At 46.3% G+C, this 66576-nt stretch overlaps 2 protein-coding genes across 3 annotated transcripts; one reads left to right on the top strand and one right to left on the bottom strand.

Annotated features, from left to right (window-relative positions):
* Nucleotides 1-625: 625 nt before the first annotated feature.
* LOC8026457 (ras guanyl-releasing protein 3) lies at nucleotides 626-49862 on the top strand. 2 transcript variants are annotated; one of them, XM_040499348.2, is made up of 15 exons: nucleotides 626-700; nucleotides 12605-12694; nucleotides 13901-14134; nucleotides 15297-15405; nucleotides 18605-18718; nucleotides 19918-20200; nucleotides 20777-20950; nucleotides 22846-23060; nucleotides 25508-25682; nucleotides 28453-28527; nucleotides 29283-29381; nucleotides 31006-31245; nucleotides 33901-33937; nucleotides 35752-35856; nucleotides 48015-48452. In XM_040499348.2, the coding sequence occupies exons 3-15, from the start codon at nucleotides 13954-13956 to the stop codon at nucleotides 48368-48370; spliced, it is 2163 nt and encodes a 720-aa protein (XP_040355282.1). In that variant the 5' UTR covers nucleotides 626-700; nucleotides 12605-12694; nucleotides 13901-13953; the 3' UTR covers nucleotides 48371-48452. The 2 variants fall into 2 exon arrangements, with proteins under 2 accessions (XP_040355282.1, XP_040061945.1); XM_040206011.3 differs by lacking the exon at nucleotides 626-700 and adding an exon at nucleotides 1334-1477 and having other exon boundaries at nucleotides 48015-49862.
* LOC120836194 lies at nucleotides 4227-6090 on the bottom strand. The gene is made up of 3 exons (XM_040206012.2): nucleotides 5800-6090; nucleotides 5502-5641; nucleotides 4227-5418 (listed from the first exon to the last, which is right to left on the bottom strand). Exons 1-3 carry the CDS (start codon nucleotides 6029-6031, stop codon nucleotides 4339-4341), a joined length of 1452 nt encoding a protein of 483 aa, XP_040061946.1. The 5' UTR covers nucleotides 6032-6090; the 3' UTR covers nucleotides 4227-4338.
* Nucleotides 49863-66576: the final 16714 nt, after the last annotated feature.

The following is a 66576-nucleotide window of genomic DNA, read 5'->3' on the forward strand; positions in this document are numbered from 1 at the left end:
AAGGAGAACTCTGCGTGCTTGCAAGCAGTTTTGTATATGATCGACGACAATGAAAGAGAGGAAAAACACGAGTCTCAAGGTTATTGTTTTGAGACTCCTGTTCTTCCTCTCCTTCATCGTCGTTTTTCTCCCTAGTCTCAGGGTTATAGTTCATCATGTTTGATCATCACCAGCTCGTTTGTGCCCTAACATACTGTTCACCTTTGTAATGTCGTTACTTATGCCACGCTTCTTCGTTGACGAGAACAAAACAGAAAGGGTCAATGAACACGTGGTCGTATCCCCACAGTGTCACCTAGGACTTCAACGGTTTCTCGGCTGGGTATCGCACATGGACAAATTTAGGCGCAAACAGAAGCGAGATGTAAGCTAAATCCGAGATTACCGAGTTAAATTGTCCCGTGCTGGTCCCCAATTACTCATCGTCTTCGCCGATGCAACAAGGAAAAGTGGAGCCTTCGCTCCACTTTTTATTGTTCTATCGGCTCCAAGGAAAAGGGAGGAAGAGGGACCTCAGTTCTCCCCTTTCCCGAAAAACCACACACGAACACACGAAGCAAACCTCCTTCCCGTGTGCGTTGCCATGGCAACCCTGGCCCTGTCACATCCTGGGCACCGATATCCTGGGATTTTGCGGGGACGCCATCGAAAAAAAAACGGGCTGGCTGTGTGGATCCCTGGTCTCCGACCATGTTCCCAGGTAAAGACGCTTCTTTGAGCTTGACAGCACGTTGCAATCGACTTGGGAGTGAATGCGCGTCCTCCGTGTGCCGACCAACGTTTCGATGCGGTAGTTTTCGTTGCTGCGAGAGTTTGCTAGAAAAACGCGAGCGTTTTAAACGAAACTCCGTCCTCTCGGAGAGTGTTTCGCGGGATATCAGGACAGCAGTAGCAGTGATCTCCGATTTGAGGTGCAATTCAGTGAGTCGGGAGGCTTGAGGACCTCAGATGTAGCTTTATTTTGGGCCGTAAATTAAATTTTCTTGGAAATATACGTTTCGGTCTGTTACGAAACACGCACGGCTGAGATTTCAACAAGGCGATGGAAATCCGTTCCACAGTTGTGAGCTGCTCAAGATTTGCAGTGTACTGTGTTTGGATTATTTATTCGGTGAAGTGTATTACTTAACGTGCACCTCGTGACACGCTTGCGCGGATAATCAATCTTTAATTTCCCCTGCTTTCCCCGCAACCGCCGCTTTGCATTGGGAACCACTTGGTCCGTAAACATTGCAACAAAACCAAAATGGCTGACCAAAGATTTGGGCAGATTCGCCGGTACGGTGGCTCCATCTACGGGCCGCGGGAGGAACCGTTTATTCGGGGCCGGTAAGAAAATCAACAAACACTGCCGTCGTTCACCCATTGGAGTCGTGCTCAGTCGCGTTGAACGTCGGCCTAGAGAAATTATTTTCTAGCGTTTCAATGACTCCGAGATTGGTGTACGGCGTCGCACACGTTTCAACACGAACCCGAGGTATGAAGAGAACAACTTTCATTCGAAAGTAGCCTACATCGCTCGGGCATTTGTGCCCTGACTGTTTTAAGGTAGGCGGCTGCCTATTGCATACAAACGTGGTGTTATCCCGGTTTGTTTTGTTTTCATTTTGAATGCGGGCAGGTCACCATATGCTTCGAGCAGTCATTCGTCCGGCGTTTCGAACGTTACACGCTGGAGAAAGCTGCACCAGGCGTATTGGGAGGTTTTCGTCTTTCGCGCAGAGTGTTACAACGTTACAATGGTTTAACTGTCTTCAGGGGATGGAAATAATAATGAGTGCGGCAACGTATGCTCCAAGAGTTGACATTTGCCGTTTTTCCGGTGTCTCAAAAAAGGTAGAATCGCATAATCTGGTTTGTTTCCTACAATGCGTTTTGTGCCGCTGTAACTTGTTCGCCGGCAAGGTCTTGCCAACAGCTGCACGATACAGCGCTACTGCGTCGGCCGCGCTCCGTTGTGCGAAGTGTTCTCGAGTCTGTGTCCTTTCGAAGTATTATTATTTTTTTATTTGTTGTTGGTGTTTGTAGTTTTTTCAAACGCGTCATTGTTAGATGTGACAGTTGTCTCAACATTCCAACTTGCAGTCTGTGTTCCCTATTGCGGTGTTTGTTTATTTTTTTCTTACGGGCGCGGTGATCGTGTTCGAAAGTTTACGCGTTGGATGTAATATGTGTTGTGAACAAGGAACAACACCTCGTTTCGACCTGTTTCTACCCCTAGCACAGGGAACATACACACCCTTAAAATAAATAAAAAAAATTATACATCAATTAAGCGCGTTAGTGATAATGTCGGCTGCAAGAAAGAATAAAACTTGAAGGACGTTTTCTCCGTTCTTTTTTTTTTTTTTTTGTAGTTGAATAAGGATTGTAGAGGCATTGTGGCATTATTGGGTATAAGATCAAAGCCTCCTCAAAGCATCTTTGGAGTTAATTTCCTCTGTAGACAACAAACATAAGCAATCTTCAGCTGACATAGCCAAACGTTTGCATCAACGTTCAGCTTGGGACTGGTATTTTCAACTTTCACGGCCGATAGAGGGCACACTAGTTCCTATCAAAATGGCTGTCGTCCGGATGATTGTCGTGGAACAGCAGTCCGGGGGTTGGGTCTACAACGTGGAATTAATGATTATTTTGTGAAATACGAGCTATATATATTTCCACATCAGGAACGTGTAAGTGATCACCTTCATTCTGAAGACAATCATCCAGGAACTAGGGAGTGCGATTCTCACACTGCGGCACCATCATCGATGAAAGTTGCGAATTCAATCACAGAAACATGGATTGAACGCAAGTGTGGGCCTAAAGCCACTAAACAAAGCCGCATTGTAGGTGCCTTAGAAAAGAAAAAGAAAATATGTTTGACCTAGATTTAGAAAAACGGCATTGTTCCCTGGCCCCGCTCCTCTCAGACGTCTCTGCGGACAGGTGCGCGAATGAAGCACACAAGGACAAACGATTAAGTGCGCACTACTCTCTCATAAGTCTGCTGCCCTGCAATCGGATAATGACATGTGCAAACATACCCAATAACACGTGCGCACATAAACACAACCAAGAGTCTAGTGAGGTTGGAGGCAACATTCTTGCAGACAAAACAAAAATCTGGGTGTTTCCTACTGAATACCAAAAACCGTCCATAAGATGCCTTGGCAAGATGTTCAAGCCATCTTGGAAGGATACCTTTGCAAGACGTTACGTCGCCCTAAACATCTTTTAGCCATCTGCAAGTTGTTACTTGTTATACAGTATGTATACTGGCACTTGCAACCCACTTTAGACAATCCGCAAAAATCGGTTTCTCGACGTACTGCACTGATGTTTAGTACAGAAGTGCAACTAGGTAACAAAAGTAAAAAAAAAAAAAAAAAAAGAAATCAGCAAATGAACTTGCTTTGTTTAAAAAAGAAAAACCTGTTTCGGGCAACCTACGGCAGCATTCGCAGACGATAAAACGACTGTGCTTGCCTAGTTGCGTCTGCCGCCGACAGATGTCTGAAGTTTCGGGGACGTGCCAGTGCAGAGCTTAGCAGACGATCTTCCAAAGCGTTCCCCTATGCCGAAGTGCGTCTCTCTAATGTACAATTTCTAAAATATAAATTATTCACTTAAAAAAAAAATATCGCTTAATAGGACAACAGCGATTTAAATCCCTTATGGCTCCCCATTTTTGGTGCGGAGATTGATCGAGGCACCAAATACTCTCGTGTGGGGTAATCGTACATGCTCCACCTGTGTAGCAGAGCATTGCGGGTGTATCTCAAAACGTCCCATTCGCATTTGAACCATGCGCATTTCGTCCCATTCTCATTTGGTCCTTCTCGTTTGAACCTTCTCATAAGATCCGAATCAGGTTTTTCTCAAATAGGCCCATTCTCATTTTGCCCGTTATCTGAAAACGTCCCATTCGCATTTGAACCTTGCGGATTTCGTCCTATTCTCACCTGGTCCGCCTCGTTTGAACCTTCTCATATGGTCCGAATCAGTATTTTCGCAACTGGGCCCCTTCTCTTTTTGCCCGCCATCTGAAAACGCACCATTCGCATTTGAACCTTACGTATTTAGTCCTATTCTCACTTCGTCCGCCTCGGTGGAATATTGTCATAAGATCCGAATCGGTTTTTCGCAACTGGGCCCATTCTCATATTGCCCGTGCGCGAACGGGCAATATGAAGCTTTGTCGAATTCATTTTTCTGCATTCGAAGAAAGGGATACCATCTTTTACGGACGAACAACTTGGTTTTATTTTTCACACATTTTCACATTCGTACAACGAGTCAACGGCAACATTTTCGCGCGTTTATTTTTCCGGCTAAAGCTCTGAACAATGCTTACAGCCCAGAAAAAGCTTGAGCCAAGTTTAGAAATTGAAAAAGCGAAATGGCGCCGCTGTTGAAACGGCCTTCAAGCTCCGCCAGTTTTCTGTCTTTATTGGCCCACTTGCGGCCTTGCGCACGTACGGCTCCCCCGTTTGCAACTTGAAGCAAGAGGACTCTTGTTTGGGCCTCGTCTCTCTTGATTAAATCAATGAACGCGAAGGGATTCGGGTGCGCTTTTCCTGACATGCCTTTGATTTTTCGATGCCATGCCTCCATGTGGTTGTTGGTTCTGGGTCCCCTGTTTCCATGGTGGTTCCACTGTTCGAGTTGGAAAATGCCACTTATCCACGTCGCGTCGAAGTAATCGAGTACAGCAGGTAGCTCCGGTATACCGAGCAATAGACCCTCCTGATGCAGAAACGCCCAGGCGCGAGGGATATCACAAGGCGGAACAAAGGAAAGTGCCACGAGCTTACGAATCAGAGCCCTTACTTGGTTATCACTGGAATATGCACTTTGGAGCCCAGCCCTCTGAACGGAAGCCCATACTCTTTGCGCAAAGTGAAAATGGCACCCGCGATGAGCAGCTTGAGGAAACACGTCGCGCAGACCACCAATAAGCGCCTGCTCAAAATCCGTCATGAAAATATCAGGGGTCGAGAATGAAATCCCAGCCGATATGAATGCAGCTTTGAGCCCTTGAAAAGCACGGACATAGGTTTGTCGTGACCGACCCGACAACAGGAAGTAAACCGCTGCGCTATGCACGCCGTCGGTTACAACATGCAGGGTTACAAGTTGGTCATAGATGTGCGGTACAACAAAAAACGTCCCATCCGCAAAAATAATTTTGGCTGACGACAGCCGCTGCATTCCATCTCGTGTAGCGAAGGCAAGTATGCAAGACGAGGGATCACTGCGGTCGTCGACGACCAGGAACGGCTCTGCGCTTTCTGTCTTTTTGTGGGCGTCGTTGAGTTGCAGAGTGGAGGCTGATGATGGAAGCGGTGGCTGCGCTGAACGCCTTTCCCGATACATCGTATCCTTGAGGGTGGCAAACGTGGGTACTTCTGCTGCGACTTCATCTGGCACCTAGAATAAATTTAGTGATTTGGTTCAGCTAACTTTGAATAATACTTCTTTATACGCGATAGATGTAATAATGTAAAACCTACTGCAGAACAAGTTCGGAGAAGTTCCTCTTGAAACAACCTTGGCACGGGCGTATTGGGGTTGGCTGCTGCTGCCTTTTTCAGTGCCACGCGCAGCTGGTCCTTCACAAGCGTCGCCTCGTCTGGTGCATGGTTATGATCGTCTATAAGTAAATAGGAACGTGAATGGTCAATGACACTTTAACTGCCTTTAGGCTTGTACTAAGTGGTGCTGATAAGAGTAAGTAAGGAACGAAAACAAATAGCGATTTCTATCATGCTGAAACAGACCGTCAAAGGCAAATCGAATATAGCAACTTACGTGATCTGCTTTTCACGTTGTCTTCTTCGGTCAATATCGAAGCCACACATCCTGATGAAGTGTAACGGCAACAACGCCACGCGATCGTTCCGTTTGCATTCTGTCGTCGTTTGTAATACTTGTAGCCTTCAAGGTGAAGACACAATTTCTTTTTTTGCGTTTCGCTTAGAACAAACTTGTCCATCTTCCCTGACTGACGTCTCGCTGTCGAGTGAAGCGACGATTCGATCATGGAATTCCGGGTGCAAGTTGACGGTTCAGCGTTTTATGACTCAGCTCCCACCACCCACGGCCCACCCCGGACAACAAAAGAACTGGATTCACAGTCCCCACTTTCTCTCGACCTATGTTGTTCTCCCATCCGGCGTTCCCCACTCCCCCCCCCCTCACACACACACACTTCTCACCCCCCAAAAATACAAACACTATAGATAACGTAATACGTTTGTACAATGTCGCCTGCTTCTCTTTCTCTAAACGAACACAAAGAAAAGAAAGAAAACAATGGACACTTTGCTTGGAAACTCTGTTTCCAAGCAAAGTGCGACCTCAAAGAAAGTGACATTTCGGACTGTGATCTGTCTGCGATAAGTAGTTGGTCTGTTGTTTAGTCAGGCAGTAGCTTATGTCCACGACCACGACCCACGGCTAAAATCATTGGCAGAGAGATTAAGCCAATAGCGTGGCACACACACAACAGGAAATATTAGTGAATTTATGAATATATATTACCCCAAAAAACAAAACAAATTTGGAGTAGAAAGAGTCAAATGTGCCGTGTCAAAGCAAGATATTTTTTTAGAATGGTTGTTTTGAAAGGGGCCCAGGGAGAAGGGCGAAAAGAGAACGGGCTCAAATGAGGGAGGTTGAAATACGAAGGACGAAATGGGAAAGGGCCAAATGCGACAGGTCAAAGCGAGAAGGTCTTTTTGAGAATGGTTGTTTTGAGAAGGGCCAAGTGAGAAGGGCGAAACGAGAACGGGCTCAAATGAGAGGGGTTGAAATACGAAGGACGAAACGGGAAAGGGCCAAATGCGACAGGTCAAAGCGAGAAGGTCCTTTTGAGAATGGTTGTTTTGAGAAGGGCCAAGTGAGAAGGGCGAAACGAGAACGGGCTCAAATGATAACCACCCGAGCATTGCAGTGGTGCTCCCAGGGTGGCCATGTTGGATTCAAGCTGCACTGTGGGAAGTGACCGTCGCTTCTGCAGGAGATCCGGAGGTGTGGATGGCATGGTTGTGGGGGAATGGGCAGATGCTTGGTGTTTTACAGTACCGTAATACCCCGAGAGAGAGCCCACCTAAAATCGAAAGCAAATCAGGTGAAAATAAAAGATAATCTAACTCTCGGTCTGCAAAAAAAAAAAAAAAAAGTTGAAAAAATTATGGTTTTTTGATTTTGTGACCTGCGAAACTTGTGATCACAGGGAGGGTCTGATGAACCAATGATGACTGTTCTTAGTCAGCAATGCTTGCTTATCTCCCGCCATGGCTAAGTAACACTATTTCTACCGAGGTCATTATTGGCCAAGGCCAGGCAATTCTTAGAAGTGGCCCATGTTTTGGAAGTTTTGAAAAATGGCAAATCAAGCTAAAGATAGGGGTGGGTTATCTTTCGGGGGTAGGGCTTGGGCTTACCCGGGATCTTGCATTGGTGTAGCTGCATGCTGTGCGCGTGCCATCGTCCCGGCCTTTAATTTAATTTATTTTCCTCTCGGCACGCCAAGGGCATTACAGAGAGGAGTGGATTTAATATACAACAACACGGTAGAAACAATAGAAATGCAAAAAACACAGAAACATTACAATGCATCATGTAAAAAATTAGTAATTGGAACTCTAGAATCATCAGTGTCAGTCAGTATTGCGACATTTTGTTGTGGGAAGGCGATTCCAATCTATGTAGGTTTTTTGCAAAAAAAAAAGAAGCATTGAAAGTGGACGTATTAGAGCGGGGGATTCTAACTTTTAGTTCGTGATCAATGTGTGATGATATGTAATATGGTTCGGAAAACAGGCGCAGAACAAAGTGTTTGGTTAGAATGATAAATCCTGTGGAACAAACTTGGACGAGATATTTTTCTACGAAGTAAGAGATTGAGCAATGGCAAGGATTCTTTCATGGTGGTGGCGCCAGTTGTGCGGTGATAGTTGCAAAAAATAGAACGAGCGGAGCGATTTTGAACAGATCGTATTGCAGCTGAGATGGTGATACTGGCGTCCCTGATAGACGTAGCATATTCAAGTTTGGTACGAACAAGAGTTTTATAAAGAAGTTTTAATGAAACGGTGGCAAAAGAAAAAGTTTGCTTGATGTAACCTAGTAGTTGATTCGCACCGTTAGTGACATAGTCGACATGAATATTCCAGGACAGATCATTAATTAAATGAACACCGAGATCACAGTAAGAAGGAGAAACTTTTTAAGAAAGTAAGAAGGACATGTAATTTTTTAATGGGAGAACCTCATAGATTTACATTTAGTGATTTTAAGTTCCATATGCCAGACATTGCACCAGTAAGTGGCATTATTACCAGACTGATGAGCAGAAAGTTCGAAGGTATTTTCAGGTTCCTGGTAACGTTAGCAATTCCTTCAGAGTCTATAAGAATGGTATACATTGGTAAAAATTCACAGGCTGGAACAACAGGAGAGCAATGGTCTCAAAAATAATTTGGCAAACACTTCATTAAACAAAAAAACATAGCTCACTAGCCACTTTCTCACCTTCATCGTCTGTAAGCATGATGCCAAAACTTGTATCGGGGTTAGTAGCTTTCCAAAATTTGCGCAGATCGTTTATTAGCATGGCTGGTGAAGTGATGTAAAAAGGTATTTTTCACCCACAATGTTTAAAGAAACGAGAACGATAGCTGTAGCATGGTTGTTTCAAGCCGCCGGGAGATGAAAATATGGTGCGAAAAGGCACGTGCGAGCCTATGAGGGTGCAACCTTTTCCTTAAACAGGTGCCAGTTTTGCTCTACTGAGCATTCCTGAACACAATGCAGATAACCATCTAGAAAAAGGCTTCAAAATGATGGGTTCAAAATCAGCCCTAGCATAATCAAAAATTTGTTTAATTTGCTTAGACCTAAGGCATGTAGGTATGTTTAATGAAAAATGCAGTAAAGGATGATCGCTGAGACCAGACATGTCTGAGAGAGATGGGCTCGGGGGATGTTGTTAATATAAGGTCCAACAAGGAAGCAGTTGATACAGCTATGTGCATTTGTTGTGGAACCATTTGTGAAAATTGAAATTGAGGCACAAATTTGCAAACTCGCTACATTCTGAAGACAAGGTACTAAGATTAGTGCCTCCATATGACCAAATCATGGAAGGATAATTAAAATCGCCCAGCAGTATTACTGGTTCGTTTGGCAACCGAACAACTACTGCTTTCATTGCGTCGTGAAGTTGCATAACAGAGGGCGATGACACACGCCTATGATATATTTTTGTTTTTTTAAGTTGAGACCAACCGACGTTAGTTCAAGCTTGGATACAATGTTAACGTGGAACAATGCAATATTTTCTGACACGGCGATCAACACTCCACCACCATTTCTTTCTTTCCTATTGTGACGAAATAAACGGAAATGTTTAGACAGTGTAAATATTCACTGTTACGTTCTCAGTGAGAACAACAATGTCAGCGTCACAAGGGTCAACAACTGAAGACAAATATTTCCCCTTATTCATGACGCTTCTAAAGTTAGCAAAAATAACAAATATTGTTTATACAAGTGTTAGCATTAGCGCTTCCACCCCACACAATACGTTATGACTAGGGTCCCGTGTTTTCGGAGTTTATTTTTCGTTAAATTCAGAGGGTGTTTATGGGAGTTTATTTTTGTTTGATATCCCAGTACTCCGAATTTTGAGGTTTATATTTCACAGTGTTTCCAATTAAAAATAAATAAATAAAAAAAGAGTTGGATGTGAACATATGCCAGATAAAAAAAATAAAACTCGCTTGTATCAATTTTTTCAGCTGGATTTGGCATTGGTGCCATGGCCATTAGCAATACTAATTTGTCCCATGACAAAAGTCGCACAGAAGTGTTGCTTCAATAAACGTCGATACCTTAAAACAATAAACTTGCGGAGGTAGTTGCTGGGAAGCTCATATTCATTCCATCCTATTCCATCAATCTATCCAAAACCACTCAAGGCAAAACCGCTTAAGGATGTAATAGAGAAGTTTCAACTGCCCCTTTTCCCATTATATCTTTATGGTTCATAACTTTCACTGCTACAAAAACATAACGTAACCTCTCCTTTCTGTAGCACAAACACCGTAAAATCCCGAGAGATGCTCCACCCCCAAAAGGTAGCCCACACCTATTTTTGGCTCGATTTGCTATTTTCTTTTAAACGCCGAAAGATAGCCCACTCCTAGTAATCATAGTGTTCAGATCAATGATGACCTTGGTGTAAATGCGTCTAGATAGTTATGGCGGGATATAAGCGAGCATTGCTGTCTGGGAAGTAGTCATCTTTGCTTCATTGCCCTTTGTCGCGATAAAGAGTTTTGACAGAGACACATGATCTAAAAGTAGCATTATTGCAATTTTTCTTGATTGCACACCGAAAGCTAGCCCACTTTTTATTTTCACCCAATTTTTTCTTGATTTTAGGTGGGCTATCTCTCGGGATTTTACGGTAGTATGGCCCAAACTGGACACCAAAACAGTGGCTTCTGTCGTGACCCAAATGTACACTGACCTGTTGTGCTGAATGAACCTTGACGAGATAAGCGGTACGACCCCTTTTGACAATGGTCCGAGGTTTGAAAGGTAATTATGGTGGCATTTTCCCAGTACCATTGGCCATGAGCTGATCAGATTGTGAAGTACCTTCTTTTTATGAATTCGGACTTCATCGGGTAAATCCGAATTGACCAAAATTTTACCGGCGGGTGTTTTTAGGAGTTTTTCGGACTTATCTGAAAACACTGAACCCTAGTTATGACAGAGCTGGAGTCCGATTGGAAATTCTTGCGTCACGCCCAGATGAGCCCTGATCCAGATGAAGAATTGAAGTGCGGTTGGAAGTTCCGGCATTATGATTAGATGAACTTCGATATGGCTCCAGGGTGTCTAATTCGTTTACAGAGTCTGTACTTGTCAAAGTTTGTTAAAGTGCAGCTTAAAACGCATGGATTTGCATTTTTCCATCGTTTCACTCTCAGTATACTGTCTGTAATGACTTTCAATCTGACCTTACTAATGTGACCTCTGGCATTCCGCAAAGCAGCGTCTAGGGTCATTGATTGTTTCTTATCTGCATTAACGACCTTCCAAATGCTTTGTTTTCAAATGAATGTTTGTTTGCGGATGACTGTGTCTTGTACAGAAGAATCAACACTCCAGATGACCGCATACCACTGCAGCATGTTCTTGATAGCATTAATAACTGGTGTGAAGAATGGCTAATGCTACTTGATAAATCCAAATGCCAGGTCATAAACTTCACTCGCAAACTATCTCTTTCGCAGTTCACATACACATTAGGCACTTCATCTCTTAGTGTGTGTCCATCCTACAAGTATCTTGGTGTCCATTTTACATCTAACCTTTCATGGGTCACCACGCCTTTTTCAATGTCATTAGATTTGGAAGACCGCATTGTGTGCGGTTGTACCAATCATTTCAAGCACCAGTATCGCTCGTAATTGCGACAGACCTAGTCACTCTCCGGTAGAGGTCATAATTGTATGACGAAATTGCGTATTTTCTGTACTGGAGCCCACTTGTCTGACATACTGTAGGACACCACTTTCTGATCAATGCGCTTTTTCCTTTCGCACAAAAATTGCGAGAGCTCAGAATATATATTATGCGATTCTTTGGGCGTCCGGGCGGAATTGGTGCGTGTGCATATCTTTTGAGAGGCTTCGCTCTATTAACAGATGTGGAAATTCCGATCAGCGAAGGCACACAATATCTTCAGAAGACTGTACGGCATGCAAGTTCATCCACTCTTTGTGCACCTCGTGTATCTGTTTATCCGCCCCACAGGATGCACACAAGATACATTTTGTTTTCATCGGATTTATCAGAGAGACAGATAAAATTGTTTTGTTTGAATCTGAACACTCAATATTACAGAAGTGCTATATGATGGCCGACACTACAACTTGAGTACGAGGTTAAAGGGTCAAGTTACTACCTTGTGTTTCTGATGTACAGCAAGGCATTAAAGGGGTACTCTGGCGATTTTTTCATGGTCGCTGATTTGCCTCAAAATTGGCTCAACATACCGATAGACATGGCTCTACGAGTTCCCCAACTATTGTGTGAAAAGAAAAGAAATTCGTGAAGTTAATGAATTTTCGAATTTCATTTTCATTGTGTTTCTCAGACCGGGAGCCCCTACTGGCAACATTGAAGTGTGACGACAGAAATGGTACAAAGTAGGCAGTAAGCCATGTTCCCAACTCATTACAAGACGTTTGGTGGTGGGAAAAGAATGTTTGGTAATTGATTCACTGAGAAGCACGCAACAAACACTCGACGTACTCTGTTTGAGACTACATGCACGACCTGAAAGTCTGTACCATGTGTGACGTCACACCACTGGAGAGCGCGCGAAAATTTGAATGCTGGTTTCGGTATCATCTTCATTTATGGTTTTCTCAATTGCTATTTTAAATTTCGAGAAAATAAATAGCATACCATGACTACTGAAGTCCAGGTAGTCAGAAAATGCAATATGTTTAGGTAGCTCGAAAAATGGCCGGAGTACCCCTTTAAACGGGACGCCTTTAAGTGTTTGGGCGTGCCTTTCTTCTTCCAACAGCCCGACGACAGCAGCTCGTAGCTGAGCCATCCAAGACTGCGACGCTCTCCTAAGCCAGCCTCACGTCGCGGCGGCATGACTCCATCACAGGTGACGGAAACTTTTGCCTTATTTGCCGGATGAAGGGGGGGGGGGGGGGGGGCGAAGAAGCAAGCAAATAGAGAATTGACAAAGACTTGATCATAAACATTTGGGACAGAAATCTGTCTGGTTGGGTGGAACTACAGTAATACAGTGATGTCTCGTTAATATGGACACCTCTGCTACTTCCCCCCAAAAATTGTCCATAATAAGGAGACAAAAGTGCGTGTATTTTCCCAGTTTGTCCTCGAAAATGGTGTCCCTATAGCGGGGTCTCCATATTAACGGGGTCTATATAAACTAGACATGACTGTAAAAAAGAAATACTCCAACCAGAGCCCTAAAGAAAGTGACCCAACATTTCGAAACCTGATTGGTTTTTTCTTGGGGGGTGACTGAATCGTACGGGACAGCAGCAGCTCTCATCTTCTTTGTCTGTAAAGAACAACCCTTTTCTACAGAACTGCCATTTTTCACAATTAACAAAGAACCGCCTCTGTAGGAATGGGTTATTCTTGGCAGACTAAAAAGGCGGAGAGCCTCTGCTTGCCTCCTCGTGCTGCTGCCCCATGTGACCTAGTTACCCCCAAAGAAGAAACCGAGCAGGTTTCAAAACGTTGGGTGACATTTATAGGGCTTTGGTTGGGGTATTTTCTTTTATTACTATGTAATCTTTTTTCGAAAGCACCGAAAGGAGGCGCTGTTACTTTTCATGTCCCCGCAAACTTCCGGTCAGATGAGAGGATACACAATCCCTGCCGTTGCACCACTTCCTGCAGCGTTCGGAAATTATTTTGATAGACCAGTTTTCCAGGTGGGTAGCTAAAGGACCGGTTAGCGAGAGGTCTGTTGGAGATGTTCTTTAATTCTCCCGTAAGACGACCGTTCCCCCCCTTACGTGTCGCATAGCACAGCATAAGGACCTAGCTAGATCCCCAACTTTGTGATTTCCGTAGAACTTCGTGATCCTAGGAATTGCGACTCTAACAGGCTCGGAAGGCCTGCCGAAATGGAGCGACTGGAAGTCTCTTGGGAGGCCTGGGTTGACCTGCGTTTGTTTACGTGAAAAGGGTCTACCCCACATCTACTGACTAACCGTTCCGACCGGAGCTCGACGTTCTGACGCCCCCCTCCCCCAGTTTCTACCCTCGTGGAAGTGAAGTAGCCCTTTATCGATTTGTTGCGGCAACCTCGCCCCCTTCTCCACCCCTTCAGCCGTGGCGGCGGTTCAGGGGGGACTCCTGACCGGCGGGGGGGTTGGTCGGCCGATGGGACCCCAGGAGCCCAGCGGGCGCACCCAGACCCCGATGGGCAGCTCCCCCAAGGCGAACCCCGGACCCACGCCCCAGCCCTGCCTGGTGATGGACACGGAGAACCCAGCGGTGCCGGGGTTCGCCGTGCGCTCCGCCACCTTCGACGCCGCCGTCGCCTTCCTCATTGACTGCTTCCGTGAGTCGCCGTCTGCTCCATCCGTGTAGCGCCATCTAGGCACGATGCCCGTTAAAGGGCAATGCCGGTTGAAAACGAAACCAAAATAAATGACTGGCGTTGCTTTAGTGGCACGAAATATGATAGAAGCCAAAATGTTACGTTGAAGGAAGGCTGCATAAGCCACTAAAAAGCGATTTTAAAGCTGCAACCAGCTGCTCATTAGTGGGCAGTAAGAGGCTTAGCTTTCAGTAGAGGAACGCCGGCGCAGCACCCTCGTGATATTGCGTCGCGATGGATCTGCGGTCGATCGGTCATTCCGTGTACTCCAGCACCACGGTGACGTTGCATCGCGGCCTTACGGCTGGCGATTGGTGTTGCCATCCCTCCAGCAGATAGTTTCGGTTATGCCGTAGGCGTCCAAAACCAAACTTCAAGCCATAATATTTATAAAAAAACTCACAATATTAAAAAAAAAAAAAAAGGATACCTCATAACTTATGGGCACTGCTTTGGCTGAGAACAGTTGTAATCCTAAATCAAAAAAAAAATATCGACCGGAGCTGTCCTTTGAGTGTTTTGTATCCCTCACGCATTGAAAGTGGCTGGAGCAGCAAAAAACTATGTCGTGAGACCGTCGCGTTGCGTCGTCAGGTGTCGCAATGCTGGCGGTCGGTCTCGGAAGTTCCAGCAAAAGGTGCAAACCAACGTGAGCATCGCCGTCATCGCGGCATCCCGACTCCCGGTTGCCGAAATTTTGACGGACCGTTGAGCGGAAGAGCGAACCGTGGCAGAACGGGAGTCCGCTGCGTCCACTGCCGCTGCCGTGACGTTACCGCATTCACAGCAGGCAAAAGCACGACGCTTCTATGACGTCGTCTGGCCAGAATCGAGGGACCACGTTTGAGGACTCGGTACGCGCACCGGTTGGTGACGTGTTCCAGGCGCCACAGCCGCCACGGCTTGGCGTTGGCAACCCAGTCGCAACGCAGGTGCAGGGTGCAACACGGTTGGCGTAAAGAACCGACAAGGCTAAATGAGAAAGAGCAGCTCTGCAGTGTCGCGTCTTGTGTTTTTGCGGCACCCAAGTTGGGTACAGACGAGATGGCACCGAGCCAAACGGCCTGTCGCCGGAGGTCGGACAAGGCCACCCTCATAGCGCGTGCCACCCCTGCTTGCGCAGTTCCCGTGGGAGGTTTGGAAGACGACGAGAACCGTTTCCCCTACATCTTCCTCCTGATGCACGAGTGGTTTGTCACCTCCGAGAAGCTGGCCCTCTGCCTGGTCGACAAGTATCCTTTTGGTGGTTTCCGGTTTGAAGCCTGGAGCTCCGTTTTGTCTTCTTGTCAGAAGGCAACGGTGGTTTGCGTTTTGCAGCTGGCAGCGGGTAACCAGGGTGTGACAAACGCACGAGGTAGCAAATACGTGTTTTCATGCCGTCTCGATTTCTCTGGCTAGAAAGGGAGAAAAATGGCACTGCTACATGCCTTATACTCAAGGACAACTTTCTTTTTTGAGTGCCTTCTCCCGTTTGGAGCGCCGATTAATGCTTTATTGACGAGATACTGTAAACGACTTATTTTTCGCGGACTCAAATTTTCGCGAATCGGGCCAAAGCTTAAAATTTGAAATTATTCGCGGGTTCTAATTTTTGCGCATCGACTGTAGCTTCCGTAGCGTTCACATATTCCCCGAATTGTTCACGAGACATATTTTTCACGAATTGTAGGCGATTCGCGAAATTCGCGAAAATTAAGTCCCTGCGAAAATTTAGTCGTTTACAGTATACAGAAATTGCTTGAAACACTTATTTTTTAAGATAATAATGTTTAACACGATCAAATAAAAAAGGACAGAGCTTAAATAAAAAATAAATCGCAAAATAAACAAACTTGCAAGTTTAGCTTAGTTGCCTGTGGGCAACACCAGGGAAAAGTCAGAAAGTGGCTCTCTTGCTTAACTTCAGTGGGTCACTATAAAATGTCAATAATATCTGTGCATACGATAGACTCAAGTAAAATGGTCTCCTATCGTAAGATATCAGTGGCAAGAGAAAAACACATCCACATTTCTCGCCGTTCCGCCAAACTTCTTTTTTTTTTTTTGTCAACCTTTTGCATATTTTTTTTCTAGATGGCAGTGAAGTTTTGATCTTCAAGACTGTTGCCTGACTACTAGATTAAAACAAACACAATAAAACCGAAACTATTAAACAAACATTATTATGGGGTTTGTTGCCTGTGGGCGGAATTCATCAACAAAGGGTTAAAGTTGTTCGCCATCCCCTCGTAGCCTTAGAAATGCCAAGAAAGAATATCCCCGAGCATGGTTCTCAGTGGACAGCCCGTATTATGGACCGGTTTCAGCGAAGTTATGGGAACTTAAGGTAAGCATAAGCCGCATACAAAGAAGAGGACATCTTTTCTTATATCCCTGGTAGCCACTAGAGTGTCCTCATAGGATGTAAACTAACTTTTAGCATCTTTCAAGTCTGCTTGTGGGACTATAACTTGGCTTTGCCTGGTTCTCAAAGGCCCACGACCAGTTCGCGGTTTCCGCATTTCCCTTGCTTCCCCCTCTCCCCCCTTCTACCCTGTCCACCGTTGAATGTTTTCTCCCCCCCATGATGAGGAGGATCTTCTGCCTTGCAGAATCTCGAGTCTGGTCGTCGGCATTTAAGCCCGTGTTTATGGGCTTTAAACTCTGCTTTGATGTTTTTCTCCGACGTTATGGATACGATGGGAACCGCAGCTTTCCCATTGTATGTGATAAAATTTGACTCGAGAATAAAGGGAAAGGGCAGTTCATTTTCTTCAATTCCAGACTCTGACTGGTGTCGGAGCCACTTAAACGGAAACAGGGAAGGCGAAATTCATAACACCCGTCCCCTGCTGCTCTGTGCCACTGCAGGCTCTAGTCCTGGGGAAGGTGTCCGCTAGTTCTTCCATTGTAGCACTCAAAAGTTCCCTGCGCTTATTACAGTTGCACAAAAGTCGGCATGTGTTCCCTGTGCCACAGGGCTTGGTACTCGGGCCTTTGTTGGTTCTCATCTATGTAGATGACATAGGCAATAATATTCGCCCATCCACATCCATTCGCCCATCTCTTTGTGGACGACTGCATTTGGTATTCTAATATAACCAACCAGAAGGATCAGGGAAACTTGAATTCGTCATTAAATACTTTATCACAATGGTGCCTAGAATGGGGAATGAATATGAATTACCAGAAATCAATAGCAATGATCATAACCCACAAAAACAAAGTTCCTGAATTTCTGTACGGGATTTGTTCCACCCCCCTAATAAAAACAGACCAAGTTAAATGCCCAGGAGTTAAGTAACACAGGACTTGTAAAATTCGATACACATGTTAATTATGTGTGTAATATTGCTCACCGAAAATTGGGCTTCCTGAGGAGACGGTTAAAAAATGCAACACTAGAAGGCACGATAGCCACCTGTAAGTCATTAATTCGGCCTACATTAGAATACGCGAGCGTTGTTTTGGTACCTTTCCCAATTATATCTATCGTACGATTTAGGTAAAATTCAAAACTGGGACTTGCGATTTATTTTTTCTAAATATAGGTGTGCAGAGAGTGTGTTCATTCATCAATCGAAATTGCAAAGTCTTGGAGTTGGACGGAATTTTGTGCGCTTAAAGTTCATACATTAACTTTATCATGGTCACCTTAAAATAAGCACCAATTATTATTTGAAAAAAAAAAAAAAAAAAAAAGCACACAGTCACTCAAATTAAACTAACCACACTACCGTAGTTCAGCAATAATGACACATTCATGTATTCATTCTTCGTTCATAGCATTGAAGATTGGAACTTATTGCCGGAGGAATCGATCACAACTTGTGAAACGCAGTAGTTCGTGGATAGCTTGATTAAAGGCCGACGACCAGACTGGAGATTCTGCAAGGCAGAAGATCTTCCTCACCGTGGGGGTGGAGGAAGCAGGCAACGGTGTACAGGGTAGAAGGGGGAGAGGAGGAATCGGGAGAGAAGTGTAAAGCGCGAACTGGTCGTCGGCCTTTAAGCACTTTCAGGAAATTTCATAATCCACACTGTCATTGATTTTACATATAGGATATCCTTAAAACCATTCACTTTTTTTTTACTGTATCAGCATTTGTTGAATGTAATCGGATGAAAGCATGTGTTCGTGTACACTACCCTCGTCGAATGAGACGAAACTGTGTCAATTTCTGTGTCATTGCTTGATTGAAATTTTATACAATGCCGTAATATCATACTATGTTCTCTCTTATGTACCTATGTATTGTGTCGAATGTAGTGTAACCTGCCAGGGCCTGAAAAAGCCTGCAGTGTGTCAAATAAATAAATAAATGTGGAGGCGGCATTATCCTTCTGGGAAAAGACGTGTACAGTCGAGGATGCACCGTTGCAGTTGTCATAAAGTTGTTTGTTGACTTTCTGGAACTGAGCTTTTTTTCCTTAGCTTCTGGTTCGACCCAGATTTGGGAGCGTCGGAACGCAGCGACGATGTCTCCTTCCCTGCGCCCACACGCTGCAACACGCATCCCATTGTCCAGTCTACAGGCACAAGGCACAGATCTGCCAAGTGTTCAGGTGAGCCTTGTTGGTAGTGTCCACTGCATTGCAATTACGCTGACTAAGATGGCCCACAAAATATAAAAACCAAACTTACATACATTTTTTTCAGCTCATGAAGTCATTTGTGAGGGTATATTGTAGTGCTAGCCTTAGGGAGGCTGGCCTTCCTATACTTCGTTTCCCCTTATGTTGTACCGCAGGGAAGGATGGAAGCGCAAGCTCATAGCATTGGCAGCTGCCCTTAATGCACGAGAGCTTGTGCCACCGAGATGTGCCCTAGAGCAAGGAGCTCGCCTTTGTAGCCTTTCCTGCAGTACAGCAGAAGGTGAAAATGGAATATAGGATATCAGTATATACGTGTGTTTAGCATGCTTGATTTTCCACAAGGTAGCCACACTTTGTGGCAAAGCCGGCAGAAGGGGGTAGATTTTCCCACAGAGTAGTCATGCCATGCGGCAGAGCCAGCAGAATGGGGCGAATTTCGCAACAGAGCATTCGTAGCGTGCGGCAAAGCCAGTAGGACGGGGCAGTTTTCCTCAAAGTAGCCATATCGTGTGGTGAAGCCTAAAGACACTGGATCTTAAGAAAGTAGTGCCAAGCTCCCTGTATGGTTGCCATTTTGTTTCATGGTATGAGGAGTTTTCTTGACCTCTCCATTCTCGGTGAGCCGATTGAAATTCTCGGCGACAGGTTGCTTTATGATGGCGTTTTTTTATATACCGAAACCTTGTCCACACACCGGCAAAACTAGTGCATGCCTTCGCACCGCTACCGCATGCGGCGCTGGTGCTTGGTGGCATTCTACTATATCAGTAAGGTTCTACTAAGAGTGGTGGTGTGCCACTCTTAGGAGAACCTCACTTTTACATTCTTGGCAGGAACGTCTTCCTGGGCGTTACGTCGTCAAAACACGGGTCCCATTAAACTCCCATAAGGCTGGTTCACAAATTAGCCTTTGAGCGCAGTTGACTGCGTCACAGCTGCTCGTGACCACCTACGACTAAAGGCAACCGTGGCGCCATCTATTGGGCAGCCCAGATACGCTCGAGTGTTTTTTTCCTGATGTATAAGGCTTAGATTTGACCTCGCAAGAATGCTGTGAAACCTTTAATTTAGTGATAGGCAAGTGTTCCAGTCGTATCTGCCCCTGACGTTGCTTCCAGCCAGGCACGACCTTGAACTAGGCCTGAAAGGGCACGAATGCACGTGCACAGGTATTGGGTCCAGAAGTTCCCGCTGCACTTCGAGGCGTCGGAGATGAAGCAGGTGCTGTGCCTGCTCCAAAACCGGCTGTGCGAGGAGGGCCACGACGCCCTCTCGGATTTGGTGGACCCGTCCCGGCTGCCCAACTTCAAGGACTGGACGCGCTGCGTGTCGGTGCGTCACCCGCTCACCAAACACACCCGCAAGGTGTCGCTGGTCTTTGACCACCTGGAGGCGAGGGAGCTGGCCGACCACCTCACCTACATCGAGCACAAAGTCATGAGGCGCATCACCGTGAGTGGACGTCCCCATCGCCCCCGTTTTACGACGATGGCCCGGGTAGCGCAGTTCTTTAGGGCGAAATTTGGTTTCTGTCCGGGAATTTCGGAAATTGAGAGGACCGAGGAAGCCTAAGTAGAGCCAAACTTGACCTTCTTTGGCCAGAGTCTGGGTATCTTGGCCTTAGTTTGCCAAACTAGTCCCAAGTTTAGGCTCACTGCTATTAGTTTGGCTTTAATCTGGCATCTTTTGGGCCTAAATTGCCAAACAAGTGCCAGATTTAGGCTTCATTTCTGGCTGTTGGTTTTCGTGTGGCAACTTTGGGCCTAAATTACCAAACAAGTGCCAGATTTAGGCCTCACTGCTGGTTCTTCGGTTTATACGTTACGTCTCTGGCTCAAGTCTGGCACTTTGGAAATTCTCTGGCGAACCAAGCTCCTAGAAACGCCGAAGAAAAATATTCTCGCACTAACAAGCTCCTTGGAGAGAAACCGTGTTCGACCCAACTGTAGCGGCAGCAAATAGTCAGAGTTTCGAGCGTTGTTTGTTGCCCCGGGCTCGTCAAAATTAAAACGACGGCGTGCATCGCAGTTCCTGGACTTCAAGCAGTATGCGGAGCAGGGCAACCTGGACAAGAACCCGCGGCTGGAGCGCTCCATCTCCCAGTTCAACGGACTTTCCCAGTGGACGCAGTGCATGGTGCTCTCGCGGTCGCTGCCGCAGCAGCGCGCCGAGATCGTCACCAAGTTCGTCGACGTCGCCAAGGTGACCGTGCGAGTGGCATTGCCTTGCCGATCTTGTGATCCTCGTACAAATACCCGACCTGGACTGACGTCTCGGCGGCGGCCATTGCGGTTTGTTTTGCTGCTGAATGGGTGCCTTCTAAAATGTAAATCTTGCACCGTCGAATTTTTTTTTTTTTTTTGTGAACGAGTGGGAATGGATTATTAGCATGACGGGATGACGTCACGTGCAACTCGTCGGCTCGCTCGATTTACCCACACCAGCCTGCACATTTGCGGAAAAGTGTAGCACGGTGCAGAGAAGTGCGGGGCAGCATACGTCTGGTTGCATTTTCAGACGGACTAATTCGTAAGCCGACGACGGTGGCGTGCAATGAGCGCAGCTGTGGCGGTAGATGGGACGAATCGAACGAACCTCGTGTATACGAAGGGTTCGGTAGCCGAGGATGCCAACACGCCACGGCGCTCTTGGTAGAGTGGTGAGCAGGAGATTGTGCTGCAGGCTTGACAGATCTTTCGCTGAAGTATTTGCTGAACACCGAACTGCCTGGAACGCGTCACTGACAGGTGCGTTTACCGCATTCTTTATTGTTGTCCCTCGGTTTATCCCCGATGCCATCGCAGAAGTATCGCGTTGTTTCCTGCGGCATGGCAGCATAAGTGGGTGCAGCAGACGCTCACTTTGCTGTAGGTTGCTATCGAGCCTGACAGTCCACGGAAGCCTTGGCAGCCGGAAGGTGGGACGCAGCGTCGACGGCGACACGTGCATTCACTCATCCTCTTGGCCGGAATTTCTGCGACTGACTACTAGGATCGTGACATCCAACAGCAAAATGGGCCGGCCTGCATTGACGTCATTTGTTGCCATTTTGGGACGTCCCCTTGGTGTGTGTCTAGTATAGGACACCAATCGCTCCTGTCGAAAGTGCGTTCCAGGCATTGTAATTCAGCTTGTACACTTTCCGGATTAATCATGGTCAGGTGACTGCGTTGAAACCGGCACAAGTAATGAGCTGTCTTTGAAGCCTTGCGAGGCAGTGTTTTGGGTGGTAGCCTCCCATCGTCGGTATATGTAGAATGTTTGCTGTCGGTGCCACTGTGTGTGGATAGGTGTCTGCGAAGAAATAGTTTGATGGCAGCGCTGAGGCCTTGGTTAGTCCTCACAATGATTTGTGTTTTATGCCATTCGGCTCGTTTGTGTTCGGGTGAGTGTAAGCCGCTGCGCCGACATACCCTGAAACTTGTCCTTGCTACGTCACGCTGTCAGCAAGGTACACAAAGTTTGACCTAGAGCCAACAAACATTCTCGGGGTTCTGTATTTAGTAGTGTCTCCTGGAACTGGAGAATCTGGCCATTCGAGCTTTCCTATTGGCTGGTGTCGGTCGTGTTGACTTGGAAGCTCTGAACAGGTGACGAGTCATGGTTGGGCGGCACGTGATCGGCCGGTGACGTGATTGGTCAGTAAACGATCGACTGGCAACTGATTGGTTGGTATGTGATCGGCTGGTAAGCGACCGGCCGGTAAGTGATCGGTCAGTACGTGATCGGCCCATTGGTTTTCTTCAGTGCTTCTTGCATCCCGTGAAAAGGCTTTACCAGCTCTGTCTCAATTCAGGGGATTGGTGGCCGAGTGTGTTAAGGCACCATAGATCGGAGCAGTGGCTAAATTTCTCGTTTACAGCAGGGCCATCAGTTACGCCCATTGGGGCTCTAACTTTCTGCTGTCTAAACAAACGCAAGACACAATCCCTGCCCCGATTCTGTTCCTCTGCCAGCTCTGTCCCAACTCCGTTGCACAGGGCCCGAGCGTGATACTGTGGCGCGGTTCTGAAAGGACGCTCGGGAGTTGAAGGTGCGCTAGGGACTGTTGCAGTGGCTCTGGGTGTGACCGTATTGTCTCATTGGCCCGCTCCCAGAACCTGCTGGAGCTCCAGAACTTCAGCTCCCTGATGGCGGTGGTTGGGGGCCTGAACCACAGTGCCCTCGCCAGGCTGTCCCAGACGACAGGCTGTCTGACAGGGGAAACTCGCCGCACCCTGGCCCAGTACGCCACCCTCCTCTCCTCGGCCGGCAACTTCAGCAACTACCGCAAGGCGCTGGCCGACGCCAGAGACTTCAGGATACCCATCCTGTGAGTACCTCTGACATGTGGGGCCGGGGAAGCGGAGCAAGGTTTCTGCAGGCCAGTCACAGAACATCCAAGCTTTTACTGAAATGCGTCATATATGCAGATCGCGAGTTTGTTTGCTTCTTGCACAGGGGTTGCGATGATGTCAGAATGCCGAGCTCTTATTGGCTGATTGAAAAAAATAGTCAGAAGGCCTCAAGGCATCTAGCATTGAGGTCTGCCCACTATCCTTTCAATCAAAGCCCATCGGAGCTCGACGTCGTTCTGATGTCGCCGCAACTCCAACACAAGAAGCAGACGACTTGCTTTCTACCATGAGGTGTGCAAATAGTATTTGAAACCTTGAATAATTTGCGAAGTGTTTGTTATTGGATTTGGTTCGCAGCACGTTTGTACTGTTAGAGGTATTCCAGTTTTTTGAGTATTTGAAAATTACGAATGATATCTTCAGTTTTCTTGAACTTCTTTTGCCGTGTTTCACTGCTTCGTATCTGTGTGCAAGGTGAAATAGTGATGTGTCGGGCGGTTCGGTTGGCTCCATGGTCTCGGACATTTTGCTCACTGTTGTAGATGTGCCTTCTTTGGTTATAATTATGCTTTCACCCCCAAGCCTATAAAGGACAGCACCAAAGAAAAAAAGAAAAGAAAAAGAAACCTCAGCTGTGAGAATGTGACGCTAGTGGCAGTGATAGGATGCAAACGTTTAAAAACATAACGTTACCTAAATAATAAAAATTTTTTTTTTTTTACTTTACGTTTAGTTAGATATTTGCCAAATTGAAAAATTGCATTCTGGATGCCTTTAGTGTTTATTTCAATGAAAAATCTTGTCTGCAAGAAAGACAACGTTCCTTTTTTTTTCTTTTTAACAAAATATTTTTTCACTGAAATCACCACCGACAATAATTTTTTGGCTTGATGACTATTAAAGGGACACTGACAGACCCCAAAATTTTTTATTATGGGTGTCAAAAGGCTACCGAATTAATATTTTGCCACAGCGTCGCATATATTTTTAATAAAGTAAAAAAATGCAACTGCTCGAAACTGAAACTGACCCTTGGAGGATATAGAAGACGAGAGAGCTGACAGAAGTCACGTGGCTGTGTAACTTTTTTTTTTCTTTAATCAACATATTTGCAGCTTTTTAGAATCCACGAAAAATGAGTGCCACATTTCTTAACTATTTTTAATATTATTCATGTGCCTTAGATGACTCACGACTTTGATTATATTTGGTGGTTGTGTCTAAGCCATAGAAAACTGCACGTGACCATGGAGAAGAGAGTAAGTGCAGCTCAAAGAGGCCAGTTCTCCATTGACGGTTTTGGAGTGGAAAGAAAATGAATTTTGAGCTGCGAATTGTTTTCTGGGTAGTTGGGCTCTCATATGTCATGTACAAATAAAAACCTTGGAGAGCATAAATACCCTGTCAGTGTCCCTTTAAATAAAGAAATATATGGGCTGATTCCAGAAGCAGTGCGGTACTGGGCTAACTCGTAAAGATGAAGCTAGTTTCAAGCATTAAACAGCATTCCAAAACTAAAATTAACATCTTGGGTTCAAATAGGACTTGTATCAAATATAAGCTGATAAGAAGGTTTTGGCTATTTCAAATAAATAAGGTATTAGTTTTTTTCTTGCCACATTAGGTATGTTCTGCTTTACCCGACTCATATTGTCAGGGTAATTTTTTCTTGATTTTGAAATTTCTTTCATGAAATAAAATCATTGCCTTTCAAAGGAACGCTTTCGAGAAACGATTTCAAGACGTGTGACTTTTTAAAGTACTCATGTTCAGTTATCAATCTATAAATATAATCATGAAGCAAACAACAGTATCGAGACGAACTAGCATTTAGGAGAGAAACAAAATCACACTTGGACGAAGGGAGTAGGTGAGTTTGTCACCCAAAATCTCAATGTTCGACACTCGAGACTACCCGTGTAATATATGTTGGATAAGGAGGCCATACATTTTTTTTTTCACATCGGACAGGAGAACGGTGCGATCAACAGAGCATGATGAAGTATAAAATAATAACTATAATGTTTCAGCTTCAACTCCAATGCAAGGTGTACCGTGTTTGCATCACAAGTTTTACTAACTAGCCGATTTCGGAATCCTATCTACCCCACTGTGCAGGCAGTTTTCCAAATCCACAGTTTGAGAGCTCGCGGCGAAATCTCGGGTTTGACCCTGCGGGCACACGCTAGTTCTAAAGTGCGCTTCGGAACAACTTGGGAGTGTCCTAAGCCATCGAGCGACGCTCCACGCACATTCTGGCTTTCGTCTGCGTCTCAGCGAAGCCCCAGGAGTGAACCGAAATCTCGTGTTAATGACTCTATAGTCATTGAAGGGATGAGAATGACTAAAAGGAGTTTGTCATCCTGGCTCGAGCGCCACAGCCGTCGGCGGTGGCTATAGCTGAGCGCACATTCGCGTGCAGGGGCGTGCATATGAAGGACCTGATCTGCGTGCACGTGGCATTCCCGGACGTGGTGGACGGCATGCTCAACCTCCGCAAGATGGCACAGCTCTCCCACATCTTCCACGAGCTCTGGGAGATGCAGCACACACCCGTGCCCCTCCACGTCAACCTCGACCTCATCAACACACTCAAGGTACGGCCGGGCGCGACGCAGCTTTGCGTTTCGATGGGGCCGGTTTGCAGGTTAGCGTTTGAGAGTGACTGCGTGCGTTGCGAACGCTCGTAACTGCCTACGAAATCTATTGGTTATCCCTGGAACTCTAATGCTCTGCATATAACTACGCTCTATTTCACTAGTTGGGCGGAGCGTTACCAAAAGCATAGGGGCGGGAGCTTAACCCGAGCAGTTAAGAAGGAGGGAAAGGAGGAAGTTTCCTCTTGTGAACCCCACGTCGTTTTGCTCTTCCTCGGAGATTAGCCTGTGACTTAAAATTCACACAAAAGAGGCTTGCCTCTCTCTCTCTCTCTCTTGGCCGTAGCTCCCACAGTACTGCACCCAACTAGTGCGATGGCGTTTAGACTGAAGGTTTTGCGGTATTTGTTAGGCCAAACTCACACACTACATTTGCGAAATGGTTGCTTGCAATGCTGTCGGAATTATTTCGAGCACACGACAAAAAAGTGATGCAGAAAAAAGTAGCAAAATATAGATGGGATCGGAAGTGTTCTAGGTCTTAATTGATGGATGGTGCCAGTGTGCCAGCGCGTTTTGTCATTGTAAGCGGCCGCAAGCGAAGCACTGAAATAAAAATGGAATCAATCGGCTTTAACATGGTAACGGCTCAGACAGAAAGGCTAAATCTAATCTCAAATCTAAGTATCGGGTTCGTAAAGTATGAAGTGAGTGCTTGCCTGCTCGCTTTCATTCTTGGCATCGTTTGTGAATTTTGAAAGGCAATTGTCACAGTAACATTTCATTTACCTCGTGAACTTTGATAGACCCATTATCAAATTACCCAAGCATCGAGGAGAACGCTGGAAACGCGATTCCACCTGCTGCGCTTACTGGCGTCTGCAGTGGAACCGTTCTAAAGAAGAAGCCTAAAAACAAATGGCATCTCGCATGCGCGTTTGTCGACGCCCTATTTTGGTCATTTGTTTCGGGTCTTTTCTATGGGGAAGGCAAGCACCTGCATTTCCAGCATTCTCCTTGATGCTCGGGTAATTTTGCGATAGGTCTTTTGTTGCACTTAACATTAATGTTTTTGTTTTGTTTTCATGTTTTCACATTTGACCAGCACATGTAAAGGCTCTTCCGTTCCCACTAAACTAACCTGTTATAGATTAGGTGGAGGAACCAGTGCCCATGTCAGGCACAGCTTTCACTAGTACAGAAACGTGCAGATGGAAAAGGCCGAAACTTGCCAAGTTAGTTTGCATATTCTGGGCAACTGTGGGCTTCCACTCAGGGTTGAGTTGCTACCTGGATGTATGAACATAACAGTGTTGTGTGTTTAGACAGCCGGAAGTTAGTCGACTTCGGTGGTCGTCTGGTGGACGTGCTAAGCCTACTAAGTGCGCACTTAGCATGTACTACGTGTACTACTGGATGGCACAACAGATCCACCTTGTGCGGAGCCATTTATAGCGAGAGAGTTTGGTGAATTTGCGGAGCTGTTGCTTGTTAGAGCTAGCCGACTTAACAATAACTAGGGCTCCGTGTTTTCGGATAAATCCGAAAAACTCCGAAAAACACCTGCCGGTAGAATTTTGGTCAATTCGGATTTATCCGATAGACTCCGAATATTTATGTGTCACAGCCACGCTCCCCCCCCCCCCCCCCCAAGTCAAAAATTTGTTTGTTTTTTTTACAGTTTTATTAGCACAGAAATAATGGCCCTGGGAGAATGCCACCATTATTATCTTTCAAATCTCGGACCGCTGTCAAAAGTGGTCTTGCCGCTTGTCTCTTCAAGGTTGATTCAGGGCAACAGGTCGTTCGTTGTACATTCGGGTCACGACAAAAGCCACTCTTTTGGTTTCCAGTTTGGGCCATGCGATTTGTGATTTAGAGAAAAAAGAGGGTATGTTTTAGTAACAGTGAAAGTTATGGACCATAGGGATTGTATAAAATTGGGAAGAGGGGCAGTTCAAACTCACTATTACCTCCTTAACCACTCCACCTCACGCGGCCTCAGGCTAGATTGATGAAATAGGATGGGATGACTACGAGCTTCTTAGCGACTATACCTCCGGGAGTTTATTGATTTTAAAGTATCGGAGTTTATCGAAGTGCCACTTGTGTGTGACTTTTGTCGTGGATAAACAGCGCTACGTCCGTGTGACTTCTTTGTCTGGTCCTCGTCTTTTCGCGCTGTTTTTAAATCCGATAGATAAATTAATATTGCCAATGGCAATGGCACCAACGCCAAATTCAACTGAAAATATTTCAATTGATACAAGCGCGTCTTTTTTTTTTATCTGGCGTACGTTTGCATTCGGTTATTCTTTATTTATTTATTTTTATAGAAAACACAGCGAAATTAAACTCCGAATTTCGGAGAATTGGGAATAAAAGAAATATAAACTCCGATAAACTCCGAATCTTCGGCAAAAAATGAAGTCCGAAAAACACCCTTCGAATTTGACGAAAAATAAACTCCGAAAACACGGAGCCCTAACAATAACTCAACGTGGTGTGTTTTCAAGGGACTGTAGTTGCTCGCTATTTTGTTAACAACACAAGATGGCGGAAGGAGCGCACCCCTTCCCGGTTGGCTGACTCTCAGCTGCGGTTGCTAGACCGTCGGCGTCTTCGGAATACCTCTGAACTCCCCCGGTATGAATGGTTCTGACCCGTGCCTGCTGAAACAACTTGGCAAGATACACGTGGCCAGAGTTGGCGGTTAGCGGACTTGGAAACCGAACCCTTCAAATTGAGCGTGTGGTCCATTTCGTTGCAGCTCTCTCTCGACACCCCCTACACCGAGGACGAAATCTTTGAGCTGTCCCTGATGCGAGAACCAAGGGCCCCAATGGTAGGTGTTGAGTTTTGGAGTTGCCTCTAGGAGATGGGCAGCTACCAGAATAGCAGAAAACCTGTGAATCCTAGACGTTGGGACGGGGCAGTGTTTGAATTGCATTCAGTTTTAACTCGCGTCTAATCAGTTAGTTGATGCGCACTCAACCTACAAGCCCCTTGATGTGGTGGAATTTCTCGAGGATTTTATTCAGGACAACGCTCTACAGTGGCATAACCGGGGGAGGGGGCTTATGGGGCTTCAGCTTTTTTTCCCGAAATCTAGCCTATCCTTTAATATAATCATGCAGTTGAACCCACACCCCCAATCATAAACATCCTATACTCCGCGACAACTTTTCTTGGCAATGCAGTGGAAGGTACAGGCCGGCGTTCCCTCTCCCATTTTGAGTGTGCGCAGGCTCTCCTCCTCTTCCCGGAAATGGGGAGAGGAGGAGAGCCTGCGCACACTCAAAATGGGAGAGGGAACGCCGGCCTGTACCTTCCACTGCATTGCCAAGAAAAGTTGTCGCAGAGTATAGACACCTCCCCCCCCCCCCCCATGGAAAAACACTCCTGTCTACGCTACTGGCACTTTTTACAGAGTGGTTGTTTCCTTGCTTTGTTCACGTCCCTGTCGGAACGTGCACAAAGCTGAATTGATATTTCTGCCACTAGATGGCACTGAATTTTAGAAAGTCTTTGAAACTTCCTTCTCTGCTTTATGTAAAAGTTTTGGCTGGGGTTTTTCTCCAACTGCTTTCTTGCCAGCAGGTGTCTCCATCCCGACCCCTGACCATGGAGTTTGCCTCCAAGGTGCCTGAAGGCACGGACTCCGCGTCAGTCGAAAAGCAGATCTGCAACATGGTGGAGGTAAGAGCATTCTGCACTCAAGTACCCGTGTTTCTGTCTAAGTCAGTTCCTTCTGTGGTTCTGCTACAGAGCTGCCATAGCGGAATCGCATTATCTTCTGCAGATACTTGATTGACGCTGTGCACGGTCAAAGCATGAAATTAGGATACTTTTGGTTTATTGCTTTTCTCTGGGGAGATGTACCAGAAAGTTCTGAAGAACAGCCGTGACGTCTCAGTTCAGCACTTGCCCCAGTTCAGCGCTTGCCCCGGAGAAGCAGATAATTCATGGAACTAACAGCGGGCAACATTTAGTGGCATGAATCCTCGCGTTGGGAGGGGGGGGGGGGGAGGGGAAGGGAAAGGGGAAGGGGAAGGAAAGAAAAGGGAAGGGAAAGGGAGGAGGAGGAGGAATGGAAGATAATTTAGATATAACCTAAGAAAACAATATTTTCAAAAGAACAAAGGATGTGCACAAAAAAAAAAAAAAGTCGCACGATCGCAGACATTGACGTTTCTGAGAAAACAAATAATGCTCCACTTCGGCGACGAGGATGGGATGAAGTGAGTGTTGCCAGCACGGAATGCGAGAGACGTCTAAAAATCAATTGTACAGTAGGTTCGCGAAAATTCAAACTCGGATGTTTCCTACCTCTGACTAATTCAAACAAATTCTGAAATTTTGGTTGTCCCGCTATGTTTTCTATGTATTCGTAAGCTGTTCGATTCGAAGGTCGTTTTCGTGCAGCTCACACTTTTTGTTCTTGAGGCCCCCGTTGAGTGCGCTTCTTTCCGAGCACCAATGCACTGCAGAGAGGCAGCACCCGCGGAGCTTGCTATTGAAGGTGTTGCTTCTCCGGAGTGCATCTGTGCTCGGTGAGAAGCGCACTCAACGGGGCTCAGGCAGGGCACTGTGAGCTATGAAAATGGGCACCATGCGGAAATTTCTGTAACAACTTGTGCGGACGCCGTGACATGGTGGCATGGCAGAGGTCCACGTCACACCGTCCGCACAAGTTACTATGAAAACTGCCGCGCGGTGCCCGTTTTCATCGCTCACTTGTCCCCTGCTTAATAGTTTACATTAGACAACTTCTTGGCCTGATGAACAAACTTAATTTTCTATTGAGTTGTCATGTGCTGTCTAAACAGTCCACGATAAACAACAGTTTTGAGGAATAAATGAACTTATGTCATACATTTTCTCAATGTTTCATATGTGGCATACCTGCTTATGATCAGCAGGCCTATGTAGAGGAAATCAGCAAATATCCACTTTGTATGTCTAGCCATTAATATGGAAAATCACAATTTTATCTCATAGCATACTTAGATGAATTTCCGGTAATTCAAGCTTTTGCTAGTCTGAAGAAAATTCGTGGCTTCCTGGAGTTTGAACTAACGATAGTCTACTGTACTCTTTGCTCTAGGCCAGATTGCACATGCGGCGCAGCGCAAAATCAACACTGAAAACAGCGCTAATGCGGTGCTAACTTGAACGTAACTTAGCTCCGGCGCAGAACTAGTAGCATATGAACTAATATTAGCCAAGAAGTCGGCAGTGCGTTGGCAAGTTTGGCACAATGTTTGGTCCCAACTAATGGTGCTATAATGTATGTGTGAACATGCCCTGTCTGTGCGTACAGGAGGTGTTCCACGAGTATGACACGGACCGGGACGGCCTGCTGAGCCTGGAGGATGTGGCGGAGGTGGTGGGGCGCTTCCCCACGCTGCGCGGGCTGGTTCCCGACGACTGCCAACGCAAACTGTTGGGGCGCCAGGACATGCAGCGCTTCCTCCTCCGCTCCAACTGGGCCATGTTTAGGCACGAGTTCAGCGAAACCACCTACTTCCGGCCCACCTTCTGTATTCACTGCACGGGACTGGTGCGTCTGCTCGGCGCGCTAGCCGCGCATTCCTGCTGACCGCGGCGTCTTTTTTTGGGGGGAAGACCCTGGTATTGTACACTTTTTAACGTGAAACAGCCTTTGGCTAGGTGTCCTGCATTTCATGAAGCCCAGACAAAAGCGAAGCCTGGATAAAAGCGTGGCTGCGAGGCTCGATGCCGGGTTGGTCGACGGGTGGGGGAGGGGGAGCGAGGTGCTCGGTGCCGATTGGCTAACTGGTGGTCATGGGACTAGGGGTGGAGTGTGGAGGAGAGGTAGGCAAGTTGGGAGAGGATGAAAGGTCATCAGGTTTATCATTTCAAGTGTACAGATGCCGTACGTTAAATCATGTGATGAGGAGCCCCGTGATTATAGGCAACTCTATGAAGAGGCTGGACGTGCTGCTAAACTATGTAAACGTTCATGATTTAGAATGTTTCGTGTATGCAACCCAATTGCCTAGCGATTTGCCACGCATTTCTTTCATTTCTTGTCCAATTTTTATTACATTGTCACATGTACCATAATTTGTTTTGTGCTAGGCACAAACCTAAGCTCGTTATTCTCCTATTTCTTATGTTTTCCATGAAAATCTCAACTTTATCCTATGCATTTCTGCCCAATGTTTCTACTGTGACCACCTCAAAAACTACAGCACTAAGTATGTCTGCATATTCTACAGACAGTAGAATGCATTGAAACAATTATAATTTTAGCTTCATTCTAGAAAAACGAAAAAGTTATTACAGGCTGAAATTATTTTTGCTGATGATTAGAAATACGTCATTAAAGTCTGCCAAATAAATAAAACTTTGTACAGTGAAGATTTTCGAAAAATATTAGTTTCGTTGCACTCTTTGATGTCTGCATGAAGTTGCCAACACTAAACAAAGTATTGAGATCAAAGTTCTAGATCCCAAAATATTGTGGGTCAAACTTTGCGTTGCGACGAAAAAAGGAATCCTGAGAAAACTGGATAGAAGCTTTTCTAAGGCTGCTTGTAAACAGCCCGTGTATGAAACCTTGAATCAATCCAACTATATGATTATGCACTTCCTGAGTGTAGTAATTAGGAAATACGTTGTAAGTGACATTTAGACCAGAAAACAAAATAGGAAAAATATATATATATATTTAATTATTGTTTTTTAAGACCAGGTTTAAGGGGGCACACCCCCTAGGGGGGTCAACTTTTGAACCCTTGTCTTAAAATTAATGAAATTTACAGGGTAGGCTGGTGGTCATGCTAGAGGGTGTATAACAAAATTTCAGGTCTCTCAGGTAGATGAGAAGGAAATTAGAGTAGCTTTTACCAGCAACACGCCTACATTGTTTAGTTAATCTATCGTCAGAAAACTATTGCGATATTAAAGATTTTTATTTGCTAGATATGTAGCAGAATGCCTAGAGGGTGCGGCTATGGGAAATGTTTTCTAAAAAGTAATCTATTTCTATAAATTTTCTCTTCTGCAAAATTGGTCAACTTTTTGGTCTTCTGTGCCTTCGACAAAATGTCAACATTTCTTACAAAAGACATCCGTAAAGTGACAAAAAAGTTCCATAGCCGCACTCCTTATTAAATTTCAGTCAGGAAAAGGGAAGAATGAGCTTTCCGTGTTTTGCCATTATCAAATGATAGATTGACTAAAATGGAATTTATACCAAAAAGTGGAACGGAGAAAAATGTGTTCAAAGTGCTCCAAACCCTACCTTTTCTATAGCTTTGGTGGACAGAAAATAATTTATAAAAAATTAACTATACAGTGAAAATTAATGAAACTTTTTTGGAATACTCTCTAGATGTTGGTGTATGTAAAGATGTCATTTTTCAAAATCAGCTTTTTTTGCAGAAATTTTTTTTTCTGGGCAGTGTCTCCCCTTAAGGCTGGTTCAGACACTCGAGTCCAATAGTGACCGAGTGTAGTTTTGTTATATTCTATTTACACGGGCATTGTTGACCGCAGTTAAGTGCCACCTCAGTCGCATTTGACTGCGGTTGAGGGTGATCGTGTAACAAGGGGATTAGTGTAGTTTTCCTAATTTATTTGCATTGGCTTATTTTTGGCATTTAATTGATTTATACTCGATTTCATCTGCTCCTGACAGTCCTTGCGTTATCATACAATGACTTGGGTGAAGGCACTGTTGTCGTCGTCATCCTAGGACTCTGGCTTTTGTGTCCTAGCCTCTGCAGGACAATGAAAACCTTCAAAAGATTCCAAAGGTTTGCGAAACCTTTGAGGCCCTTTTTGTGTGATTTGAAGATTCAGTGTAATCTCGGGGATTTGCCCAAATGTTTGAAGCATCTTCAGAAACTTGTTTCAAGTCATATTCACCCAGCGAAGTCATGACATCACGCACTGCAGTTTGAGAGCCTTCATCCTGACCTTTTTTCGACGGGAAGTTTTACCTTAAAATTACATCACGTAAAGCCGGTCTGTTCAGCTCATTTCATCCGGGCAGTGATTTTTAAGGCTGAGAAATGTTTTGTACATTAGGTAGAGGTTAGCCATTGATATTCAAAAAGCATTGGCTAGATGGTGCAGCCCAAGTATTTTGTATGCAATGTATGCAGTTAGGAAAGGTCTGTGGTGGTTACAAGTCTCCCTTGGCTCTTACAGGCTGCTTCTTTAAGTCTTTCTCTTTGTTTTTCAGCTCTGGGGACTCATTAAACAAGGCTTCAAGTGCAAAAGTGAGTGCTTGTAACACAGTTGGTGAATGTAATTAATAGGCTTACACTGGCGAGTCAAGAACAAGATGTGACAAGAGCACTGTCATAGATGAAGTGGTATTCTAAACATAATATCTCAACGTACGATGATTTAAGTGTTCTTAGGGGAATGACTCTCAAATGATCTCATAATTCTTTGGGCAGAGCAATGTCGATGCTCGAAGCCATATAAAGTATGGTCACTTTTAAGACTTCTTTGATCCATGGGGTGCTTATATGTGTCGGCAATGTTGGACATGCAGGGTCACATGCCAATGACCTTGGGACTGAAACAATATTGTGTTTCATGCAAAGTGTGACATTACTAGATCCCTTCAGTTTAGTTTCACTGTGTTGCCTTTGGGCTTATGTATCGGTGTTGCGTGTCTCGCAGTGTACGTCTGAAGTATCTAATGGGCCCTGGTGCCACACATTGTTAATCATTGTAGGAAACATCGAGCAGCCGTCGTGTAGGGAGCTGCTCTATTCGAAAATGACATGATAGTTTCTTGGATAAATCGATTTATAGACCGGCACGCTGTTTACAAACAAGCCCGCGTTTGCCCACACCAGGTGTGGGCACTGCGCGTGCGCGGAAACCGAATTCGCGTGAAGTGAAGCGTCTGCACATGCACAGTGCCGTTGACAGCGCTACTGCAGCTGCGTGACATCAGGGCCGCGTGTTGGTCTATACGCGGAACCCTCGGATCCGCCCCATCCGAAAAGGTTGCCGTGTTCATTGGGTTGGTGACGTCAGCTGCCCGAAGTGAGCTGTTCTTTTTGCACACACTCGCAGAGTTGGCTTTCTTGGCGTCTCGAGCTTCAGCTTCCCCGTTCACCTTCCGCGTTTCGAGCACGCGGTTTCGAGACGATTAAGTCTACGGCATTGCTCACTTTGTCGAAGTCTTCGACGAAGCGAGCTTTGATTTCTTTGAACGCAGCAGCGATGAAAGTCATTGTTATCTAGAATTGTTGAAAGTTGGTCATATTGGACCGCGACTTGCTGGTGACCAGCTCCGGCGGCGACAAGACAATCGCGGACAAACTTGCTGTAGTCTTTGTCGTTTGTGACGATGTCGCAGATATGTGCAGGGTGGAAGGTCAAAGGGCCAGGAATGAGAACGCGAGTAGCCGACTTGTGCGAGAGTTAAGTTTTGAATGTACCGTGGCGCGGCATGCTTGGGTGGTCATGGGGATGCCTAAAATGAAAGAGCATTTGTGATCATGGGGTTTATGGGCACCATGGTGCTGCTAACTCGGGCAGTGTTGCCCGGTCGCCAGATGAAAGCTATCAAAATTCGTAAATTGATTATTGCTATTACTGGACCTCTGAAAATTGCGAAGTTTGCAGTGTATTCTAAGTAGCCTGTGAGTATTTCGTTTCAAGAATAATTTACCCCGTAAAATTTGCATGTCCTAACTCCTCTAAATTACCTTTAAATGACCTCTAGATGACCCTGAACATCCTACATGGAGTCTAGCATCAGTGGTCATAACCCTAGTGTACTCAGCAGGGTTAAGAGGGCCTAAGCACCTGCAAAGGCTTAAAGTTTAGTCTCTTTGTTTCTCTGGAGTTGAGTGACCTTGTCACTGACCTCATGATAATTTTCCAAATCCTGCATGAGGTACGCCATCGGTGCCCACAACCATAATATGCTCGGCTGTGTTAAGCAAGCTCGAGTGTGGATGAAGGCTTGAGGTTTAGTTTTTCTGCTCCTCTGACATCTGCAAGACATATTTACGACTGAATGACCTTCGGACTGACCTCTGAATGACCTTGGACGTTCCACGTGCAGAGTGTGGCATCAATGCTCACAAGCACTGCAGGGAGCAGGTGCTAGCAGAGTGCCGGCCTCTAGTACCAACGGGTCCTGTCCGCAGCTCTTCTTTTTCTTCATCAGGTATGTGAGATTATGAGACCTTCCTGAGAGCTCTCCTGGAGTCCGGTTTTGGTCAAGGCGAGAGCAAGAGAGTTAGCGGCTGCTGACTGGACGTGGTACCGCAGTTTGCGCGTGATCAACCAATGAGACATTTATGACCTGTTCGCGAGCTCACAATCGAACAAGATCTTGGTGAGAACACCTCACCAAAGTACAACTAGCGAGAGACGTTTGCAGCCTGCTACGTGCTTACTCCTTCATTCGCCGGTCGCTGTCAGCTTGTGGATGGCAGCAGAATGACTCGAGATTTGCAAACGAAGCGCAAGTTGTCAATGGCTCCCAACATAAAATATAACAGACAATCTCAATTTAAGCCTGTGTCCGATCTCTCATTGCCGCGGCACCCGATTTATGGTAGACAATCCACTCTTAGAGCGCAGCTCTTGGGCGCCCGTTTCCGCGTGTAGTGGCGTCGCCGTCGATGTAGCCGCCCGGCTAAATTTAGCGGGAAATTAAATTGGTGTTGAGGTCACGTGATGTGAGTTTTCCCACAAATCTATCGGAGAAACTGAATTTGTTCATGTGTGACGTGGCACGAAGTCATTTGAGGTCAATTTCCCCGCTAAATTTAGTGGGGAAACCAAATTGGTGTTGAGGTCACGCGGCGTCGATTTTCCAGCAAAATTAAGTGGGGAAACTGGGAGGAGGGGAGGGTACAAAGGATGAGCATGGGATGGTATGCGGGAGTAGGAGGAGAGGGTATGGAGGAGGAGGAGGCGGGGCATACCCTCCCCTCCTCCTTCTCCTCAAGAGTTGCACTCTAATTTTCCCTTACAGAGATTTGTAAACGTCTTTTATTTCTTTTAGAGCGCAGCTCTTGGGTGCCCTTTTCCATGTTCTGCGGCGTTGCCGTCGGCACAGCCGCACTAAAGTTAGTGGAAAAATTGACGTCGGGGGGGAGGGGGAGGGGGGGAGGAAGGGGCAGGATTTTAGCATAAATTCTATTCCCCACTAAATTTAGCGGGGAATTGACCTCATGTGACCTCAACAGCAATTCAATTGCCTGCTATATTTAGCGAAAAATTGAATTGCTGTTGGGGTTATGTAACGCTAATTTTCCCGCTAAATCTGGCGGAGAAACTGAATTTGTTCATAGGTGACGTGACACCAAGTCGTGTGACGTCATTTTCCCACTAAATTTAGCAGGGGAACTAAATCTGTGTTGAAGTCACGTGGCGTTAATGTTTTCAGCTAAATTTAGCGGGGAAACTGTATGGAGAAGGGGAAGGTACGGAGGAGGAGAGGAGGGTACGGAGGGGAAGAGGAGAGAGTGCAGAGGAGGAGGAGAAGGGGCATACCCTCCCTTTCGTACCCTCCCCTCCTCCCCCCAACAGCTGCGCTCTAATTTTGCACCAGGGATTTGTAAACGTCTTTCATTTTTTCTTTATTCTTTTAGCAGGTGACATACGGTGTTTGCTTGTTTTATTTCCCTCTGTGTAGGACGCTTCGTAGCAGACAAACCGCATTTCGCGTTAGCGAACGAACAGTCTACGAGCGCCGTTTTTGCTCGCTCCGTGAGAGACATATTATCTCTTGACCTCGTGGTGACCAAAACCGGACCCCCGGTGTTCCGTAATTACTCGCATAATAAACGCACTCGCATAATAAACGCACTTCCCACAACAGGCACCAGTATCTTGACCTTTTTTTTCCTCCTGTACTCAACACACCTCTAATTTTCGGATCCGCGAGTCTCGAATTTTGTCCCATTTAGCAAGCCACCAAGCCAGTTTTCTTTTGCCCCCCAAGGGGTCAGGTCAAGTCGAGCCAAGCCAGGCTGCTCTCGTAATAGCCGCAAGTGCGTAGTTGTGGTAGTTATGGAAGTGATCAACCGTGAAACCGAGTGTCGCGCACACTTGACGAAGCCTGGGCCGAGGGATTGCCGAGCCCTGGACATTCTTCGCCTGTCAAATGCATTGATGTCAACAAACAAGTCGTCGTCTGTGGTCCCATTTCGGACGGTGAAATCGTGAAAGTGGTTAGGCCTAATTTCACGTACTCCAGGTAAATGCGTTTATTTAATCCGCAACGGAACGGCACAGCAAGGTGTACGCTGTGCGCTGCGCTGTAGGCTGAGAGTGTCTGGTAGCCTCTAGCGTGCGCGCCGGATACTAGCAATATATATCGCCTAAGAACGGTCGTGTTGCTTTTCGTGCCGAGTGAGCTTCGTAGGGCGCTTTTTCTTCGGCAAAAGGCACCCCGAAAGCGCCCTAAAAAGGGTTTGCAAGTTATAGAGCATGGTTATTGTGGCGTGCACCCGACTAGCCGTGGGTGTGCCTCCATCACTGGAAACGTGCCACAGTACCTTGCCATGTCGTATTGGCACCTAATACGACATTTGCACGAAGTGTGTAAATGCAAAAATTTTACCCCGTGTAATAAATGCCCCCCTCCCCAGATATGTGTCTATTTTTCGGGGAAAAAAGTGTGTTTATTATGCGGGTAAATACGGTACTCCTCTCTTGTGTTTGTCATGCCTGTCGCAAAGGTATGCCCCGATATTGCTCTTCCAGACATTCCTAATGGGCATGTCTTTTCCCTCGTGCTTCGCTGTCTGTTTGTGATATGTCCTGACTTAACTCGTAATTTTTTCACGATTGTGTACCCTTCATACTTACGCACATTTACGTGTAATTGCCATAATGAAGCTGTCTTTATATGACTAACATAATTTGTTTCACATGCATGTACATTCATAGGGTGCATTTGAGAGCTTTTACTAGGTCACTTGCTTTCTTTAGAATGGAGTTTTCGCTTTCTCTAGAATGGAGATTTACAGTAATCCCTCGTTATAACGAAGTTGACGGGACAGCAAAAAAATTTGATATAAGCGGTAACTCAATAAAAACGATCTGTAAGAAAAAACAGCACCAGCAGCCTTGAAGGTGGATGGGAACACTGCGGAACACCCTGACCGCATGTTTAATCAAACAGACCTTTGTTATAAACATCTCACAGTAGCTTTACCGAGTAAAAAAAATAATGAAGTGGAGTTTGGCGATAATTTCATCCGGGCATCAGTTCTTCTCAAACTACTCCAGGCATCGCAAGAACACCGTCGCTGCCGCTGCACGCCACTTTGCTTCAAAGCAGCCGTAGGATGTTTCGCATCTCCGCAGTCTTCGGCGTTTCTAAACGTGCCTCTCCGACGTCGCTTCGTGTTTACCCTGGCCGCGCACGAGGTCTACGGTCGCAGCATTTGTGGCATGAGCAACAACGGGAACGTCTGCATCAACAAGCGCAAGCGAATCAAAGTTATCCTCTGTGGCTTCGCCAACAAGTTTTCACACACTCCTGTAGAGATGTCGTTGCAGCTCTGGGAATTGTTGTCCAGCTCGGCGAGCATGCTCGCGAGAGAAAATCCGAAAATCCGATCTTTCATTTTCGGGTCGCTGGTACGCTTTCTCTTGCATGAGAAATTTGTCGAACCTAGCTAGTATTTCTTGCTCTTTTTGCAAAATGGTGGACAGTGTCGAACAGCTGATGTGGAAATTTTGAATTTGTTGGTGATTTTATACTTGGGCCGGCCGCTTTTCTCAACCTCGCAGATCTAAGCGATTTTTGGTAAACACATCCACTCTTCCATACGACGCAAATGTGCGTGTAGTACGTTGCAAGCGTGCCTGCAGAGGTGCACGCGTCGGGGGCTCCCAAAGAGATGATCTCCTCCAGGCTTCATCACTCCCTTGATTCGATTTGGACAGAAGTCGGGCAGTGTCGGCTGCAGGTGCTGGAGTAGAGTCGGAACGTGGACGCGGCTTCCGCTGCTCCCTGCCCGCGTCGGGGCGTCGACATCGAAAGCGGCGCTCTGCCTGCTCTGCCCTCTGTCACCTATTTGCTCCTTTTTCTTGTTTCTAATTTTTCCAGTTTGCTGTTTGCCTCGGTGGAGAAGTGGGGAGGGAACGCAAGGGTCTCCGTGCACCTCCGTGTAGGCTTGCAGGATTTTGGCACCTCGGCCTTCATAATAGGCGTGACCGTCCGCCGATACACCGAATAATCCGGTTCACAATGCATGCATTTCGGTCGTAACCGCAATGAACTTTGATAGCAGCAATAATTTGATGAAAGCGATTTCGTTATAATGAGGGATTACTGCATGTGTACTTTGCGTGCCTGTTTTAAGTTGAGTCTTGTGTACAGTGCTTGGGGCATTGGCCTCTGAATGTCGCATGTTCCTGGTTTGAACGTAGCCTAGGAACTTGAGTTTGTTACATAGCCTCAACTTTGCCCAATTTATGTGTGCGAGCCCACGCTTGGGGGGGAACCGGCGTCGTTTCTGTTGGCTCTCAAGTGTGAAAATGGACTAGTTTTGCTGGCCCTTCAAATATTTTTTTTTTTGTTCTTGTGGGCATGGTTCTCAATTAGGACTGCTTAGAAAATACCACACACTGCGTAGAGGATTCTCCGTAGACCACACAGCCGTGGTGGTCGAAAGGCGGCGCTTGTCGCCGAAAACTTCGACGGAACACGCGTCAAACGGACATCGTAATTCCGTGCCGCCGACACAAAAGGACAGAGGACAGAGATACGGCAAGTAGCGGCTGCATTCTTCTGGGGAATGGTTGGTTGGGGGCACCGAAACACCTTTCACGGCGTGGCTTGCTTTTTCTCTTTCTCACAATGGGTGTATGTGACTGAGGACGGGTTGTGCTGCCAACTCTGCACGAGGATTTGACGTTTGTAAGGGGTTATGAAGGGGCCAGGGGATAACAGGTTGCTGCGACCACACCTTTTTTATTGCTTCATCTCACTATCACTTACCACTTGGCTACCGCTGTGGCAGTTTGTTGTTTTGAGCTTCAGTGCTTGTGCAGTTTTCTTGAAGCTACACTTGCGCCTCGGTTTGTTGCTAAACGGCCTGTCGTGCGACTGCCAGCCAGCAACCAGGCTTCCATTTTTGCTTGTTGCCAAGCTTTTTTTTGGTATTTAGTATCCGCTGTCAGTGTCTGCTATGTCTGCTACCTCAGGTGTGGTCTTCTCCTGCTCGTAGCTTAACCGGAAACGGAATTTATGCTGCAGGCAAACTCCAGTCGAATGCTAGAAGCAGTTTGTCAAGGAAGCTGTAGTCTGCTTGTTTTGAACTACAGTCGAACCTCGATATAACGAACTTCAATGTAACGAAATCCTCGATTCAACGAAGTATTTTATTTTTCATAATTTCTTGCCCATAGACCCCATGTATTTTTAGTCTCTATATAACGAAGTCTATTTTGCTGCTATTTCAATATAACGAAGCGCCATTGCCATAGAAGGCAATAAATAAATAGACTCTAAAGAACAACTTCGCAAAAAAATTGTGGTTAAAAAAAAAATTATGTGCAAACGCGAGCGCTTGATGGGTTTCTTCACGGGGACAGGCCTTCCAACGTTCCTAGGCTGCCCGAGGATGCGGCGCTGGTGGCGCCGGTAGCGCCGGCGAGGTATGCGGCAAAGCCCATTCTGCGGGGCTGGCCAGAAAATGCCGAGCAAAAAGTTAACACGGCATAACAGCATCACCACTGACATTCACTGATCATCATAGTCCACTGTACCGCGGGTAGCGCGGGAGCCAACTTCAGCGGGGGAGAGCGACGTGATGGCGCGACCGCACGGGCAGTGCCATCTAAAAGAAGACCGAGAAGACCGATTATCGTCTTGCGAGCGTGATGTAAAGCAAAGGCGCAAACACACTGTGGGCGCAAGGGGGCAAATAAACTGTGCGGGCAAGAGTGCTGTGTAGGTTGGAAACATTGGCACCGCCTAAACAGCTTTATTTTTCAACCGAGCGGTTCACTCACGTGCTTGCTGCCATAGGGAAACGTAAAGTTCTTTCTTTGGACGAAAAAGCAAACGTTTTGGACGCCATCCTGAAGAAACTGCCGAGATCACGAGCACTTGGGAAGTGCTCGACGCAATGGACGTACTAAGGATGTACATGGCGTCGCATGGGCAGCAAGATGCCGTGCAAGCGCTCTGGGCGCTCGAACTCGAACGCCGTATGACGCCGCTGCTACTGTCGAACAAGGCGCAAGCAAAATTGCGGACTACTTTTCCCCTTAAATAAATGTCATTTTCGGTGAGTTTTCATATCCGTAAAATGTTTTGGAATTTTTTTTTGCATGCTAAAGCCAAATTTCGATTTAGCGAAATTTCAATGTAACAAAGTAAATTGCGAATTTTACCGACTTCGTTACATCGAGGTTTAACTATTTCTATGTTCCGTAAGGGGACTAGGTTAGGTTTCCTGCACGACAGCAGTGTCGTGCAGTGAAACTAGTTTCATATTGCAGGCTTTCTTATGCTGCAGTTCCTTCGTGCAGGGAGGTAGCAGGAAGGTACATGCTTTTTTACAATGTTCTTGCGTTGTGTGGTGAGTTAGCACAACAGGGACGGGTCTTTCGTAGTTTGCGCTTACCTTTGAAGAAAGAATGCGAGCGTGATGGCGTTAGCTCTTCTACAGTGCGTTCACGTCATGGAACAAAGACATATGACTTCTAAAATCTGATTGTGCTTTATGATATGTTAAAAGGCATTTTATGAGCAAATGATACTGCTGTTCTTCATCTATCATTTGTTTATTTTGTTTTTCATCTATCATTTTCGATAAAGCTTTCTTGCAATGCATCTGTCTCACTCGAAACAAAGATTGACTCGACATTTGCCCATTTGCAGTACTATCCTACTTCCTTTGCAGGCGTTTCAAGCCTAATCTATTCATTACATTGCATATCATGTGACTGCAAGAAAAGCAGCCATCATGCAGATTTTATTTGCCTCATGGCTATCAACTTCTACAATGCAATCTTTTGCTTGATTAATTGCTAGTGCTAGGATAAAGCCAGCTCCGTATCATATCATAGCAGTATTTAACTTGTGATTATCTGCTACAGAACCCTTGGCCAGGAAAGAAAGAGCATTTTTCACAACACAATTGTTTGTATCAACACTTGTCGCACGACCACTTGCAGCGAATACAAATTCCAGACATTAAGGGACTGTTTGATAAGCAGCTGCACATACCGTAATCCTTCAGGACACGCACTAGTCATTCACATAGCATGAACAAGTGTCCAAATGTGACTTTGCTGCAGTTTTAACATTTCCCTAACAACAGTTTCTATTTCAGCTCTATATCGATTATGTGTCAACTGATGTAGCTTGTTCCTACTGGGGTATGTGTTGTATATAAGGTGTACCCACACTTTTTGGCGCAATAACTACACCGGGCATTTTCAGATAAGTTTGGCCGAACATGTCCAAAAACAGTTCTAAGTTTTGACAAAAAAAAAAAAAAAAAAATTGTTGACTCAATGGTTATTGAAACAAAACCAACTTTTGTCTTTGCGGAAAACATTTAGAAACACTTAGTTCGAAGCACTTTCTGCGGATTGCACTAAGTTGGCATTTTGGGCAGCTTCCCCTAAACAACTGCTGCATTTATGTGTCTAAAAATATATACTGAAAAAATATGCATAGGAAGGATTGATCTTAAGAGAGGAGGTGGGGAATAAATATGAAATTTTTTATTTCTAGAGATATCTGAACGAAATTTACAGAATGTGTTTATAGCACAGACATAAGAGTAACTGCAAAGTTTCATGGAGTTGTGCATATTATTTCTCAAGTTACAAGTATTTATCAAAATCGTCCATATGCATTCCTTATCCCAGGTCTGGAGAATTTGAAAAAGGTAGTAGCGGCGTAAAATTTGTTATGATGACCCCTGGATACATTCCCCAGGGCATAACAGAGCCCTTTTTTTAAATTTCTTTGTTGAAAAATTTTAACGCAACTTTGAATTTTGTGTAGTCAATGAAACCCACATTCACCAAATTTCATTTTTTTATTATAAATTTTTAGTACAGTTTTCTAAAAAAAGGGCTCTGTTATGCCCTCACAAAGTTATTAGAGAACAGAATAAAAAAGACAGCACAAAAATCCATTCATCAGTTCCTGAGATATCGCTGGGACGAGCAGCCACGACAGTGAAAAAATCCATTCTGAGAAAACAGCACTTGAAAGTTGCACGCAGATTTTCAGCTTTAGAATGACCCTGGCAGAATAGTCAGAAGTGTTCTTGTGCACTTTCTTCTTGTTCCGCCTTTCCAAATTCTCTTGATGTCGTTTGCTGGCCTTGTGCAGACGTAGGGCATCTTTCTCGGCAGCTCGTTGGAGGGCTAGATGGGTCGGCTGAAGTCCCACTGCAACCGATATTTCTGCAGTTGCCTTGTAGCAGCCGGCGTTGAACCTCAACACCGCTTCATGCAGTGCAGTTTGCTGGCATAGCTCCAAGTTCGGCTTGAGCAATATCACAATGTCTAGCTTCTGCTTCGATCTCCTCACGTGTCAGGAAATGCGTCCGCAGATGGGTGCTAGAAGACGCGCTCCTACTTGTCGCGGCAGGCGGAAGACGGGCGCTGGGACCTGCGATCTCGGGAGGAACCACAACGGTCGGCATGCTCGGTACTCCAGGCGTGAGCGGGGCGATGCGTTCTTCCTCGACGACAGCCGATGGCACAGAAAATCCATCACTGGAAGTGTTGACGCGATCATCATTGACGGCACGCCGTGCAGAAACTTCCAACTTCGCCATCCGCACTAACTTTATGGACCGCTTCCGCGCGCCAAACGCGTGCACCGTCTTGTACTTCGAACCCCGCATCGTGTGCGACCACGAAACAGACGGGCACGCTACACGAAACTACTCAAAGAAAGTTCGGAAAACGATCGTAAAGATGGCGAAAAACGAAGTGGAGCTGACAAAGCAAGAGCGCGTGCAAGCAGACCACTATCAAAAGCAGACGACGCAAGCGGCAACAGCAGGTGAAACGAAGGAAGAGAGCGCTCCGCGCGCGGAGAAATCGCGTCCCAGCCAATAGCAGTCGCGCGCTCCCCCGCACGCTCCTCGAGCGCGCGCTCTGTCCAATCGCGTTCTTGCGATTGCGACATGGAAGAACGGCGACCACGCCGTAACCACGCGGCCGACGCCATTTTGGGAGCTGGCAAAAAAAAGAGAAAGAATTCACGTTCAAAACAAGACTAAGATGGCGGCCGTCGGCCCAACGCGTCGAAAATGGCGAGCGCGCGAAGTTGGGGTTGATTTTGACGTCTGACCGTCACTTGGAGGCCATTTCCCCGTTGTATTTGGTGCTGATAATTACAGAGAAGGTAGTTTATGAGATATACAACCGAAAAATAAGGTTTTCTAAAAATCGACTTTTTCGCAATTTTCCGGTTTTCAAAGCCCGCGTCCCCCCTTAAATATTTACTACAGAGTTACGACGTTGTTAGTCTTCAAGAGAAAAATCGCAAACACAACACATTGCGCAATAATGCTAAACATTGACTATTTCTTTTCTTCACGTCTACAAACGCTAAGACTTCCAAACTTTGTCCGCGTGTTGCATCATATTTTGTTGATCTTGGCTCTAAATAATGTTTTCCAGGTTAGCCGGTCACTTTTGCGGGAAATACTCAAATGGGGCCATTCGACTAAATACAGATTATTTTATAAATAAATTTTAAAAAAAGGCCATCTTCGATTGTTTTTTTGCATTACTTTTTTTTGCAATCCGCAAGAAATGCATTACATTTTTTGTGTCTTTGAAATAAAACGAAAAATCTGGCCAAATCGAGGCTACCCCAGTGCCTTGAATAAGGTGTCTACATACCCACAGTTAACAGCTTCATTATTTTTCCAGAGCGTAAAGATGCACGGAGGTGGTCAGGTGCTAACAAATTGACAGCACAGTGGCGGACGGAAGTTTTGAAGTCTGAATTCCAAGTGCGTTTCTGTACTAGAGTTGCAAAAATTGCGTACACAGGCCGAAGCAATCGAGAGGTGCTATCGGTACGCATGCTTCGCAGGGCCGGTTTTCAGCAGCCAGCGAGCACGCCACGTAAAAAGCAAAAATGACCCTCCGCCTTGGACATAAATTTATCTCGGACTTTTGCAGGGTGGTACCACGCAGCACCTCCGTGCGGCGACGGTGCCGCGTAACCATGTGGCAAGCTGCAGAACGCCAAGTTGTTTGATTAACCCAATGGCACGTAGAGGGCGCTGCACTCAGTTCACTCCTATAGATTTCACATTTAAATATTCTAAGCTTAAATGGTAAAACAAAATGGCTAGGTGGCGTAAGCTACCGCCCGATCCAAAGGGCTCAGCCGTATTCATCCATCCATCCATCCATCCATCCTAAGGGGACAGTGTGGGGGAAGCTACGTGCTCGTTGATACCTCCGTCTTTCGCCATGTGATCACGCTCCCACTCGTACCCACACGGAGAGGTCGGGCTCCAGCAATGAAACAGAGGTGGTCGAGTAGTACAGCGAGCGCGTAGATCATACGGCGCTGTCAGCTTGAAGGGGCGGTGCAACGATATTTAGTTTTTATGTTTTTCACTCTTAACAGACTTGCTGCCACTACCGTTGAATACTGTGCATCCGCCCATTCCACGTTAAGCGCCCATTACCAAATTTGTAAGATCTGAGCAAATGCGCACAGTACATTTGTATGTAAAATTGATGACCGAACAAGCGCCCATCCCCCATTTTTTTGTGGTTATCTCCAAAGTTTGAGTGGGCGCTTGCCCAGTATTTTACGGTAAATAGACCTGGAGGGACGTGGCTTAACCAGGGGAGGGGTTAATGGAGGGGGAAGATTTGTTGGGCTTTGGCACCCTCCCCACCCCTTTCCCCCCCTATGCATTTTGAAGGTTGTTCCCAAGTGAAAGCCAGCAGGGTTTTTGGGTAAACTATTCAATATCCGAAAAATTCGGCCAAAACAACTGTTCGCTTTGAATTTGCCCAGAATTCGCTCTAGCTCGAAAATCACTATTCGCACATGCCCATCAAATAATGATGCCCCGAAAATGTTTGGGCCTTAGAGTACTATCTAGGTATGCTCACCACAGGGCACGTGCAGTGCACAGCTTGGGTGGTAGAATTTTTACACATTTTCTCGCGTGGTAGCTGCGCTGCTCGTCATCTAGTTGCACTCGTTTGCTACATTACGGAGCATGTGGATAGCTGATCGTTGAAATCGTACGATGAGTTGAGCAAAAAATACCGTAATGCCCAGAAAATGTTTCTACCTGAAAATGCTATCTGTACTGGCTACTGGGCAGGCTTAGTGCGCAGCGCAGATTGAATTTTTACACGGTACATTGTTGCCCCCATCCTTTGCCTGACTTCTTTTGCAGATGTAGTTGGAAAGTAGGCTAGCAAGTAGCGAGCCTTGTTTGTAAACGGCTTGGCTATTGCCTAAGTGTGGTAGATTTATAAAATCTGCTGGGTGTATAATGGTCTCACTGTATGGCTGTTGGTTTACAGTGTAGTAATAGAAGTCATTGAAAGCATTTTGATGAGACTTCTGTTTGCATGCCAGCATGGTGTTGAATGCTGGGTGCATGTTGTTGCATGTAGCTTTGGGCTTTTGAAAAGTGCACTGCATTTTATGGCTGGTCAATATTGAATTTATAGTCAGAATGGACAACTGTTGTCAAGTCTGACAACAAGAGTTTTCTTTCCTTTATTTTTTTTACTATACTTTATGATACTAATATTTTCCTTCGAATGATTTCGTGAGCACCGTTATATATTCCTTTAAAAATGAAAAGTGTTCATGACATGATAATTGATATTATTTGAATCTATTCATCTATTTATTGCATTGCTTTTTATCTCAATTAGATGGAGTGGGGTTTTGCAGCTTTTTAGAAAAAGTTTTAGCCATGAACTTTCCCCCAAAATATTTTTGTATATTTAAAAACTTTGTTTTTTAATGTTTCTCAGCAAACATCTGTAGCAATTGTCCCTAACATGCACTGAGTGATGGCTTTGTAATATCTTACTTTGTTGACCAAGTTAGGTAGAAACAGCCCTTATTTGGGACGGAATCCTCTGTCTTCTGGTAATGTAGTGCAAAATTCTTGTTAAACCGATTCCTAATAGTATCTTAGAGGACACAAATAAGGTACTTTCATGCTATTCTTAATGGCTAAATTTAAAGCGTTGAGGTACCGGTGCTCACAGAGGCTGGAGACAGGTTTTTGCTTAAAAGACAGCCGCCTGAGGTATGTGAACGGGATAATTGAGGATCATGGAATGACGCGCGACCGTCTTGGACGTGCCGTGCAGACTGGGGTACCGTGCGTCCAAGCCGTCTGCAACAGCAGCCGCAACCTGTGCGGCGCTTCAAGCAGAGCCGGTCCGAAAGCGAGTCTGCGCCCGTGATCCACCGCTCATCCGACGCACGCTGGAAGTCCGAAGACGGGGCGTCCACTTCCGGCAACATCGGCTGCGCCGTACCAACGAGCACCGTGGCACCGGGATTGATTGCGACGGCGGCTCCGGCTCCGGCCATGGCTCCGGCTCCGGCTACAACTACGGCGTCGAGAATGCCGGAGACGGGAACCGACGTGGCATCGCCGAGGACTACGGCAGCCACCGTGGCTCTGACGAACTCGCACGACCAGCCGGCTCAGGATACGTGATCCGCAGAAGTTTCGGCAATCGGGTAACCGCAGCGGCGCGTCGGGAGGTGGGGTCCACCGAAATTGGGACGTTGGAAAGAAAAGAATGAGTTGGGGCGGTGCGGTGATGCCAGGATCCCGCTGGAGCGACGGGCGGAAACAACCGACGTCGACAAGCTTCAAGCCCACGCTGCGCGCACGTGAAGGACCCTTCGACAGACTTGCGGTCTCTCGGTGCTCGTGAAGTTAGCACGAGCGATTGCGAGCCTGCCAAAGATACACTTGCGTGCACGCCGCACGTGCTCGAGGCTTGTCGGTGTCAGTTGCTTGTGTTTGTCGCTCTAGTGGGACCAGGGCATAATCGTTGCCAACTTTTGGAAGTTTGTTATGGGGATTTAATGCTGCGGCATGCTTCATTTGGAGCGAACGGTTACAAGGGGCGAGGGAAACTAGTCGCGTTTCTTTTTTCTCGTTTCCTAGGGTGTCGGAGAAAATCGTGGTTTCAAGAAACATACTTTTTTGCGGGCAAGCTGCCCTTTGGAGGCCGACGCCGCAAAAGCTTTACTGGCGTTCATGGCCGAGTTCTCATTGTGAGCTCGGTTTCTGTGGCCTGTGCCCACGGTTTCGTCGGTGGAAGCTCCCTCCGCGGCGTTGCTTAACATACCACGTGTTTGTTTTCCCAAGGCCTAGTCATCTACTTTGTACCTATTGAGATTTAGCACTTGTCGGGTGCGAGTTCGTGAAATTAAGGATCATCGATGTCTAGTCTGGGCAGCTCGGGCGAATCTGTGGGTTCCGCCTCAACGTTTGGCCCGTCTTGTTTTCAACATTCCATGGCTAAACTTTAATTTGTTGGCTCCTATTTTTGGCCCCAATGTAGCGTCGGGCGAAGTTTAACGTTCCGACACATGTTGGGGTTGACACACTTAAACGAGCGTTTTGGTACTGATGTCATCCTCAAAACGGGCTGGTGTCATTACGTCTTTCTCGGGGGAATCGCCACATGGCGTGCTTAAACATTTACGACACGACCATAGAAGTTTTACGTCGTCTCTGCGGCATTTCTATTAGCGGGAAACTTAACCGTTCGATCAATCTATACTCCATTTCACGATAACTTGGCGAGCTGTGGAGGCTAGGGCCCCGCTACCCAATAAGAGCGTTGGAACGAGGTACGCAACCCGACGTCACGGGAGCATTTGTGTCACTATGCCAAATGCGAGGTCTGGAGGAGCCGGCCGTTGTCTGCTAGCCAAGTCGTCTGCTCCGAAACCAACCAACTTCGGATGAACGTCCATTGCAGCAACATTTCCGTCCACTAGAATAGCGAGCATTTCGGGAACAGTTCATAAGACAACCATACACTGAATTTAGCCACGAATCTGTGACTGGTGCTAATGTCGGGGCACAGTGCGACGTTTTGAGCAAAAACGGCCAATTACATGGCTGCGATTGCTGGCGATCGCCAACGGCCACGGCGCTACAAGGAAAAAAAAATCGGGAGCGGATACGGGTGGTGGCGTCACTTTTTAGGTTTAAATATAATTGAAGCTCATAGATTTGTGATTATTTATTCTTCATGTATTCTCAATAAATATGGAATCGCGCAAGTTCAATTGCCGTTAAAAGAAAAAGAAGCCTAGAACTACTTTTTGTCGCTGACGGCCCTGTTGCTGTGGCGGTAACGAGGCCCTTGTGGCCTGGACCACGGAGTGTTCTTGCGCGTCTGGCTCCGGCGCTCTTATTGGGTCGCTGGGGGCCACAGCCTCCACAGTTGGCCAAGTTATCGTGAAATGGAATATAGGTGAAATGGCAGTCTTCTGCGTCGTACGCTCGTTCTTACGGAGTGGTGTCTATTTTGTTTGGTGGCACTCGAATGCTTCATTCCTAGCTCATTAACTTGAGCACACTGGAAGTCTTTGCCAGTAACTTGGGCAAACATTGGCGTGGTGCTGGATAACATTTACCGAGCTTGGCAGCACGTTTCACGTTAAATTTCCCGAAGCAGCTGTTTTGCCGTATATTGCCCGTACGTTCTTGTTAGGGATTCAGGTGCAGCTTTCATAGTTTATTTGCCGTATGAAATTGTCCATAGCCACGAAAGGCTTTTCTGCCTTGTATTTTGGTGGAAATGGCGTCTTCCGTGTCTTCGGGGAAGTGGCTTAAAAGGAGATTTCTTCATAGGCTACAAAAATGGATCGTCGGCTTGGAACCGGGCTTGTAGTGTACCTGTAGGGGAGGGAACGAAGCATGTAGTTTACTTCTAACAGCGCAAAGAAGCAGATTTGTATCTGACAATGACAGCGCAAGGCATTCGCACGACTACATTTTGTAAAAGTTAGACTATTAGTGGCTGCAGCAGAGCAACCTGCATTTGGGGTGCCTGCCACTCTCTTTTTTACTCGGATTTAGATTAAGTGACTGAGCAATATGGTTGGTTCCTGTTTTCTTTTCTCTCTCTGCTTCATCAGCAGTAGCTATAAGGACACAACTGACCACAATGACGGACTTCCATCATTCACTTCCGACGTTTTTTTTTTTTCTTGTTTTTTTTTGTTTGTATTTTAAGACGAATAGGGGGAAGGCCGCTTGGAGAGGTACCATATTGCCCGGTCCATAAGTATCACCCTCCTATTGACGGCTCTTTTCAGAAAAAAGTTGGCATATAAGCAGTCTTGGGTAGTAAAGCATTACTAGTAATGCGTTACTGTAACTTTGTTACTTTTTCGGTAACTTGTAACTTTAACGAGTTACTTTTTAAGAATGTAACTTGTAACTGTAGTTCTATTACTTTTTCTGAGGTAACGATGAAAGTAATGGCGTTACTTTTGTTTGTTACTTTTCAGTTCTTTATGAATAATATATCATTGAACGAGTATAATCTAGCTATTCCTTGCACTTTCCAGATTGTCTGTTCCGACATTTCGAGTGTCAGTTGGCCTTGAACAAACTTGGGAATACGCTCTTTCTCGCGAGTCACGACCCGAATATAGCCACGTGTAGATTTGATAAGAAAAAAGAAGAAAAGAAGAATCTAGTTATCTTTAGGCACGTGCTTGTACTTTGTGACTGAACATTCACATCTTAGTATCTTGAAGCACTATCTCTGTTGCGTTTTTCTTTTTCTGCGCACGCTTTTTAATCATGTGAATCAAACGTGAAAGAACAATACAAGCGGAGGGCACTTCGTATGTTTCGTATTTTGATTTGCGCCCCTACGCCAGCGTGGTGTCAACAGTGAAGGCAGAATTTACTGTTGTTTGCGCGGGGTTTGTTTGTGGCTTGCCGTGTACGTACTGAACTAGGTATGTCCAAGGACTCCATGAGCCCAGCGCAACCGTCCACGAGAAAGCAATGTGCTAGTGCTACCAAGGATAGGGATATTGATGGGAACAAAGAACTAGCATGAACGGCATACAGACAGTATTTTGTTGTGGTGAAGTGGGTTGCTAGCAATTTGACTGCAGTATGCAAACTTTGCAACAAGGAGTACTCCTACAAGTCTTCATGTTCAAATCTGAGAAGACACATTTAGTTGAATTTCGGACTTTATCCTTTTTATAATATTGACTAATTTTCCAGCTGAACTGTAAAGTTGGAATTTACCGCTACGGTGAAAGCCTGACTGATTCGTGTCTATATTTTTTTTCTTTCAGGCACTAGTAACTTTTTTTTTGTGTTGTCGAAAGGTAACTAAAAAGTAACGTCGTTACTTTTTAAAAGTAACTGTAACGAGTTCCTCTTTTGTTGCTGTAACAGTAACTTCGCTACTTTTTTCTGAAAGTAACTGTAACTGTAACAATTTACTTTTTAAAAGTAACTTACCCAAGACTGCATATAAGTCCTACCCTCGTATAAGTTGCACCTATATATTTGTCCGGTTGGTGCGGCAAAACGGCGTCGAGAAGCCCACGCACATGTATTACAATCGGAATATACGCACAAGCGATGGAAAGTTTTAATATTCTTGTCGGCGCTTTGAATGAGAAACACAACTTCCGTGGCAAATTCCTCCAGTTAAGGATCATACTTATAGAAAAAAGTGTGCACAAGTCGCTCCATCGTACATGCCGCACCGGCGGGAATTTCGGTAACCAAAACTCGACTTGCACACCGGAAGATGCGGTAAATGTAAATAAAAAGAAAAAGCAGAACATGGCCAAGTTAAAACTGTGCAAAACAACTGGAACGGGGCACAGAGGCTGTGAACGGGCTACTTGCTGTTCTGTCATTTTGAGCGTCGATATTTTTGTTGTGATACGAGCTCTGGCATGGGCACCGTGCCTTTTGTAGGGGCAATATCTGGGTCTGGGTACACAAACGACTATAGAAATATTCTGTCCTTTTGACAACAACATTGATGTTCAGATCTATTTTTATTTTTTCTTTATGCCACACTCATGTCAAACCTTCAGGTTGTCGTAGTCTGCATTTACAGACATTTAATTAGTGGTTTCTTTTTGAACGATCAGACCATTAGCCACTGGAATGTCCATACTTGCGGAGCCAACCTTATTTGCACCAGCTTGTTAGGTAGACGTAAGAGGGGACCTTGATTGGAAGCCCTTGTTAGCAGCAGGTGCAGCCCACAGTGCTGACTTTGGAGGATACCGGCGAATCTTCTGTGATACATTCAGGAGTTTCCTCTTGTTTGCGTAAAACGCATCATCCTACTTTATTTTGCACTACTTACTGTAACATCACATCAAATCAACAGACTACATATACTGGTATAGAAAAAGTTTGGGACGACTTCTTGCATTGCAGTCTTGCACGTTGATCAGATGAGCACGCGGCATTGCAATTATTCCGACGTCGAGCGAGGCACTTTGTCCAATGTCGCGCACTCAAAGTTGAATTACCGTCTTGCTCGCTTCAATTATTACAGCAGTGTACACATTCCAGTTTGGTGATTTTTTTTTTTTTTCTCGTGGAACTGCAATGATTGTGGCTGGCAGGAATCCATTGGGTTGAGCTTTCTTTATTCAAAGTGGACTCATCTTCAAAGGTGATCAATCAATACATCAACTCTATAGTAGCATTTTGTTTGTGTAGAGAATGTTACTGGCCAAAGTTTTAACTAAATGTACCTGGAAAAAAAAAAGTATAAAGCAGCAAGAGCGTAGAGCCTTCAAACTACTACTGACCTCTTTTAGCCGCTTTTCTTTCCCCCGTGCTGGAGCTCGCATTTTGACGAAGCGCTCCTTCTAAGACTACATATTTGACGTTAAGGCACATTGTTTGGTCTTACCCGATTCCGTGAAAGCATTCTTACTATGGCAGGACAGTGACGAGCACCCAAGGCATTTACTGCGTCAAGCTCACTTCGTCGAACGTCTTGCAAACCGGCTTGTGGAGCCGTTGATTGCATTCTGTTTAGTGATAGCTGGAAGGTGGTAGCACTGTGCAAAAACGGATTTGAAATTGTGTCACCAAGTTGCACCATGCTCATGGCGCATGCCTCATTTTGCGATACATTTCTCTGAAGGATCCCGAGCGTTGTACGAGTCTAGTCAAATCTCATTATTTCCATCGTTTCGAAGGCGGGAGTGGATAGTACGTACACCTAATTTATGAACCTCTGTTGCACCACGTTGTGTGGTGGTTGACTCGCATGTTGGTCGGTCTGCGTTCAGCGACTGATCCATGTTTTCTGGGATCCTTACGACACCTGATTTTCTTCGTGTTTGGATTTTTTTTGTGTTTGCTTTTGTGTGTCTCTATGAGATAGTCATACCTCCGTCATTCTGTTGGTGATTGGCCCGTGCTATTTCCGCACAAATGTCTCGGGTAAAGTATCTATATGGGAATATTTTGTGTTCACACTACAACACGTGCAGTATTTTGAATACCTCCTCTACGCCGTATGCCGGTAACAGTACGAAATGTACAGTACGCCGAGCACGGTTCTACATAGCGAAGTTCATACCATAGACTGTGCATTACATTCCACACACAACGCATTAAGCTTCCGTCTCTCATAGATTTACGGCGCTGAAACCAGTCAACGAAATAACATTGCACCGTGTTTTCTCGAAAAACGGCAAGCCCATATTTTCAAGGACAAACCACCACGGTCAGCTTTTCATGAAAACCTGAAATTGGATCTTGTCTTTGATGTGGCCACGCTGGTTTGAACGAACAGCCATCCGCGGAGCCTCGTCCGTCGACGAAACAGCTAGGCGACATTTGTACGAGAAATCTGCACCGACTGAGGGGGAGAGGGGGGCCCATATCTAGAAAGTCAAAACTTGCACCGCAGCCAAAAGCAGCCTATAGAGATTGCACCTAGCATTTGCACTTGTAAGTTTGGCACCTTGCGCGCAAACGGCGCACAAGTCAAGACTACAATTTCGCCGCTATTTTGCGTCCGGCCGGTGAGAAGCGCGACGGGGATGCCGTGGACACTCAGGACCAATAGACTCACCGGTTTTTCTAATGGGTTGCAGGGGGGCCGGCGGCCAGCTGTGATTGCTGTCGGCTGTGTTAGGAATCCCCGCAGAACCGGCCCCGGGGTCGTACGCTGCGCGACACGTGCCGGCTAGGACCTTCCGTGACTTCCACGCCGTACGCATTCGTTCTGCGCTTCGATTTCATGTGCGTCGCCCCCCGCTCTGCGCTAACCCCCACGAGAAATCTTGGGGTTTTGTCTTGGAGAGTCGTCGTAGGACCAAGTTTTTTGGTTTGTCTGACGAGAAATGGGCGACGTCGTTTTTGGCTCCGAGCTTACGTTGCGAGGGCAAGCGCGTCGGGAGCGTCGGCTACCGCAGTTTTAGTCGTGCTGACATGAATAGCCGCCCCGTGCCAACGCTTTTGGTTCTAGAAGTGGTTCGCTGGGTGCGTAGAGGGGCAACTTTGACACGAAGCTGAACGATGCGGGTAGTCCTCTCCCATTGTTTGCCGGCCTGCTCGGTGCGGCCAGTTGGCCAACGCCCGGTTAAAGTTAGTTGCTTGCTAGCGTCGCGTTCCACGTTGTACGTCAAGGCGCCAGTCCCCTTTCCGACGTGTGTGGCGGCTGCGTCCACCCACTCTGTTTTACACCTCTCTCGTCCTTGTTTGAAGTGAAGGGGCATGCATCTGGAGTGCACTGTGTTCTCGAATCCTTTCCAAGTTTTGAGGAGTTGAGGGTAGCCCGTAAATTGGCGTAGAAGGTTCAGAATCTTTTCCTGGAGTAACCGGCACGTTTGTGGAATCTTTACAGACAAAAAGGAAATCTTGCGCGGGTTGTTTCTTCGTATGTTCGAGTCTTTATTGGTGTGCTGGTAACAGCTCCAACATCGTTTGAAACCGTAGAGCAAATTGTTTGTTATGGAGGGAACACCTCTTGGTCTGAAATTAGTTTTGCTCTCGTGGGTTCCTTGGTAGTATATCACGACAACCACAATTTCTACCGAGCCTTGCACCTTTGCGAAAACGACCACCTTAGACGAATGTAAAATAATAATAATAATAAAGAGGCTAATTGTGGTGCCACCATTGAAAGCGTGGTTACAGGAGGCGATTTCGATAGTTCGTTGAGTAGGGTACCCCGATGGAGCAAGTATTCCAGCGTGGGAATGGTTGGCAGGTGTCTGCAACCGACGCGGTTAATGCCACTGGTGCAGGTCTTGCACGTGCGATGGCGACGAAATTGCCACATTCCCTACCTAACAGATTGTTTTCTTGTGTTTTGGCTTCGGACCGTGAAAATACTGAGCTTACCGCGTTCTGGGGGTCTAATTTGTATTCACGAGACACGGCAGAGATTGTACGATCGTGTCCAAGATGTCAGACGAAATAATGTTGTGCAGAAAAGAAAAAAAAAATACTTTCTTGAGAAGTTTTTTTTTAGAGACCGTTCACACTTCCAGGTAGTGTCCTGTCTATATCTGGGGCGGCGTCTGCGCATTTCGTGTACAATAACGTTTCCCTTCGTGCAAGGTTCCGATCAACGTTATCCCATGCACCTGGGAAAAAAAAAAAGAAAAGAAGATTGAAGTAGAGTCTTGATTGCGACCGAATGTCGTCGTCCCTTTGGTGGCATGCTTTTTGAGAAGGACGGATCATTTTGACAGTGACTGGTAAACCCGTAAACACTATGTGTTGGAGAGGCGATATGGAATCGCCGCGACTCGTGTACATCTCTCGGCAACATAATCACCGCCCTGCCGGTCGCTCCGCATCTAGTCTGGTTGCGACCACGGGGCCCGTGCGACGCCCCGCGTGGTTCGACTACGCACCCAAACTATCACCGTCGACTACTTGAGCTGCTGTAATCATTTACGTCTCGGACGTTGTCCCTCAGGTGTGAACTGCGTCGACTCACAACTCGTTTTTTTCTTTTTCTTTGCCACACAGTTTTTATCCTGCTGTTGCGTGAACTAGTCGTATAGTTTTGTCTCTGTATTTAATAACATTATTGCTTTTTCGTCAAACTACGAGCAGGTATATGTGTTTTCGAGCCGGGAGCTGGGGAAAAATCGCCGCCCTCGGAGGTGTCTTAAGTGACTTTTTGTTGTGCACCTGTTTTGTTAGTTGCACGCAGTTTAGTTTAGTGCTTGGCTGCTACATAGACTCTAGAAGGCTTACAGGCAGCCAGTGTTGTCCTTTTGTTGTGCCAGGGTGACCCACAGGTACAATAGGGAGTAAAACTATTCAGTTGGACATGGGGGGGGGGGGGGGGGGGGGCAAGCAACCTTGTATGAGGGACCACAAATTCTGGAACAGCCGGTCGCGTTTGGTGAAGGAGATCTATCTCCGTCCAACGAGCCAAACTATTCGGCTCCATTGCGTGAACCATAACGATAACCTTGTTGGGCGGCTGCACCTATCGGTCGCCATTGTTGCCATTGTTAACTGGGCCAAGTACAACAAACAAATAATTTGCATCTTGGATTCTTGACAGAATTTTCCGGTCTCAGCTCTCACTAGTTTCTACTTACCGCATTTTGCCCTTCCTCTCTCTTCCCCCCTAAAAAAAGAAAAACAGAAAACGACAACAACAATAAAGTAACATGGGTATCTGAAATTTTTAACTACCATTTAAGCGTCATATTATTAGACAGCCTACCAAATAAAAACCAAATTGCAGGTCCTCCTCATTTTCTTTTTATGCGTCGGCTTACCAAAGTCTCGCAACCATTTTGTGGTCCCTCTAGTAAGGTTGGCAGTGCCTGTTGGTATTACAAGTTTTAACCTAAAAACACTGCATGTTCAAAAAAAAAAAAAAAAAGATTGGAGAGGTGGTTTGTTGCAAAATGCTCTTTCCTCGAAAGAAAAGAGGGAGGGAGGGAGGGAGGGGGGGGGGGGGAGGGGAGGGGAGGGGAGGGGAGGGGAGGGGAGAGAGGAGAGAGAGAGAGAGAGAGACAACAAAATTGGCGCAATATTTATGCCGCAAGACATATTTTACGTTGGAAGCGGTTTCGCCTACTTGCACACCAACAAAGAAACAAAAAAAACAAAAAAAAAAAAAACGCACTTTTGGAGGTTAGCATTAGAGTGACGTCAAAATAGGAGTCATTTTGTCAATCTCTGATTGTTTGAAAAAACGCATGAGGTGTACGGTAGCTACACTACATACATTTACTTGCCCTTAAGAATTTTTTTTTTTGGGGGGGGGGGGGGGGGGGTGTTACTGGCTTGCGCGGCGTCACCGCGCGTTGTATTATGGGCAAATTTCCGTGCTCAATTTAGCAGAAACATTTTCCCGCTAAATTTAGCAGAAAAAATTCTCCGATAAATTTGGCGGAAAATTTTCCCCATTAAATTTAGCGAATAAATTTGCCCGCTAGCGGAAATGTGTCCCCGCTAAATTTAGCGGGGAAATTTTTCCGCCAAGTTTAGCACGGAAATGTTTCTGCTAAATTTTGGGGGGTATTTAGCGAAAATTTCCCGCGAAATGGGAGGGGAGCAGAAAAGGGAGAGGGGATTGCATGGTGGGGCATGTCCTCCTCCTCAAGAGCTGCCGTCTAATTCGGCATTACAGAAAATGGTAAACGTCTTTCATTTTTTTGGGGACTTTATTTAAAACCACAAACACAAGCTTTATGCCTCGACAAGACAAAATGTGCTTTTTTGTCACGATTCGAGTTATTTTTATGTAGTATCTCTTGTTCACTGACTGGGTTGCAGCGCCTCATGTTCAATGACAGTTGTTTACGTGTCTGCCCGGTGGTCGAGATCCTTATGTTTATTCCAGGGAACTAGTGAATTGATTAAAAATCTGGTGCATAAAAGAAATGAAAATTGAAATTTTGCTATGTATGGTGCGAATGGGTAGACTGATGGTCCTCAAACACTTTTCTTTTTTATGCTGTAAGAATATCATATAAAACTTCAATACTCAATTATTTTAGCTGAAAAAACAAAAAAACAACTAACGGTTTATTTCGGCGAAGTACATTGTGTGCATGAAGGTCTGCAAAAGGGCTGACGTTGAAGTCCCGTGAACGGGTGAAAACATGAAGGTTCGGTCCACTTCAATCGCAGCAAACGGGAACAAACTCGGGATTCAGAAAATTTGTCAGTCTTTATGTGCGATGGATCACTCGCAACTTCGAGGCAGTCACCCCTACCATTGCGCATGAGAGAAACGATGAGTTTGTGCCTATCCAAATGTGCAGCAAAAACTGTCGCGGCCTGGTGGACAAAATGAGAAGCGAAAGTGGGATGGAATCGCACGGACACTAGAATCTCACCCTTCGAGTCATTGAGTCAATTCCTGGAGATTTTTCTTGCGGTAATGGGATTACCTAAACACGTCTTCGGGCGAAATTGCTATGTGCTACGCGTTTTCGTTCCTTTTCACGTCCCTCTTCTTTTTTCTCTCTCTCTCTTAGTGGCATGTATACCTTTTAGGACCCGTTTTGCCTCATGATTTCTTGTTGTGACGTCTGCGCAGACACATCTGACTATGGTACCTGAAAGGCAGTTTACATAAACTGTATTTACACACACTGTTCTTCGCGGTCCAAACAGATTTGAAAGACTACATTGACTGCGCACGTGCGCGGGAAGAGTTTTAAGACAGGAGAAATCATTATTGTAGTGACTGTGTAACCTTGTGCCGACGTTAGCAATTTCAGAACGTGGAAAACGAAAAAAAAAAAAATGTTTTAGGGAAGTGACCTTTTTTTCGTTGCTGAAAAGTCTATCTTTGGTTCATCAGCGTGTTGTGCTGTACATGAACGTTGTGGCGTCTTGCACTGATTCCATTGCGTCTGTTGACATTGGTTAGCTCTCGTACGTACGTGTTATTTCTTCTTCATTCACGTGTATATATCGTATACTATACGTATACAAAATGCAGCCCTGCTCGGATTTTTTTTTTTGCGATGTTTTTACAGGAGTATTGTTAGTCGAGGAACTTTGTTTGGCATACAGTATACTATAGTATACGTATGGTTATACATGTATATTATATACATTGTGGGTATTGTTGAAAATCCCAGTGTTGTTGATTTGAGGTGAATTTTGTGTTTTGTTTTTCGCATATGCCACCTATGTATACAATTACCTGTTCACATGGTTCATGGTTCCGATTGTTGACGGATAGCGGCTTCCAACCCGAGGACTACGATACTGTATTACCTTACGGTGTTCACGTGAACAGCCCTCTACCTGACTTTTTTTTTTTAGTTTTGTTTTAAACACGACGGATGTGTCATTTTATGTCAACTCGTATGTATTTTTGTGGTGCGTTATAGTGCGTGAGGCATCTTATTAAAGTCTTCTTTTTTTTTTCGACTGCTCTGATTGAGCATGAAATTTTGTGTTTTCTTTGGGTTGGGGGGGCGTTTAGGGTTGCAGTACGCAGTTTCTAATGCAATTGTACTGGCAAGATCGCTCATCTGCAGTCTAAAGACACCATTTAAAAGCAGTCTTACTAAGCGGCGTCACTGGGGGGGGGGGGGAGGGGAGGGGAGGGAGGGAGGGAGGGAGGGAGGGAGGGAGGGAGGAGGAAGGCGGGGGAATCGGGGAGGGGCACTGACACCTCAAAGGTCGTATTTTTTTATTGTCTAAAACGATGCACGTTGTAGTCATAGGCACGCAAAAAAAAAAAAGCATCGCGAAAAAAAAAAAAAATTTTTTTTTGCGCGCGCCTTTTTTATTTTTGGCGTTTTTCTCTTTTGTTGCTCACCTCGCTTTTGATCGGTGATGTCAAAAATCGTGAAATTTAGAAGCTTTGTAGGCGACATTTCTCTTACATTTATTAATGGCAGTCGTAAAACATGTTTTTTTTAAACACAATTGCGCACGCACTACGGTCCCTCTTTTTGAAATACCAAAAATCGGAGTCCGGTGTAATGTCGCTTCTTGGATTCGTAACCTCCCTCGGAAAACCTGGCGGCGCTCGAGCAGAGGATCATCGATGAGTCAAGTTAGGAAACCGGTTTTTTCCCGGTAGGTCCGCCGGCGCTTCGGGTTGCGGTGGCAATGGCGCTTTGCTTTGTAGCGTGGAGCGGAGGTCCGAGAGAAAGTCGACTCGCAGGAGACCCCAAAATTTGACGTCAGTGCACTGGTGCGGATCGCGCGGGAACTCCAAATTCGACATTTGGAAATTGTTTTTCTTTTTAGAGCGCAGCTCTTTAGGCGCCCGTTTCCGGCTTGAGCGGCGTCGCCGTAGGCGTAACCAAGGTCACCTCAAGGTCAAGTGATTCCTCCCAAGGTGACCGCCACGTAACCCCCTTCCCCGAGGTCGTGACCCCCCTCCCCCCGAGATCACGTGACCCCCCTCCCCCGAGGTCACGTGACCCCCCCCCCCCCCCCCCGGAGCATATTAAAGAATGAGGGGAGGAGGAGGGGTCTACACTCCCCTCAGTACCCTTCCCTCCTCCTCCTCAAGAGCTGCGCTCCAATTCGGCGTTACAGGGAGTTGCTCAATGCGTGAGCTGGGCTCGACTGATGTCAGTTTGGCACCGCTGACGCGCTTTGGGAACCGCGGATTTATCACAGTGAAAAGGCGGAGAGCTTTCGAAGGAAAGAAGGTACAAAATAGTCCGCTATATCTTCAAATGCTCGCACCGAAAAGCTGGCTTTTGACTTTTTGCCCTCTTTCTTTTAGCCAACTAAACGATATGCGATCAGTAAAGTTCCAATTTAAAATCATTTATCCCAGCCCAAAATTCGTTTCATGGCCCCTTTTTAAGCCCCTTCATGCATGGTCGTACCAACCCGGGGGGGGGGGGGGGGGGGGGGGGCAAGGGGGCGCTTGTCCCCCCCAGTCCTCAGAGTAGGGGGGCAGGCATGTGTTTTGCCCTCCCCCCCCTCCCCCCTGAAACAGCCGCCACTGGACAGGGCAAACACTGCCCGGCGGCGCCCAAGGGATACCAAGGGCACTAGCGGCCCTGAAAGGGGGGGGGGGGGGTCTGGTTTCCCCCCTCTCTCCACACACACTCAAAAACAAGTTGGTACGCCACTCCCTTCACGTTTCAAAAGTAGCGCAAGGTACGTTGATGCACGAGGCACGTGCAGCGTGCAGTTCTTGGGAAGACCATGGCGGCACAGCGCAGCACCGAGCTAGATTTCGGACCCCGTGCTTTTCCCAGCAGTGGCGCGCGGCACGTGCCTCGAGCATTTCTACAAAAATGAATGGCGCCACTTTTCCCAGGATGGGGGGCTTTAGGAGTCCTCGGTACACTGTTAGCAAGTCCCGTGTATTTGGCGAATATTTGGGGTGAAAAACACGCTATTTACACAAATTACCATAAATTTACACGATGAGTAACGGATAATTCGTTCAGAAATCATGCGAGGTTGTAAAAAACGTGTTTTGGTTCGGTCATACACGCATAACCGTGTAGCCGACCTCGATAACACGCATCGCCCCCGGCGACGACCGCAACATTGCCGGCTATCGAAGCACCGGAATGCTTGGGGACACACTTAGAAAGGACCGCCGAGACAAATGCCGCGGAAAGAAACATGTCTCGGAGACAGATATGCACCAAAAGCAATTGCGCCATGTCGCAGGACGTTGGCGAAACCCGCGCTTACGTGCTCGCCGCCATCTTCTGGTCGATGCCAATGCGGCTTCCCTCATGTCGGCCATGTTTGTATTTAGTTTAGGGGTCCTGATAACAGTTTCCTAGACACCACAAATAAAGTTATGGGTCTAATTATTCGTTCCAAACAGTTAAAATGGATATAAAAAGCGCGTCCTCGATGTGAACACGTGACATTGCAGTTGGTTTCGTTTTTGCTTCAACCTTCAACTGCAAACGATCTGGCCACGGCGCAAGCGCAACGCCGATGTACGCTGGAAGCAAGCGCCGGTTGGCTTTCGTTGTTTTTGTTTGACCGGAGAAAATCTGGCAAGTACGCGTGGCGCCGCTACTGTTTTGGTTTGACGGGACGCGAGAAGGTTCGCATAGAGCGGAGTTTGCGAGCACATAGTGAAGACGTGACCGGAGAAGTGCCCCTGTGATGTTCCTGGAAGACGGAAAGTAGCATTCGTAATCGTCGTGTGTGCTTTGAAAGCGAAGGGAGTCACAGGGTCCACGAGTTCGCAACCACAAGCCAAGGTTCACGACAGCGCGGCGTTGACTTCGGCGATCTCGTTCTGTTTGGTGCAACCCGGCGATGCAAAAAAGAGCTGAAACATTCTTCGTGTGTAGTGCGGTGCTTTGTATTTCGGGTCTGTCTGAACCACGCTTTTAACACGGAGCGCAAATTGTTTGTTGCGTGGTGGAGGTTCAACGGGTACAGTCCCCTCGTCGTCAGCTGATCCGGTCCAGCTGGTCCGGGAGGACGCAGCGAGCGTTTTTAAAAGTAAATCTTCCTTCTTTCCGTTTCAAACTGTGGAAGTATCCCGACACATACCGTGAGTAAGAAGCAGCGGGCGTTTTCAACAAAATTACGTTGTTTTAATTGAATAATGGACTCCGGATTGTTGTCTTAAATCTGCTGTTTTTTATGCTTCGTGTTGGACTGCGTTTGCATAGCGACGCACACCGCTCGAGTAGATGATTCGGTCCTGCAACGAGTTTGTTGCGCCAATCATGCGGCGTGAATAAATTAGGGCAAGGTTTCCTACCTGCCCACAGATAGATGCATGTACTGAGACCATTTTTTATGTTGTGAACGTAGTGCTCTTTCTTTATTTTGGAAGACGCGTTGGTGCATTTATTATGGTACAATCACTTGAGAGTTGAGAAATTGGAGAGCGAGCAAGCTTTCTCAACTTTGTCTCTTTCTCTCTGGCACTGCCCTGTTTCAGGTTCAGTAGGCATATCTACTAGCAGGTACAAATTGCCCTAAAGCAGGTAAAAAACGGGAAGCTTAGGACGGTGCGGACTCCGTGTTTCGCGCTTTTCGCAAGGTGACAGGGTAAATGCTTTTGTGAGATATGCGGAATATGCAAGCGATTTTGTTATGCCCGTCGTTTGCGTCTCTCCAGCAAAACGAATAAGATGATCTACTACAAAGGCGCAATCACAAGCCAAGATTTAAGATAGCAGTCGTTTGCTTCGGTGAGCCGTGTAGCTGTATTTTACCCTGCTCTCTGCAACACCGTGTCATGACGAAGAGCTGGAATGGTCACGGTTTGTGCTGGCCTCCCGGTTGACAGAAACCCGCGTCGCCCGCATCGGCACCGAGTGCGCTTGGGCTGTTGATGCTCAAGCCTTTCATCCGCGGCTTGTCGCCAGCTCATCCTGCTGCACAACGGTGAGGAAGCGGCGAGAGTAACCTCGGAAGTGAATGTAAATCCTCGTTCATTCACTTATCCGGTGTCAAAGTGTGGAAGATGTCCAACGTGTACTGAGGGCGGGAACTACGAGCGTTTTGCCTTGCTTTTATAACCGAAACCAGACCAACGAGATAACTGCCTTGCGTACTCTAAAATGACGGAAGCAATAAGTTTCAACAGGTCGAGTACGTCACCGGGGATGTAGGCGAGACGGTGCACACTGTTTAAACGCTTGCAGCATCCACGAGTGGTACCAGGAAAGCGACGTCAACAGAGAAGGAGCTCGCGATTCAGCATAATGCACTGCTACGGGCCCGTGTATCTTGAAAGTTCGGGGTGGTGGCAGTATAAAAAAAAAAAGACGCATCAGCGCCCCACACCAGTGTTCACGAATAACACCGGTCACAAACTCCCAAGCCCCACCGCTCTTCTCGACACCGACACGACATACGACAACAAACTGCATCAAAACGCCCCAAAAGTGAAGGCGTCTGCTCCCGTACTGCAACTGCTGCAACTAGCGGAAGTGAAATGTTGGGCGGATGTCCGGATGTCCTTCACAAATATATATAAAAAATGCTTTGCGCAAGGATCATTTTCATTTATTATTGTATACGTAATGACAAAATCCCAATAATTTGTTTTCCTATCTGATTCAAGCTATAGTCGGACTGCTCATAACACTGGTCAAGCAAAAAAATAACAAAAATTTGAACTTTTTCATGACCGGTTTAAGATTTATTGTTAACATATCGTTATTTATTGCAACGGACTAACATTATAGATTTTGCCTCCATACTTTTTAGATGCAAACAGTTCTAACACACGGCTGTCCATTGCGCCGTGTTTTGTGTATTCTTCTATAAATCTGTAATGGTCAGCGACCAAAGAGCTCACCCGCACATGTCTAGCGCCGCGGGGAGAAATGAATATCGAGTAGGAAGTGTCGGGCGTAGTGTCGGTTGTTTTGTTTGTGTACATGTCGGTGCTGTGTAGCTGTGTGCTGTGTTGCCTGCGTTGTATGTAGGGTTGCTGTGTACTCGTGGTCGTTCGCAGTGTTAACAGACTCGTCTTTTTTTTCAAACAGGCTGCTAGAAATCTCGATAGGTGGCGCAAGTTACCGCCCGATTCTAAATAGTTTGCTCAAGTTATTTATCCATGTGAGTCCGGCATTCGTTTTTTTTGTTTTTTTTTTGTTTAGCGGCTTGTTGAAGCTACCGACGCCGCCGACCGCCGACAACGCACGTACGTACCTTTGCAAGTAGCTACGTCCGCCGCTTGGAGGCTTTACTGTGTATAAAAGACATCGAACGAGAACTAACGCGCCCTGTGTGCTTTCAATTCGGCTGAAAGGCGCGCGGCTCGCTGGGCTCGTCTCTCGCCTGTTCTCGGCCGCTGGCCGCCATGTTTCATAAGGAACACGCTCGAAACGGTTTTGCGGATGGCAGACACGGTGTAGCGTGTTAAGTTTACACAGCACCTCATGTGTAGACGAAAAACACAGATGGCCTCGTGTAAAACGAACACGTTTCGACGTGTCCGCTGTGGGACAACGGTTTACACGTCTGGGCGTGTTATTTTTGCTAACAGTGTACGCCCCTCCCAACGTCCCTCCTCCCGCTAACACGTTGCAAGCGCGAGCAGGCGCAGGTTACCACGGCAACAACTTTTGAGCAGCCGAGTCGGGCGAGCGACGAGCCAACGGCTGCCCCTTTCGTATCTCTCTCCTTTGTACCGGCTCTGTCGTCTGCTCCAACAACGCTTTGTCGAACCTGGTCGAAACCTGCCACGGTTGCGGTGCGAAATAAGTGGATTCGGTGACACTTCAGTTCGTGAAGGTAAGTTACGACGAATACTGTATTCAAATAAGTTCACCTGTCACGACGCCTTTACGCTGCCACAAATACGGTACGCCGCTATCAACGTACGACTCGGCGGATGGGCGCGATGGCGGAGGGCTGCAACGGCGGCTGGCGGGACGCGCGCGCAGTCGCGGAGGCGCAACGAGAAAGCGCGTGGTTTGTACCGAGGGTTCCCAAAATGGCGGTGTACGTTTTGCAACAGGTCTATTCGCTAGTGGCAGGGCGCGAGAACGCCGGACGTTCTCGCGCTCGTACTACTTTTAGTAACTCACTGAATGTTAACCGATGTATTATCTTGTGCCTGAACTATTATGTTATGTTGTTACCAGTGTCGAACCGAAATTTCTATCGGTTCGGTTCGGGTTCGGGTCCACGGCTTTCAGTTCAGTTCCGGTTCCGCTCCGGCGAGAAAAAATAGCGGTTCAAACCGGTTCGAACCGGTTTGAACCGCTAAATTGGGAATTTATTTTTCCGCGGTTTTTCGGCAATAGCCACTATTTCCGCCGTGAAACGAGTAACTGTATGGCATGTTTATCGTTCGTACAATTCACTTTTATTTTCAGGTGCAAAAAATAAAAAAAATTCGTTATTTATTTTGACGAAACAGTAAAATAAAATCCAGGTTAACATAAAAAAAAAAACGTCGTGTTTATACGACTGAGCATCCATTTGTTTACTTCAGTCGTATATATTTTACC

This window comes from Ixodes scapularis, unplaced genomic scaffold (genome assembly GCF_016920785.2).
Source record: "Ixodes scapularis isolate PalLabHiFi unplaced genomic scaffold, ASM1692078v2 PGA_scaffold4__175_contigs__length_147842914, whole genome shotgun sequence".
Lineage (NCBI taxonomy): Eukaryota > Metazoa > Arthropoda > Arachnida > Ixodida > Ixodidae > Ixodes > Ixodes scapularis.

Coding starts and splice junctions, on each gene's coding strand:
- LOC120836194 (XM_040206012.2), bottom strand. CDS start 6,031: ATGATCGAATCGTCGCTTCACTCGACAGCGAGACGTCAGTCAGGGAAG. Junction 5,642..5,799: donor CAACGTGAAAAGCAGATCAC/GTAAGTTGCTAT, acceptor ATTTACTTATAG/ACGATCATAACCATGCACCA. Junction 5,419..5,501: donor TTCTCCGAACTTGTTCTGCA/GTAGGTTTTACA, acceptor AATTTATTCTAG/GTGCCAGATGAAGTCGCAGC.
- LOC8026457 (XM_040499348.2), top strand. CDS start 13,954: ATGGGACCCCAGGAGCCCAGCGGGCGCACCCAGACCCCGATGGGCAGC. Junction 28,528..29,282: donor GAGAACCAAGGGCCCCAATG/GTAGGTGTTGAG, acceptor TCTTGCCAGCAG/GTGTCTCCATCCCGACCCCT. Junction 29,382..31,005: donor AGATCTGCAACATGGTGGAG/GTAAGAGCATTC, acceptor CTGTGCGTACAG/GAGGTGTTCCACGAGTATGA.